A 72089-nucleotide genomic window follows, 5' to 3' on the forward strand; every position below is an offset into this window, starting at 1 on the left:
GGGATCTCATCAAATTTGGAGATGACACCAAGCTGGCAGGAATAGCAAACATCCAAGAAGACAAGCTCAGAATCCAAAAAGATCTTGAACAATGGGCCATATCTAACAAAATAAAATTTAATGTGGAGAAAAGCAAGGTTTTACACCTGGGCAGGAAAAAAACAAAGGTACAAGTACAGGTTAGGTGAAACGTAACTGTGAGAGGGACCTTGTATTCCTAATAGATGATCACTTAAACATGAGTCACAGTGAATAACAACAACAACAACAACAACAACAACAACAACAACAATAATAATAATAATAATAATAATAATAATAACAATAATAATAATAATAATAATAATAATAACAATAATAATAATAATAATAATAATAATAATAATAATAATAATAATAATAATAATAATAATAATAATAATAATAATAATAAAAGTTGGAAGGGACCTTTGAGGTCATGTAATCCAGCCCCCTGCTCAGGCAGGAAACCCTATACCATTTCAGATGAATGGCTGTCCAGTCTCTTCTTAAAAACTTCCAGTTTTGGAGCATTCACCGCTTCTAGAGGCAAGTTATTCCATTGGTTAATTTGTCTAACAATCAGGAAGTTTCTCCTTAGTTCCAGGTTGCTTCTCTGTTTGAATAGTTTCCATCCGTTGCTTCTTGTCCTGCCCTCAGGAAATTTGGAAAATAGCTTAACTCCCTCTTCTTTTTGGCAGCCCCTGAGATATTGGGCAGCAGCCAAAAAAGCTAATACAATCCTTGGTGGTATGAACAGAGGAATAGAATCAAAGTCATGTGAACTATTAGTACCACTTTATAAAGGCCACATCTGGAAGAGAAACTAAGATGACCAAAGGCCTGGAGACTAAAATATATGAAGAACGGCTGCAGGATTAGGGAATGGCCAGTCTAGAGAAAAGAGGGACTAGTAGGAACGTGATAACAATATTCCAGTATTTGAGAGGCTGCCACAAGGAGGAGGGAATCAATTAATTTTCCAAAGGACCAGAAGACAAGAGAAGAAACAATGGATGGAAACTAATCAAGGAGAGAAGCAACCTGGAATTAGGAAGACATTTCCTAACAATAAGAAAAATTTACCAGTGGAACAGCTTGCCTTCAGACATTGTGGGTGTTTCATCACTTGAGGTTTTTTTTAAAGATCTTTTTCTTATCTCTCCCATTATGGAAGAAATTAGACACCACGAAAATTAAGAACAAAACAATTCAGTTCATATATCTTTGACATACATATTGATCAAGGAGCTCTGGATGAATCCAATAGCTTTCCCTGTAGTATCACCCACCTTCCTGAGTGGAGATGGTCCCCTCTGGACAAGGAACGCAGTCATAGCAGCAAACGGGTTCTCCTTCTCGAGCCTGCTTGACAAATCCAGGATGACATTTTTCCACACATTTGGACTGAGGCAGAGACTAAGCAGAAAAAGAAGAAACATCAAAGAAAATATATTAGGCTCACTATCCATGTAAGATGGAGGTAGACATGAACATTAGCCAAGTAGTCTCTGAGTTTCACATAAACTAATATGAAATCTGACTACTTCCAAATGGTTGCAGGAGATACAATTACAGCCAGATTCCCTTATTTAGTTCCTCTTTTTTTCTTCTGGCATTTCAGATTGCAAAAAAAGTATCTTTCTAAAGTCTGGAGGGATGAAATTGAGAAAAGATTTAAGCATAAAATGACAACCAGTGAGTTCTTCCACATAGTGGAATTAACATACATTCCTTCTTTTTTCAGATATGCATGATTTTCCACTCATACTAAATTTCAGATTAAATGTTAGTGTAAAAGATTAAATTTTCATTCCATTAGATTTATTAAAATAAAATACAACTGTAATGAAGAAAGAAATTTCTGACCAGTAGGATCTGGAAATGTTTCTTCTGGAATACTTAAACATTGCAAAGCTGCTTCTCTTTGAAATAGTCCTAAACTATCTCCCAGTTATGATAGAAAGGGAAAAAAATCCTTTCAAATAATTTTTGTCAACCTGAAAGGAGATGTTCTTTGCAAGATCCAATCTAGGTCGATCAGCAGGACCAGAAGTTTATTCTTCCAAACTTTTGAACTTGTGCTGGAGCCCATTTTCAGGGAACTTCTCTCTACTAGAATATGTTCTTTGGGCTATGTTCTATGAGTCATATTTAGGTGATGTCTTCCTATTGGTTGATATTTAGGTGTGTTGATGTCCAGTGATCGGCTGTTGTTTCCTTGTGATACCAATCCCTCAGCTTCTAAGTACCTCATAAGCTGATTGTAAATCAGTACACATATTGACTGACAAGGGATCCATTTTCCAGGCTTCAATCATTTCCCTGGATATCTTTGTACCTGCATGGCCAACAATCATAGTAGCTGCAAAATTGAATGTATGTCATTGTTAATTGCAATGTGAGATTGCCAATGAGTTTGGGTCTCCACGTCTGACTGGTCTCTTGTGTTCTTGCAATCTAGTCATTATCTTTCTGCCAGTCTGTCCTAGATAGTCACAGGGGTAGAGGATTCAGCAGATTACATTAGAAGTATCTCCAACCTCTAAGTGATCTTAGCAATGCATGATCTCTCCTCGTATGGTAACCTCTAAGCAGTGTGTGATGCCCACTTGCAGATCTCAGAAGCTGCATTCTACTGCTCTCAAAATGTTTTTGACCTATGGCAGGGTATATATATCTAATGTAATTTACTAGTGAGGAGTCAGAGATGGAGATCCAAACTTATTGGTAGCCTCACACTGCAATGAACAAGTACATACATTCAAGCTCACAGGGAAATACACAGCCATATTTATTATTAGTTTAATTTGGAGCCTCTCAATGTGTTTTAAGGTAGCTAACAATAAAGGTAAACAATTGTTTTCAAGGGATTTTCCAAAGTGCCCTCTTATAAGCCAATGCTCAAATCTGAGTAATATTTCCCTCAGAATTGTCCCTTATTGTTTCTGATATTAGGAATTGTTTTTCTTTGCATCAGAGTCATGCTTCAGTTTTCAAACCATTATTGTAGCAAAATGGGTGGCGAATGTATTTAATAAATAAATAAAATTAGGTAAGTAAATAAGTTCACATCTGGCTAGTCATAGTGATTTTATATGAACTGAAAGCCTTAGACTTCCTTCCCAAATTGTCCTATCTCAGTGGGTTAAAGAGAGGCACGTATAGCTATGATCTGGTCTGGACTGCTTAAAAACATCATAGACCATCGACTTGACATTTTAGGGAACACTGTCCTCATCCAGGACAAGATGAAGATAATTTCCCACTTAGCTCAACAGGACCTTCATTCAATCTTGATTACATTTCATTGGATTCAATCCAAACCTGAACTCAGGCACTGGTCAACAGGATTGCCTTCAACTTTGATATTTGAAGACAAAGAGCAAGTCAGCCTGAAGCTATTAACACCAAAATCCTGAGCATATGAAGCCCTCTCTGGGTTTAATCCATTTGAAATGGGTCATAATTCTTTGGGAGGGGGGGAGGAGAAAAGTCATCAATATTTTCCCCACCTTGTTGAGCAACTTTAACTGTGACAAAGCATCTTGGTTGATGATCAATTTCTGCCTTTCAAAACTCCCCAATTGCTTGTTGACGGGATCCTCCTTGGGGAGAACCACCCTACTAATAATTTTCAGATCTGCTGCTATGTCTCCATTTTGATCCACGTACACTTTCATCAGGGAAAGATTGCACATTTCCTCGGTCTTTAGAAATGGATGGAACTGGAATGGAAGCATGCAGGAATTTCAAAAGCAGAAATTTTGGTTTCTTATCTCACATGGCCTTTTTAAATTTGAATCTTTCTTCTACATTTGTTTAATGTGCGAATATTGTGAGTTGGGGAAACAAATCTCATCAATAACTTCAGAACTCAAGAACAAAAATTTCTCAATCACACAGTACACTGACAAAGAGTATATTGAAAAGATGTGTTTGACAAAAAATAGTGTCTATTATCGGGAACGTTTTAGGAAAGGTCACAAATAAATTGGACAACACCCCCAAATAACTAGAGTAATCATGAACTGATTGAAAAGAACAGGATGATTATCAGAAAGCAAGGATTTGTTAAGAAGAAAGTTGCAAGGTTAATCTTCCTTTAGGTAGATCAGATGGGGAAAATGACCACAGGAACGAATTCTACTTTATTATAAGACTACCATTAACAGTGTGACGTATAAATCTTTCACCACCTCTTTTGCCTGTCTAAAATTTAGGGAGGATCTTTTTTCTGAGTTTTTTTCTCTCTCTACCTGTTACGCAGCTATGGTTCCCTCCCTGCCATCTGATCTGAGCTTGCCCTACGCAGCATCTCTTTCTCTGACCTTCTAAAATCATTCCCTCATATCCTTACATTTCCTTAATAGATTGAGTGAATGCTGGTGCTATAATTTTGATGTTAGCAAATAATTAACAAAATGCTTCATGATGTGATGAGTGGGGATCTCCTTAATTGAGTGCTGGATGGTCTGATAATTAAGTGGATACAACTACCTTAAAATTTGTGCTCAAATAAATTTTAATCTAACATAAAAATGGGGAGTTATGAACGACAATTATGCCTTGGTCGTTGATTCTTCTACACTTTCATTAATAAAGGAAGGTAAGTAGATAAATCATAATTCTGTGATGCAAGGTGTCTGTGGAAATTACCAGGCATCCAGGTCAGGGTTATCCCAAAGGTGCTTTTTCAGGAGGCAACTGGTGACCCTGAGGACAGACGTAAACCTCCAAATGGCCCCAATGAATCTCTAAAAGAATACAAATGACCAACTGTCTGCAAGGAATATAAATCCTTGCAGGAATATAAACCCAAAGACTCAGAAAGCTCAGAAGGAGGAAAAGCCAGGAGTCATCTGCAACATACAATGTAATAACTGCAACAAAACCACTATGTAGGACAAACAGGCAGAAGACTAGCAGAACGCATCCACGAACACCAACTGGCAGTCAAAAGGCATGATGAAAATTCTTTATTTTCCCAATATATAGACAGATTTAATCATAGTTTCAATTGGCAAAATTTGACAAAGAAAAACAAGAAAATCCAGTTGCCTCATGAAAAAGCATCTTTGGGAGAACTATGACCCAAATGTCTGAGAATCTCCATAGACACTCCAGCACTTCTCCACTGGTAATCAGCACTCAGATCAACATAGATCACCATCAGACCAACAATCAAGAAAGCAATACTCCAATCAAGAAACTGCCACAGAGCCATTGATGAACAGCCCAAACAAAGAATCCCTAAGATCGCCCCCACCCACCCAGAGAGGAAAAGACATAAGAATATAAACAGACAGCAAGCAGCACTCCATACTAGCACAGATGATGTTATCTAGTTAAGGTAATGAAACATCTGCAAGAAAAAAACAAACTCAGAGCACAAAAGATCCCTCATTTCAACCCTGAGCTTCAAATGTACTCCTTCATTGGAATATAAAACCTTTCATTCCTCACCATCGAGTCAGAGCTGAAGAAACTTCTTGGATGAAAAGTGAAATATCTTCAAAGAAAAAACAAGAAAGTCCAGTTCTCTCCTGAAAAAGCACCTTTGTGATGCAAGAATTATAATAACTCTATCTTGATCTCTTTTTTAAATTCCTAGCTTCCAGGAAAAAAAATGATTGCATGATAGAGAGAGGTGTGTAGGTAAGTAAAAAATAGTTGGAAAATAACTATTTTTAGCATCTTAGATTTGACACATAAATTATTTAGAATGTCTAAACAGAGGCATAGAATCAAACTTATGTGAAGTATTAGTACTGCTCTATGAAGCCTTAGTAAGACCACATCTGGAATACTGCATCCAGTTTTGGTCACCACATTAAAAAAAAGATATTGAGACTTTGGAAAAAGTACAAAGAGCAACTAAAATTATTAAAGGTCTGGAGACTAAAATATATGAACAACAGTTGCAGGATTTGGGAATGGCCAGTCTGGAGAAAAGGAGGACTGGGAGAGTGGGGGGGGGGGGCATGATAGCAAGATTACAGTATTTGAGAGGCTGCCACAAGGAGGAGGGGGATCAATTTATTTTCCAAAGCACCAGAAGGCAAGACAAGAAACAACGGATGGAAAGTAATCAAAGAGAGAAGCAACATGGAATTAAGGAGAAACTTCCTAACAGTGAAGACAGTTAACCAGTGGAACAGCTTGCCTTCAAACGTTGTGGGTGCTTCATCGCTTGAGAGTTTTAAGAAGAGACTGGACAGCCATTTGTCTGAAATGATATAGGGACTCCTGCTTCAGCAGGGGAATGGACTAGAAGACCACCAAGGTCCCTTTCAGCACTATTCTGATTCATTGTCTTATATAACTCAAATGGATGGCAGCACAATCTAGATCTTTCTTTAGGATTTCATTTGCTGTTTTTCTGATATTATTCTTTACATAGAGTGGTTATTGTTTATAATAAAGTAGTATATTTTAATGATTTGATAATAATCATATTATTAATCTGATGATAATCTCATTAATGATGCAGTGGAATCATATCAGATCCCCTTGCAGGCATCACACTTGCAGAAGACATTGCACAAAATTTCCATCAGCTACTTTGCCTTCCAGAAGACAAGGAAGAGACCAAAGGAGAAGAGGCATGATGGTTTACAGGAGCTTAAAATCCGAAGGTCTCTGGGAACATTTTTCCCAGATGCAGCGTTCTTCCAATAAGTACAAGATGTTATACAGAAGCTTAAGATCTTAAAGCATGAAACTCTGAGAGCACCAAACACCCTGAAAAAGAATTTAGTTTGACGGATCCTTGTTGGGACCCCATACCTTCCATGGCTGCAGTCTTGGAGTCCCCAATCTCTCTTTTCCCTTCTTCCTTCTCCTCTGGGATTTGGACACAGCATTTAAGACATGGGCCAGAATCTTAAGGGCACTGTAAGTAACACCTACATTTGGGATTTGCACTCTATTCCTCTTCTTTGGGGTCTCCAGTGGGGCTTTCTGGGTGCACCTTTTCTGGCCTTTGACAGAAAAGATGTGTTTTGAAACAGAACAGTGAAAATACTCATCTTGAAATTCACGTTCCACAAAGAAATCTGTTTTATAGGGATCATCTTTTGTCTTTTCTTTCCACTGAGGAGGAAAGCTACAAATACTATGGACATACTTGAGAAGCCTGTGCTTTTTCATTGAATATATTCTATCCATTGTCATGATCCAGACTTTCCCTTCAATGGGTCCTGGTAAACTTTCAAGTGTTAAATGGAAAGGAAGAATTCTGTCGAAAATGGGAGTAAATTCTATGAAGTGAACAAAGACATTCACTTGTCTCCACTTGGAGATGACATCCATGAGAGGTGCTGTATGACCAGTTATTGAGAATCGTTGTGAGATAACAACACAAATTCCATTCTGGACAAGCAAAGGAATAAAAGTTCTCATGGAATTCTCTCCCTTCTCCGTGTCTGGAGCAAAGAGACCAATTAGGATCCATCCAAAATGGAGGAGCAACTGGACAATTCCTGGGTATTGGAAGCCTTCTTTGGGGAGCATTGGGTGGAAAAAAGGAAACTGTCTTTTATCACTCAGAGCCTCTGAAGCAATTTTATCTCTGATCTGAAAAAGTAATGAAGAGTGCTGTGTTATATTTGGGGTCCTACCAAGTCCAAATTTTTAGCTTTTAATAAATCCATCTTTTTTCCTCATGCACCTATTAGAACAGTCTCTTGTTGATTAGTCATTGGGCCATATCAAGATAAAGAATATAAAACACAGAACATTAACAAGACTGCATGTAAAAGAAGTTTTTTAACAAAAGAAAAACAGAATAAGCATAAAGAATGAAAATGGTATTATCACTCTCAGAATTTACTGCAATCAGACTACATATGAAGATCTCAACTGAACTAATTTCTTCTAAAAGAGGGCCATATTATATAACATTTTGAATTCTGACCACACAGGAAATATACTTTTTTATTATTAGGATACCAAATAGGTCATTTCTCTAATGTGCAGTCCAGGATATTGATCTCCCTCTTTCTTACATAGTTGACATTCACATAATTACAACCACGTATTACATCTTCTATCTCTGGACGGAAGATTTGTATCAACAAATACAAGTATGTTCTCTGCAAGTGATAGGGAAGATGCTTGTCAGTCTGGAAGGTGTATTTGCAGCAGTCAATGCATTTCAACCTTACTGAGGATGGCTATGTCTTTCGCTGTTTTGAAAATCTTGGATTCTTTGGGGAGTATTTTTAGCTTTTTCTCAAGTTGTAAAAAAAAAGAGAGGGAGAACTACAGTTCCTAATAAAATTTGTCAGTTGTTCAATCCAAAAATGTTTTAATTAAAATTTGTTTGTTCTATCAAAGTTTTGGGACTCAAGCAGTTTTCATACCAATATTTTTTTTTCAAAAAAATAATAATTATATGCCCTAATTTTTTAAATTATAAATTGTATAAATTCCCAATTGAGATCTCAGGGCAGGAGCTGAAGTCCTTTTATCCATCCTTAAGATACTTCTCAGATGATTTCATTCAAACAGTTCTTGAATTCCATAGAGAAGAAAATTTTGGATCTATCACTCAACTACTCACTTTACCAGATAGAGATAGGCAAATGCAAACCTGTGGGACTTTATAGGTGCCTGCTAATGTTGACATCTGGATGGAGATATCCCTGTCAGCTCCATCAACAAGTGCCAAAAGGTTGTCCTTCCTTCCACAGCTGTAGTTGGGAACATTGGCTTCTCCAGTAGAGAGCATGTCCAGCAAGGCATCTGAAGTGCCAAATGTGTTCAAATAGTTGTCATAGATATTGTAGCCAAGTGTGAGATTGTTCAGGAGCTGATGTTTCTTGTTAAGCACTTCAATATTGAAAATCATGTGTAGTATTTTTCTCTTTTTAGCTATTAAACTAGTATAAAACCATACCTATGTTATATTAGCATCAACAACAGCAACAACCAAATACTTTTTCTCTACTTAATCCTCTTTTTCTCCACAAGCTGAGTCTTAAGCCAATATTGATCTAAAACCAGAGAATAATTATAATAATTATAATAATCCTCCACAAGGATTAAAAATCAGAAATACACCGTTATTTGTAGCAGTACTAATTTTCATCAGCCCAGTAAACAGGTTGCAAAAAATTCAGTCATTAAAGTAGAAGAATCTTAAAAGGAAGAGGATTTTTGATAAGTCACCCAGAAAATTCATCCTCTATTCCTATAAAAATCAGGAATTGAGTATCAATCAGTGGTTATAAAAATATGGAAATAAGCTGGGCAAGGGAAACTACAACAATCACTACTTTCCAAAACCTTCAAGTCACAAATTCAACAGAAAAAGGAAATTAATGTGGACTTCTTTCAGGTTTTATTTATATTATATTTATATATTTATATTTATTAAATTTTTATACCGCCCTTCTCACGAAGGACTCAGGGCGGTGTACAGGGCAATAAATATTAAAAACGAAGTACAAAAGTTAAAAAACAATTAAATATTATGCCCGATATAAACAGTAATTAAAACCATGTTAAAAACCCAACCCTTAACCCATCAAACCAGGCCGGATTGCTCAAATAAATAAGTTTTTAGATCCTGCCAGAAGGAGCGAAGGTTGGGGGCCTCATGTTTGGATTTGCCTCATGTTTGGATTTTAGCCTTTCCCAGAAAATAAGACTAAAGAGAGAGGTTATGGAAATAAATAAATGAATATTTTTTTTTAATTTCCATAGCCTCTCTCTTTTGTCTTATTTCTGGGAAAGGCTAAAAGGCTAAAATTAGTCAGATTCTGCAATACAGGAATAAGTAAAATAAGGAAAAAAAGAAGATTGTTAGAACTAGTAATGAAGGGAATGAAACTCCGTCACAGTGAATGACTTACAACTGAATGTGATTGGAAGGAGCCATGTCGAAAGGTAATGCTGCAGGTGCCATTTCTGAGGCAGAGATGACTATGCTAATGAGAAGATCTCCTGGCCTATAATAACTCCATGGCTTTTCTCCATCCTGGTGGTCCACATTCAGTGGGCACTTCATTCTCAGCTTCCCAGAGACTGGTAGGGACACCAGCAGCATCAGCATCAGAAGCAGAAGGTCCATAAGTGATGGGGTGAATCAATCCCTTTTCTCTTTCTAAAAAAGAATTAGCAGAATTCAAAGCATTCTCACAGGATGGAATATCATGTGGCTTTCCTAATTCAAACAGAGACAAACTAAGATTCACCTGGAAGAGAAAGTAGATTCAACAGCACAGCTCCTGCTTGTCCCGTAACTTGAGCCACAAAGAGCATAACCTGTGGCATTTATAGTTTTCTGATGTAAGATCTCTCCCATGTTGTTTCAGCCTGATGTTTACGTCAAATTCACTCACTGGAGAACCAGAAGAGGTCTCAGAGACAGGGATTGTGAGAAGGAACTTCTCTTGTGACTTCTTCTCTTGTGACTGAACTTCTTCCATGTAATGAGAGAGAGCTGGAAAAAAGTGAGTGAAAATTCACAGATACACCCCTTGGGGCACTGTTCTCTAATGGTCTTAGCCCTTCCTGTTAGGACATGTCCAGAAAGTTATGCTAGAGGAAGATACTTCAACAGCCAGAAAAGTGACTTCTGCTGTCCTTCAAGGGGGTCTCTTGCCTCCAGAGACTGCTAGGGAAGGACACCCAGAGCTATGGAGTTTGTGCCACTTTAGGTTGGTGACACTTAACTCTAGTGCTGCCTGTGCTTTAACGCCATAGAATAAATCACTATCCTTGAACCCAACCTAATGTTAAGAGTTTGGGATTTTCTTTTCCATTAAATTTCCATGTATTAATCCAAATTTGATCTGATTTTATAATTTCTTGTGATTGAAGTGAAATTTCATTTGCAATCTGTTCTAGAAATATCCATTTTTGCATGAGAGCTGCCTAAGAGATAGGAAAGTGACAGCCTGTGGATTATGTCATTGGCTAAGGGATAGAAAATTATAGAGTGGGTAGAAATTTTTGTTTTACTTTGTTTGACACTATCTGTGTTGTTTCTCCACACTGATAAAGACACTGAGAGCCATTATATCCTGAAGATTCTTGGTTTCTTAAATATACAGTGTAATATGAGGTCTGCAGCTGAGATGGTGGCAGCACCCACAGTGCGGTGGATGGTGGTGACCTTATTTCTTGCCACAACCACCAGAATTTGGCTTGAGAGGATCTGATGGCAGATCCTTTGGTTGTGTAGATGCAATTAAGTAGAATATTTTTAATATTTTATCATTTTATCATTGGGGCTTGTTAGTTTATTTTTTTTAACATTTGTATTATTGTGTTTTATTGTTGTTAGCCGCCCTGAGTCCTTCGGGAGATAGGGCGGCATATAAGTCCCAAAAATAAATAAATAAATAAACATTCGTCAATATATGGACAGTATGCATTACCTTCACCAGAGGCCTTCATCCTCCAACCATTGGCCAGTGAAACATGTTGATTGCTGCGTTTCATATGGACAAAACCCTCTTTGACTTTGGTGATACATTGGGAAGCCCCACTATCAACCACCCACAGATCCTTGTATATGGTTGTTGGTTCACCAGAAACAGCCAAACCAATGTCCTTCTTTGTCTTCCTATTGCTATCCGCATTCTGTTTTCTACCCTTCCTAACAGAACCTAGCTATATGCCCTTTAGCCCCACAAGAATAGCATTTCTTAACAGTATAAGCAGTAGTATACTGATGTTCCTCTTGTGGAGGAGGCTCTCTCTGCTGGTCTCTATCTTTCCTCCTTCTGGACTCCTCCAGCAATCTTCCGGTTATCCCTGGCAGTATCATCTCATCTTTGGACAGAACTTCCAAAGAAGATACGTATGCATCATAACTGTTGTCTAAGGAGGACAGGATGATATAAACCTGATGCAGCTCTGAAAAAATCAATTCTTTCTTGTGTAGCTCTTGCAGAATTGTCTTCATGAAGTTCAAATGGGCTAACATATCCCCGTTCTTTTGAAGATGACCCCTAAACAGTTTACGTGTGAGGTGTATGTGTATGCCCACAGTATCACGAATGTAGATATGTCGCAAAGTGGTCCAACACCTAGCAGCAGACACCACACCATGAATATGGACAAGCTGCTGGTCATTCAGTGTTAGTCCAATTATGCATAGAGCCTTTTCATTGTCACGGTTAAACTTCTGTGCATCGTCCTCATCTTCTGAATCCCAAGCAGTCACATCTGGAGGGTCATCAACTACAGCCCATAGTTGTTCCTTGCACAGCGTCAAGCAACACTTTGTAGACCATGTAACGTAGTTGGTCCCATCTAACCAGGTTATCCAGGAGATGCCTGACAACTGTTCTTGTGCCCTTTTTACGCCGGATAGCTAACACAAACTCAGCTATGATACTGTGTGTACTAACTCTCAGTACGTATCTGGACCCATAACCAATGTTAGCAAAGTGCTTCTTGAGTTATCGGGAAGCTACACAGGCAAAAGCGTACTGAGAATAGTAAGAGTCACACAGTAAGCACACAGATACACTGAGTTGTGATAAACAGAAAAATACTTTACTATTAGGTGTAAAAACAAAAACACAATCCGGATAAACAGTCCAGGTCATACAGGAATAACAACAGAGAAGCAACAGCAACAGTCCAGGGAGTATCCAAAATACAATGTCTTTTTTTTTTTATTGAAAAGTTTTAAGATACAATTTTCCTTTAAAAATACCCCCTTCCCCCTCCCTCTTCCCCCCCTACCTCCCCCCCCTCCCCCCTGACTTCCCAAAGCTAAATACAAGGTATATATATAAAAAGCAATCACAAACAATCATATACTAACAACTATAAACTCTAAAATCTATCACTCTCTAGCTTATGTAGGATAAAACAAGCCTTAGTAATATTGAATATATATAAAAAGAAACTAAAATAAGAAAAGAAAAAAAACGAAAGAAGACTTATTCAAATGCTACATAAAACTTCTTAACCCTATACTTGTTCTGGATAAACTCAATCCATTTTCTCCATTCCATAATATAGCGTTCTTGCGAATGATCTTTCAAATAGGCCGAAATCTTCGCCATCTCTGCCAGGTCGGAAACCTTTAAAGTCCACTCTTCTATGGTCGGCAGTTCCTCTTTCTTCCAATATTGGCCTATCAAAAGTCTTGCTGCCGTAATTAAGTTCAACATCAACTTGGTGTCCACAACTGTAGCGTCTGCAATTATTCCCAACAAAAAAAGTTGCGGACAAAACTTTATCCTCTGTTTAAAAATCTTCTGCATATTCCACCAGACTTTTATCCAAAAAGCCTTAACCTTCTTACATGTCCACCATATGTGAAAATATGTTGCATCTTCATCACCGCACCTCCAACATTTAGGCTGATAATTCGGATACATACTTGCAAGCTTTTTAGGATCTAAATGCCATCTATAAAACATTTTGTAAAAGTTCTCTCTTAGATTTTGAGCTTGAGGAAATTTTACGTTCCTCACCCAAATCTTTTCCCACGTGTCCATTGTGATAACTTCCTGGATGTTTGGGGCCCATTTTATCATACAATCCTTAACAAGCTCTGTTTCTGAGTCAATCTCTATCAATGCAAGATATATCCGTTTGATATGTGCTGGTCCCTGATTTCTAATTTGCTTTATCAAATTTTCATCAGTCATTGTAAATCCATTTTTCTGATCTTCTTTCCACCTGGCCCGTAACTGAATATATTGAAACCAATTTTGAACAACCTTCTCTTCTCGCAAGAGGCTATATGATTTCAAACACCAAACATTTCTTTCCAAACTAAGGATCTCCTTGTACGTAGTCACATCATGTTTGAAGCCAGCATGTATATTTTCTATTGCGTGTTTTGGAATTGCCCACAATGGTATCTTGCAACTTAACTTATGTCTATACTTCTTCCAAACTCTCAGCAATGCCTGTCTTAAAATATGCACCCTAAACACGTTGTCTACCTTCTTATCATACAACAAATATGCATGCCAGCCAAACAACAAATCATGGCCCTCAAGATTTAATAACCTCCCTTGCGTCAAATTAATCCAATCACTTAATCCTACTAATGCAGCAGCTTCATAATATAATTTAAAATTAGGCAATTTAAGGCCACCTCTCTCACGAGTATCCTGCATAATCTTAAGTTTAACTCGTGGCTTTTTTCCTGCCCAGACAAATTTATTAATACCTCGCTGCCATTCCTCCAAATTAGAATCTTTCTTAAGAATCGGTATCATTTGAAATAAAAATAAAAATTTAGGCAGGACATTCATTTTTACTGCTGCAATCCGTCCCAACAAAGACAATTGCAATTTTTCCCAACTCTCCAATTCTTTTTGAATTTTCCCCCATAGTTTTTCATAATTATTTTTATATAGCTTTGTATTAGAGGGCGACAAAATCACCCCCAGATATTTAACCCTTTTAACAATCTCAAATCCAGTTAGTCCTTCTAAGAGAGCCTTTTGCGAAGCTGTCATATTTCTGGCCAAAATTTTGGTTTTCTGTGTATTAACTTTAAATCCAGAAACCTTCCCATATTGTGTTATTATCTCCATCAGGTCCACAACAGAGTTCTCTGGCTGGGTCACTGTAACAACCAGATCGTCTGCGAATGCTCTCAATCTGTAGTCCTGATCTCCAATTTGTATCCCCTTAATTTTTTCCGAATTCCGAATTTTAACCAATAATATCTCTAATGTTAACACAAATAACAAGGGCGATAACGGACACCCTTGCCTTGTGCCCTTCTCAATATTACATGCTTCTGTCAAGCTATTATTAACTATAATTCGGGCAGTTTGTTTTTGATATAATGCCCTAATCGGTTGTAAAAATTTTTCCCCAAAATCCATTTTGTCTAAAACTTTCAACAAAAATTTCCAATTCAATTGATCAAAAGCTTTTTCAGCATCTAAAAAAATTAGCACCGCAGCGATCTGGTTGTTCCTTTCCAAAAACTCTAACACATCAACTATATGCCTCACATTATTTTTCATTTGCCTACCACTAATAAACCCCGTTTGATCCCCATGAATCACCTGTTGCAGAACCCTCATCAGTCTATTAGCCAAAACCTTAGCAAATATCTTGTAATCTGTATTTAAAAGCGATATCGGTCTATAATTTTTAACTTGAGTAGCATCTTGGTCTTCCTTCGGAATCAAAGAAATAAAAGCTGTTCTCCAAGACGGTGGCACCTTTCCACCCCTCTGGATTGTCTGGAACAGTTCCTTTAACGGTTTTATCATCTCTAATTGTAAATTTTGTAATAGGCCGCAGTCAAGCCATCCGTACCTGGTGCTTTATCCACCTTCAATTCCTTAATTGCTGTGAAAATTTCTTCTTCTGTAATCAGTTGATTAATCCCCTCTTTTTGTACTTGCGTAAGAACCTACACAGGCAAAAGCGTACTGAGAATAGTAAGAGTCACACAGTAAGCACACAGATACACTGAGTTGTGATAAACAGAAAAATACTTTACTATTAGGTGTAAAAACAAAAACACAATCCGGATAAACAGTCCAGGTCATACAGGAATAACAACAGAGAAGCAACAGCAACAGTCCAGGGAGTATCCAAAATACAATGTCTTTTTACTGGTCTGAAGGTCAAGTACACAGTTCCTAAGGTTTAATACAGTAGTAAGAAAAAAAGCAAAAACAATGAGAGCAAAGAGAGAGAGAGAAGCCACGTTCCTAGCTCCCTCTTATGGCCATTGGAAAAACTTACACACCCATTGGCCAATTAGCACCTTAAGGTTATAACATCATGGTTTACATATTTCCAACCCAACCAGGTAGGCTATAACCATACTGTATGTCTAACAGCCACATAACAGAGTGAGTGCCTGTTACTCGTCCCAGCTTCTGCCAACCTAGCAGTTCAAAAATGTAAGTAGAAAAATAGGGACCACTACGGTGGGAAGGTAACAGCGTTCAGTGCGCCTTTGGTGTCTAGTCATGCCAGCCACATGACTACAGAGACATCCTTGGACAAGTGCTGGCTCTTCAGCTTTGAAATGGAGATGAGCACCGGCCCCTAGAGTTGGAAACGACTAGCACGCATGTGCGGGGGAACCTTTACCTTTACCTATGTTGTCTCCAGAGATTGCTGGAGAAGATCACTTGTAACTATGGAGTTTGGTGGCAGTCTAGGTTGTTGACACTTCACTCTAGTTCTCCCTGTCTTCTAACACCATCTGTACCCTTGAACCCTGCCTAATGTTAAGAGGAGCTCCTCTTTGGTATTTCATCCACTATGAATACACACATACACACACACACACACACACACAAACACACACACAAATCCTAAATTAGAGCTGATTTTAAAATTCCTTCTTCCTGAAATTAAATTTTATTTCCCATCTTTTCTAGAAATATAAATTTTTGAATGAAAGCTGACTAGGTAGCAGGAAATTAGACTATACTGTTGAGTAAATAGAGAGAAATTTACAAAATGGATAGAATTTTTCCCCCTTGACACTCTTTCTGATACCCTTCCATTTTCATGGAAGACACTATGGTTCTTTATATTTTGAAGTTCCATGGTTTACTAAGTCAAGAATGGCTGTGAAGTCTGCAGATGCGATAGCAATAGTGATTACAGTATGATGGATGGTGCAAACAGTTTTTGGGGGGGAACCTGGTTGCCTTTTCTTGTTTTATGGATGCCCTTGGTGGAATGGGTCCCCTTTGACATTTCCATCTCTCAAGCTTTGTGAGAACCCCCATCCCCCACCCCAAAGGGCTCCAAATGCTTTGAAGCTGCAATTGAGAGTCCTGTGCTTCAGCTTTATCTGGGTGATTTGTTGTTGTGAATACATTTCTTAACTGGAGGAATGTACATTGATATGTATTCATTGGGTTTGAATAGAGAACTGGGGATGTGATTGAGAGAAGGAAGCTGAGTGGATAGACAGGTCATCCCAAAGTAAGAACAGAGGATGATCCATATCACACCCGGTCCACTACCAATCAGAATAGAGCTGGAAGTGACCTTGGAGGTCTTCTACTCCAACGCTACTGCTCAAGCAGAAGATCCTATCCCATTTCAGATGAGTAGCTATCCAGTCTTTTCTTAACAAACTCCTCTTCTGAAGGCAAGGTGTTCCATTGGTTAGTTGTCTCCACGGTTAGGAAGCTTTTCCTTAATTCCAGGTTTCTTTTCTCCTTGATTAGTTCCCATCCATAGTTTCTTGTCTTGCCTGCTGTGCTTTGGAAAATAAGTTGATCCCCTCTTCTTTGTGTCAGCCCCTAAAATACTGGAATGCAACTATCATGTCGCCTCTAGTCCTTCTTTTCTCTAGACTAGCTATTTGAAACTTTCTAGAAAGTTTCTCTAGACTAGATATTTGAAAGTTTCTTTCAAATAGCTAGATAAATACTGTTCTAAATAGACACTGTTTGAACATAATTCACTCAGGAGAGAAACCCTATAAATGCATGGAATGTGGAAAGAGCTTCAAGATGAGTTGTTCCTTGCTTCTAAAATAATTTCTGTGGGGGAATTTCCCTTCCAACTGTATGAAACGTGAAAATTTGGGATTCAAGTTCTAAGGCAGTGATTTATAGGCAAAAATGTGATGATAGCAGATGATTGGGCTGAACATGTAATTTGGAAGATTGAAAGACATGAAGGAAAGAGAAGGCAAGGGATATGGGACAAGGCAAGGTGTGGGGTAGTGGGGAACAACTGATCCTTGAAAGATCAAGGCAGCCTTATGGGCTCCATAAGAGTCAGCTTGCAGAAAGTTAATGGAAAAGAATGTGTGAAGAATTTTGGGGGGTCTTCTGAGAGAATTGGCTGAACCCCTGAAGGACAGGGTGAAGTTGGCAAAGATGGAAATTGAGTTGTTTGGAAGTGGCTAGAATTGTGTTATAGATTTGGTTATTTTTTATCCTTTGTGGATAAACTGTGTTCTCTGAGTGAAAGCCTTATCTTCTTTTGACATCTTTAGTAAAGTTGATTTTCACTTAACTCGTGGAGTTCACCCATGGCCTTCTTGCCTCAGCTTGGCTGAGCTACTACTCCCAAAACCAGACCAGGATGGATTTTATTTTCAATCCTTTTCAGACCAATTGATCTAAATACTGATATCACAATCCTGTCAGCAAGTTACAGGCTACAAATACATCTACTAAGGGAATTCCTTAGCCCAAGTCAGAAAGTCTGTTCAGCATCTCAGCCTACAGAAGATGGAATGGAAGCCATGAAGAGCGTGGAACTTGATCTGGAGTTGAAATGAAGGGAGGTTGCTGAGAAAGAGCACTTCAGGAGAATGAGAAGGAGCTCCAACACTAGTGAGAGATGCTGAAATTGCAACACCAAATCATCTTCACTAACCCCTTTCTCCCCAGTAGAACCCATACCTTGGGGGAACAGAAATTTTAATTCACAAGAAACAATGAAAGAGATGAGGTTGATACCTTCCTAATTAACCTGCCAAACTGATACCACTTTAAAACCCAGGAAATGACTCAATTGTGTTTTCTCTTGAAAAGTTGCTTAACCCAAAGATTGGCTAACCTGTTGCTGAGGAAAAGGAGGACTACCAACAATTTAAACCAGATGAAGACTCATTAATAATTAATTTATATTATTGTTTGATGATTATTTCAATTTTTCATTTGATTAACAAACTTCATATTTTTATTTCCTCCAGTTCAAATAAACTTGTCAAACAAATGCAAAGGAAGCATACAAACCCAATAATAACGAATAGTTAAACATTATGAGTTTGAAACTATTTCACAGTCATTTCCCTGCTTTTATCATTAGATGTTGCTTAGTGTTTAGATCTGGTCTCAGGATGATAATGTAGCACTTGGGGAAGAAGATGCAGCCCAAGAGTCCAGCACTGGAGGCCAAGATGCAGAAAACCTGAACAGCAACCATGGACTTTCCTTTGGTGCTCAGATAGGTGGGCAGGAAGGAGATCCAGACACTGCAGAAAACCAGCATGCTGAAGGTGATCAGCTTGGCTTCATTGAAAGCCCCAGGCAGGTTCTTAGCCAGGAAAGCTACTGTGAAACAAATGGCAGCTAGGAAACCCATGTAACCAAGGACAACATAAAACATGGTGACAGAGCCTTCATTGCACTGAAGGATGATCTCTCTAGGCTGAGAGTGCAGGTCAGACTCAGGGAATGGAGGAGAAATTGCCAGCCATATAGCACAGAGGAATATTTGGCCAGAAGAACAAGCAAGGATGTTAGAGTTGGCCAAACTCCTTCCCAACCATCTTCTCATCCTGTTCCCTGGTTTTGAGGCCAGGAAGGCAAACACCACTGTGATTGTTTTGGCCAAGACAGAAGACACAGCTATTGAGAAAACAGTGCTGAACACTGTTTGTCGGAGAAGACAGGTGGCTTTTCTTGGTTGACCAATGAAGAGAAAAGAAGACAAGAAGCAAAGCAGGAGGGAGACCAGGAGGATGTAAGAGAAGTCCCTGTTGTTGGCTTTGACAATGGGAGTTTCTTGGTATTTAATAAATATGGTTAAAACAATGGTTGTGGTTAAGAACAAGAATAAGGCAAAACACACAAGGATGATGCCCAGATTTTCTTCATAAGACAGGAAGGTTATAATTTTGGGGATACATTGGACTCGGTTTTCAGTTGGATATTGATCATCTGGGCACTTGGTGCATTGTTCAATATCTGAGAAAACAAAGTAATATTAATGTCAGGACCCACCCCAAACCACGTCTTAGGAAGACAAAACTCTTGGAGCCAAATCTAGTCCAAAAGGAATCTTTACTATGACATGCTTGCTTGTAGGAATACAAGACAGGACTTAATACTGTTATACAAACTGAAACCCTATAAAGAGTTCCCGGTTCAACCCCCCCCTTCACCCCATTTGGTCAGCCCCCCATCATTTACCTCGTATTATCCCTCTCGTGGGAAAAAGGAACTTAGGATCTTTTATGTTTATTGCTTTCTTCCTTGACACAAGCCAGATGCTAAACTACCCTAGCCCTCCCTTTTGTTCCCCCAGTTCAAAAGGCTTCTCTTTTCCTTTGAAATGCCTAATACAGACTCAATACACATTTGTTCCTTCCTCCTCGGGAGATGGCAGAATCCAGGAACAACGTTTTAAACATACATTTATGAATATGATATAAATGGATTCTGACAGGTGCCACAGCCTCCCTTCTCTGAGGTAATTCACTAGATTCTTACCTTGCACTGACCTTACCGTATCCCATATCCTGGGAGAAGTAGAAACTGTCCAGATATTTAGGAGGATGGGGGCCTATTGAATTATACGGGGGAGTGGAACAAATAAAGCAGGAATTGTGCCAGAACAGGCAGGATTCTGAGAACCCACAAAGTGGCAATGTTTTGGATGGCATTTTGCATGCCAATTATATCTACTCTGGTGGGACAAGCAGATATCCTCAAGGGAAGGATAAATAAATTTTCTTATTTATTTATTTATCTATTTATTTATTTATTTATTTATTTATTTATTATTTATTTATTTATTTGTTTGTTTATTTATTTATTTATTTATTTAAATGTTTTAATTTTAGTTGGATGATAGACATATGCCCAGTACTTTTCAATATCTACATAACTGACATAGATGAGGGAATAGAAGGGGATCTCATCAAATTTGGAGATGACACCAAGCTGGCAGGAATAGCAAACATCCAAGAAGACAAGCTCAGAATCCAAAAAGATCTTGAACAATGGGCCATATCTAACAAAATAAAATTTAATGTGGAGAAAAGCAAGGTTTTACACCTGGGCAGGAAAAAAACAAAGGTACAAGTACAGGTTAGGTGAAACGTAACTGTGAGAGGGACCTTGTATTCCTAATAGATGATCACTTAAACATGAGTCACAGTGAATAACAACAACAACAACAACAACAACAACAACAATAATAATAATAATAATAATAATAATAACAATAATAATAATAATAATAATAATAACAATAATAATAATAATAATAATAATAATAATAATAATAATAATAATAATAATAATAATAATAATAATAATAATAATAATAATAATAATAAAAGTTGGAAGGGACCTTTGAGGTCATGTAATCCAGCCCCCTGCTCAGGCAGGAAACCCTATACCATTTCAGATGAATGGCTGTCCAGTCTCTTCTTAAAAACTTCCAGTTTTGGAGCATTCACCGCTTCTAGAGGCAAGTTATTCCATTGGTTAATTTGTCTAACAATCAGGAAGTTTCTCCTTAGTTCCAGGTTGCTTCTCTGTTTGAATAGTTTCCATCCGTTGCTTCTTGTCCTGCCCTCAGGAAATTTGGAAAATAGCTTAACTCCCTCTTCTTTTTGGCAGCCCCTGAGATATTGGGCAGCAGCCAAAAAAGCTAATACAATCCTTGGTGGTATGAACAGAGGAATAGAATCAAAGTCATGTGAACTATTAGTACCACTTTATAAAGGCCACATCTGGAAGAGAAACTAAGATGACCAAAGGCCTGGAGACTAAAATATATGAAGAACGGCTGCAGGATTAGGGAATGGCCAGTCTAGAGAAAAGAGGGACTAGTAGGAACGTGATAACAATATTCCAGTATTTGAGAGGCTGCCACAAGGAGGAGGGAATCAATTAATTTTCCAAAGGACCAGAAGACAAGAGAAGAAACAATGGATGGAAACTAATCAAGGAGAGAAGCAACCTGGAATTAGGAAGACATTTCCTAACAATAAGAAAAATTTACCAGTGGAACAGCTTGCCTTCAGACATTGTGGGTGTTTCATCACTTGAGGTTTTTTTTAAAGATCTTTTTCTTATCTCTCCCATTATGGAAGAAATTAGACACCACGAAAATTAAGAACAAAACAATTCAGTTCATATATCTTTGACATACATATTGATCAAGGAGCTCTGGATGAATCCAATAGCTTTCCCTGTAGTATCACCCACCTTCCTGAGTGGAGATGGTCCCCTCTGGACAAGGAACGCAGTCATAGCAGCAAACGGGTTCTCCTTCTCGAGCCTGCTTGACAAATCCAGGATGACATTTTTCCACACATTTGGACTGAGGCAGAGACTAAGCAGAAAAAGAAGAAACATCAAAGAAAATATATTAGGCTCACTATCCATGTAAGATGGAGGTAGACATGAACATTAGCCAAGTAGTCTCTGAGTTTCACATAAACTAATATGAAATCTGACTACTTCCAAATGGTTGCAGGAGATACAATTACAGCCAGATTCCCTTATTTAGTTCCTCTTTTTTTCTTCTGGCATTTCAGATTGCAAAAAAAGTATCTTTCTAAAGTCTGGAGGGATGAAATTGAGAAAAGATTTAAGCATAAAATGACAACCAGTGAGTTCTTCCACATAGTGGAATTAACATACATTCCTTCTTTTTTCAGATATGCATGATTTTCCACTCATACTAAATTTCAGATTAAATGTTAGTGTAAAAGATTAAATTTTCATTCCATTAGATTTATTAAAATAAAATACAACTGTAATGAAGAAAGAAATTTCTGACCAGTAGGATCTGGAAATGTTTCTTCTGGAATACTTAAACATTGCAAAGCTGCTTCTCTTTGAAATAGTCCTAAACTATCTCCCAGTTATGATAGAAAGGGAAAAAAATCCTTTCAAATAATTTTTGTCAACCTGAAAGGAGATGTTCTTTGCAAGATCCAATCTAGGTCGATCAGCAGGACCAGAAGTTTATTCTTCCAAACTTTTGAACTTGTGCTGGAGCCCATTTTCAGGGAACTTCTCTCTACTAGAATATGTTCTTTGGGCTATGTTCTATGAGTCATATTTAGGTGATGTCTTCCTATTGGTTGATATTTAGGTGTGTTGATGTCCAGTGATCGGCTGTTGTTTCCTTGTGATACCAATCCCTCAGCTTCTAAGTACCTCATAAGCTGATTGTAAATCAGTACACATATTGACTGACAAGGGATCCATTTTCCAGGCTTCAATCATTTCCCTGGATATCTTTGTACCTGCATGGCCAACAATCATAGTAGCTGCAAAATTGAATGTATGTCATTGTTAATTGCAATGTGAGATTGCCAATGAGTTTGGGTCTCCACGTCTGACTGGTCTCTTGTGTTCTTGCAATCTAGTCATTATCTTTCTGCCAGTCTGTCCTAGATAGTCACAGGGGTAGAGGATTCAGCAGATTACATTAGAAGTATCTCCAACCTCTAAGTGATCTTAGCAATGCATGATCTCTCCTCGTATGGTAACCTCTAAGCAGTGTGTGATGCCCACTTGCAGATCTCAGAAGCTGCATTCTACTGCTCTCAAAATGTTTTTGACCTATGGCAGGGTATATATATCTAATGTAATTTACTAGTGAGGAGTCAGAGATGGAGATCCAAACTTATTGGTAGCCTCACACTGCAATGAACAAGTACATACATTCAAGCTCACAGGGAAATACACAGCCATATTTATTATTAGTTTAATTTGGAGCCTCTCAATGTGTTTTAAGGTAGCTAACAATAAAGGTAAACAATTGTTTTCAAGGGATTTTCCAAAGTGCCCTCTTATAAGCCAATGCTCAAATCTGAGTAATATTTCCCTCAGAATTGTCCCTTATTGTTTCTGATATTAGGAATTGTTTTTCTTTGCATCAGAGTCATGCTTCAGTTTTCAAACCATTATTGTAGCAAAATGGGTGGCGAATGTATTTAATAAATAAATAAAATTAGGTAAGTAAATAAGTTCACATCTGGCTAGTCATAGTGATTTTATATGAACTGAAAGCCTTAGACTTCCTTCCCAAATTGTCCTATCTCAGTGGGTTAAAGAGAGGCACGTATAGCTATGATCTGGTCTGGACTGCTTAAAAACATCATAGACCATCGACTTGACATTTTAGGGAACACTGTCCTCATCCAGGACAAGATGAAGATAATTTCCCACTTAGCTCAACAGGACCTTCATTCAATCTTGATTACATTTCATTGGATTCAATCCAAACCTGAACTCAGGCACTGGTCAACAGGATTGCCTTCAACTTTGATATTTGAAGACAAAGAGCAAGTCAGCCTGAAGCTATTAACACCAAAATCCTGAGCATATGAAGCCCTCTCTGGGTTTAATCCATTTGAAATGGGTCATAATTCTTTGGGAGGGGGGGAGGAGAAAAGTCATCAATATTTTCCCCACCTTGTTGAGCAACTTTAACTGTGACAAAGCATCTTGGTTGATGATCAATTTCTGCCTTTCAAAACTCCCCAATTGCTTGTTGACGGGATCCTCCTTGGGGAGAACCACCCTACTAATAATTTTCAGATCTGCTGCTATGTCTCCATTTTGATCCACGTACACTTTCATCAGGGAAAGATTGCACATTTCCTCGGTCTTTAGAAATGGATGGAACTGGAATGGAAGCATGCAGGAATTTCAAAAGCAGAAATTTTGGTTTCTTATCTCACATGGCCTTTTTAAATTTGAATCTTTCTTCTACATTTGTTTAATGTGCGAATATTGTGAGTTGGGGAAACAAATCTCATCAATAACTTCAGAACTCAAGAACAAAAATTTCTCAATCACACAGTACACTGACAAAGAGTATATTGAAAAGATGTGTTTGACAAAAAATAGTGTCTATTATCGGGAACGTTTTAGGAAAGGTCACAAATAAATTGGACAACACCCCCAAATAACTAGAGTAATCATGAACTGATTGAAAAGAACAGGATGATTATCAGAAAGCAAGGATTTGTTAAGAAGAAAGTTGCAAGGTTAATCTTCCTTTAGGTAGATCAGATGGGGAAAATGACCACAGGAACGAATTCTACTTTATTATAAGACTACCATTAACAGTGTGACGTATAAATCTTTCACCACCTCTTTTGCCTGTCTAAAATTTAGGGAGGATCTTTTTTCTGAGTTTTTTTCTCTCTCTACCTGTTACGCAGCTATGGTTCCCTCCCTGCCATCTGATCTGAGCTTGCCCTACGCAGCATCTCTTTCTCTGACCTTCTAAAATCATTCCCTCATATCCTTACATTTCCTTAATAGATTGAGTGAATGCTGGTGCTATAATTTTGATGTTAGCAAATAATTAACAAAATGCTTCATGATGTGATGAGTGGGGATCTCCTTAATTGAGTGCTGGATGGTCTGATAATTAAGTGGATACAACTACCTTAAAATTTGTGCTCAAATAAATTTTAATCTAACATAAAAATGGGGAGTTATGAACGACAATTATGCCTTGGTCGTTGATTCTTCTACACTTTCATTAATAAAGGAAGGTAAGTAGATAAATCATAATTCTGTGATGCAAGGTGTCTGTGGAAATTACCAGGCATCCAGGTCAGGGTTATCCCAAAGGTGCTTTTTCAGGAGGCAACTGGTGACCCTGAGGACAGACGTAAACCTCCAAATGGCCCCAATGAATCTCTAAAAGAATACAAATGACCAACTGTCTGCAAGGAATATAAATCCTTGCAGGAATATAAACCCAAAGACTCAGAAAGCTCAGAAGGAGGAAAAGCCAGGAGTCATCTGCAACATACAATGTAATAACTGCAACAAAACCACTATGTAGGACAAACAGGCAGAAGACTAGCAGAACGCATCCACGAACACCAACTGGCAGTCAAAAGGCATGATGAAAATTCTTTATTTTCCCAATATATAGACAGATTTAATCATAGTTTCAATTGGCAAAATTTGACAAAGAAAAACAAGAAAATCCAGTTGCCTCATGAAAAAGCATCTTTGGGAGAACTATGACCCAAATGTCTGAGAATCTCCATAGACACTCCAGCACTTCTCCACTGGTAATCAGCACTCAGATCAACATAGATCACCATCAGACCAACAATCAAGAAAGCAATACTCCAATCAAGAAACTGCCACAGAGCCATTGATGAACAGCCCAAACAAAGAATCCCTAAGATCGCCCCCACCCACCCAGAGAGGAAAAGACATAAGAATATAAACAGACAGCAAGCAGCACTCCATACTAGCACAGATGATGTTATCTAGTTAAGGTAATGAAACATCTGCAAGAAAAAAACAAACTCAGAGCACAAAAGATCCCTCATTTCAACCCTGAGCTTCAAATGTACTCCTTCATTGGAATATAAAACCTTTCATTCCTCACCATCGAGTCAGAGCTGAAGAAACTTCTTGGATGAAAAGTGAAATATCTTCAAAGAAAAAACAAGAAAGTCCAGTTCTCTCCTGAAAAAGCACCTTTGTGATGCAAGAATTATAATAACTCTATCTTGATCTCTTTTTTAAATTCCTAGCTTCCAGGAAAAAAAATGATTGCATGATAGAGAGAGGTGTGTAGGTAAGTAAAAAATAGTTGGAAAATAACTATTTTTAGCATCTTAGATTTGACACATAAATTATTTAGAATGTCTAAACAGAGGCATAGAATCAAACTTATGTGAAGTATTAGTACTGCTCTATGAAGCCTTAGTAAGACCACATCTGGAATACTGCATCCAGTTTTGGTCACCACATTAAAAAAAAGATATTGAGACTTTGGAAAAAGTACAAAGAGCAACTAAAATTATTAAAGGTCTGGAGACTAAAATATATGAACAACAGTTGCAGGATTTGGGAATGGCCAGTCTGGAGAAAAGGAGGACTGGGAGAGTGGGGGGGGGGCATGATAGCAAGATTACAGTATTTGAGAGGCTGCCACAAGGAGGAGGGGGATCAATTTATTTTCCAAAGCACCAGAAGGCAAGACAAGAAACAACGGATGGAAAGTAATCAAAGAGAGAAGCAACATGGAATTAAGGAGAAACTTCCTAACAGTGAAGACAGTTAACCAGTGGAACAGCTTGCCTTCAAACGTTGTGGGTGCTTCATCGCTTGAGAGTTTTAAGAAGAGACTGGACAGCCATTTGTCTGAAATGATATAGGGACTCCTGCTTCAGCAGGGGAATGGACTAGAAGACCACCAAGGTCCCTTTCAGCACTATTCTGATTCATTGTCTTATATAACTCAAATGGATGGCAGCACAATCTAGATCTTTCTTTAGGATTTCATTTGCTGTTTTTCTGATATTATTCTTTACATAGAGTGGTTATTGATTATAATAAAGTAGTATATTTTAATGATTTGATAATAATCATATTATTAATCTGATGATAATCTCATTAATGATGCAGTGGAATCATATCAGATCCCCTTGCAGGCATCACACGTGCAGAAGACATTGCACAAAATTTCCATCAGCTACTTTGCCTTCCAGAAGACAAGGAAGAGACCAAAGCAGAAGAGTCATGTTGGTTTAAAGGTAAAGGTTCCCCTGCACATATGTGCTAGTCGATTCCGACACTAGGGGCCAGTGCTCATTTCCGTTTCAAAGCCAAAGAGCCACCATTTGTCCAAGGATGACTCTGTGGTCATGTGGCCGGCATGACTAGATGCCAAAGGTACACGGAATGCTGTTACCTTCCCACTGTAGTTGGTCCCTATTTTTCTACTTGCATTTTTACATGCTTTTGAACTGCTAGGTTGTCAGAAGCTGGGACAAGTAACAGGCGCTCACTCTGTTACGCGGCACTTGGGATTCGACCTACCAAACTGCCAACCTTCTGGTCGACAAGCTCAGCATCCTAACCCACTGAGCCACCGTGTTCACGATGGTTAACAGGAACTTAAAATCAGAAGATCTCTGGGAACATTTTTCCCAGATGCAGCGTTCTTCCAATAAGTACAAGATCTTATACAGAAGCTCAAGATCTTAAAGAATGAAACTCAGAGAGCACCAAACACCCTGAAAAAGAGTTTAGTTTGACGGATCCTTGTTGGGACCCCATACCTTCCATGGCTGCAGCCTTGGAGCCCCCAATCTCTCTTTTCCCTTCTTCCTTCTCCTCTGGGATTTGGACACAGCATTTAAGGCATGGGCCAGAATCTTAAGGGCGCTGTAAGTAACACCTCCATTTGGGATTTGCACTCTATTCCTCTTTTTTTGGGTCTCCAGTGGGGCTTTCTGGGTGCACCTTTTCTGGCCTTTGACAGAAAAGATGTGTTTTGAAACAGAACAGTGAAAATACTCATCTTGAAATTCACGTTTCACAAAGAAATCTGTTTTATAGGGATCATCTTTTGTCTTTTCTTTCCACTGAGGAGGAAAGCTACAAATACTATGGACATACTTGAGAAGCCTGTGCTTTTTCATTGAATATACTCCATCCATTGTCATGATCCAGACTTTCCCTTCAATGGGTCCTGGTAAACTTTCAAGTGTTAAATGGAAAGGAAGAATTCTGTCGAAAATGGAAGCAAATTCTATGAAGTGAACAAAGACATTCACTTGTCTCCACTTGGAGATGACATCCATGAGAGGTGCTGTATGACCAGTTATTGAGAATCGTTGTGAGATAACAACACAAATTCCATTCTGGACAAGCATAGGAATAAAAGTTCTCATGGAATTCTCTCCCTTCTCTGTGTCTGGAGCAAAGAGACCAATTAGGATCCATCCAAAATGGAGCAGCAATTGGAGAATTCCTGGGTATTGGAACCCTTCTTTGGGGAGCATTGGGTGGAAAAAAGGAAACAGTCTTTTATCACTCAGAGCCTCTGAAGCAATTTTATTTCTGATCTGAAAAAGTAATGAAGAGTGCCGTGTTATATTTGGGGTCCTACCAAGTCCAAATTTTTAGCTTTTAATAAATCCATCTTTTTTCCTCATGCACCTATTAGAACAGTCTCTTGTTGATTAGTCATTGGGCCATATCAAGATAAAGAATATAAAACACAGAACATTAACAAGACTGCATGTAAAAGAAGTTTTTTTTAACAAAAGTAAAACAGAATAAGCATAAAGAATGAAAATGGTATTATCACTCTCAGAATTTACTGCAATCAGACTACATATGAAGATCTCAACTGAACTAATTTCTTCTAAAAGAGGGCCATATTATATAACATTTTGAATTCTGACCACACAGGAAATATACTTTTTTATTATTAGGATACCAAATAGGTCATTTCTCTAATGTGCAGTCCAGGATATTGATCTCCCTCTTTCTTACATAGTTGACATTCACATAATTACAACCACGTATTACATCTTCTATCTCTGGACGGAAGATTTGTATCCACAAATACAAGTATGTTCTCTACAAGTGATAGGGAAGATGCTTGTCAGTCTGGAAGGTGTATTTGCAGCAGTCAATGCATTTCAACCTTACTGAGGATGGCTATGTCTTTCGCTGTTTTGAAAATCTTGGATTCTTTGGGGAGTATTTTTAGCTTTTTCTCAAGTTGTAAAAAAAAGAGAGGGAGAACTACAGTTCCTAATAAAATTTGTCAGTTGTTCAATCCAAAAATGTTTTAATTAAAATTTGTTTTTTCTATCAAAGTTTTGGGACTCAAGCAGTTTTCATACCAATATTTTTTTTCAAAAAAATAATAATTATATGCCCTAATTTTTTAAATTATAAATTGTATAAATTCCCAATTGAGATCTCAGGGCAGGAGCTGAAGTCCTTTTATCCACCCTTAAGATACTTCTCAGATGATTTCATTCAAACAGTTCTTGAATTCCATAGAGAAGAAAATTTTGGATCTATCACTCAACTACTCACTTTACCAGAAAGACATAGGCAAATGCAAACCTGTGGGACTTTATAGGTGCCTGCTAATGTTGACATCTGGATGGAGATATCCCTGTCAGCTCCATCAACAAGTGCCAAAAGGTTGTCCTTCCTTCCACAGCTGTAGTTGGGAACATTGGCTTCTCCAGTAGAGAGCATGTCCAGCAAGGCATCTGAAGTGCCAAATGTGTTCAAATAGTTGTCATAGATATTGTAGCCAAGTGTGAGATTGTTCAGGAGCTGATGTTTCTTGTTAAGCACTTCAATATTGAAAATCATGGGTAGTATTTTTTTTGTCTTTTTAGCTATTAAACTAGTATAAAACCATACCTATGTTATATTAGCATCAACAACAGCAACAACCAAATACTTTTTCTCTACTTAATCCTCTTTTTCTCCACAAGCTGAGTCTTAAGCCAATATTGATCTAAAACCAGAGAATAATTATAATAATTATAATAATCCTCCACAAGGATTAAAAATCAGAAATACACCGTTATTTGTAGCAGTACTAATTTTCATCAGCCCAGTAAACAGGTTGCAAAAAATTCAGTCATTAAAGTAGAAGAATCTTAAAAGGAAGAGGATTTTTGATAAGTCACCCAGAAAATTCATCCTCTATTCCTATAAAAATCAGGAATTGAGTATCAATCAGTGGTTATAAAAATATGGAAATAAGCTGGGCAAGGGAAACTACAACAATCACTACTTTCAAAAACATTCAAGTCACAAATTCAACAGAAAAAGGAAATTAATGTGGACTTCTTTCAGGTTTTATTTATATTATATTTATATATTTATATTTATTAAATTTTTATACCGCCCTTCTCACGAAGGACTCAGGGCGGTGTACAGGGCAATAAATATTAAAAACGAAGTACGAAAGTTAAAAAACAATTAAATATTATGCCCGATATAAACAGTAATTAAAACCATGTTAAAAACCCAACCCTTAACCCATCAAACCAGGCCGGATTGCTCAAATAAATAAGTTTTTAGATCCCGCCAGAAGGAGCGAAGGTCGGGGGCCTCATGTTTGGATTTGCCTCATGTTTGGATTTTAGCCTTTCCCAGAAAATAAGACTAAAGAGAGAGGTTATGGAAATAAATAAATGAATAGTTTTTTGTTCTTTTTTTAATTTCCATAGCCTCTCTCTTTTGTCTTATTTCTGGGAAAGGCTAAAAGGCTAAAATTAGTCAGATTCTGCAATACAGGAATAAGTAAAATAAGGAAAAAAAGAAGATTGTTAGAACTAGTAATGAAGGGAATGAAACTCCGTCACAGTGAATGACTTACAACTGAATGTGATTGGAAGGAGCCATGTCGAAAGGTAATGCTGCAGGTGCCATTTCTGAGGCAGAGATGACTATGCTAATGAGAAGATCTCCTGGCCTATAATAACTCCATGGCTTTTCTCCATCCTGGTGGTCCACATTCAGTGGGCACTTCATTCTCAGCTTCCCAGAGACTGGTAGGGACACCAGCAGCATCAGCATCAGAAGCAGAAGGTCCATAAGTGATGGGGTGAATCAATCCCTTTTCTCTTTCTAAAAAAGAATTAGCAGAATTCAAAGCATTCTTACAGGATGGAATATCATGTGGCTTTCCTAATTCAAACAGAGACAAACTAAGATTCACCTGGAAGAGAAAGTAGATTCAAGAGCACAGCTCCTGCTTGTCCCGTAACTTGAGCCACAAAGAGCATAACCGGTGGCATTTATAGTTTTCTGATGTAAGATCTCTCCCATGTTGTTTCAGCCTGATGTTTACATCAAATTCACACACTGGAGATCCAGAAGAGGTCTCAGAGCCAGGGATTGTGAGAAGGAACTTCTCTTGTGACTTCTTCTCTTGTGACTGAACTTCTTCCATGTAATGAGAGAGAGCTGGAAAAAAGTGAGTGAAAATTCACAGATACACCCCTTGGGGCACTGTTCTCTAATGGTCTTAGCCCTTCCTGTTAGGACATGTCCAGAAAGTTATGCTAGAGGAAGATACTTCAACAGCCAGAAAAGTGACTTCTGCTGTCCTTCAATGGGGTCTCTTGCCTCCAGAGACTGCTAGGGAAGGACACCCAGAGCTATGGAGTTTGTGCCACTTTAGGTTGGTGACACTTAACTCTAGTGCTGCCTGTGCTTTAACGCCATAGAATAAATCACTATCCTTGAACCCAACCTAATGTTAAGAGTTTGGGATTTTCTTTTCCATTAAATTTCCATGTATTAATCCAAATTTGATCTGATTTTATAATTTCTTGTGATTGAAGTGAAATTTCATTTGCAATCTGTTCTAGAAATATCCATTTTTGCATGAGAGCTGCCTAAGAGACAGGAAAGTGACAGCCTGTGGATTATGTCATTGGCTAAGGGATAGAAAATTATAGAGTGGGTAGAAATTTTTGTTTTACTTTGTTTGACACTATCTGTGTTGTTTCTCCACACTGATAAAGACACTGAGAGCCATTAAATCCTGAAGATTCTTGGTTTCTTAAATATACAGTGTAATATGAGGTCTGCAGCTGAGATGGTGGCAGCACCCACAGTGCGGTGGATGGTGGTGACCTTATTTCTTGCCACAACCACCAGAATTTGGCTTGGGAGGATCTGATGGCAGATCCTTTGGTTGTGTAGATGCAATTAAATAGAATATTTTTAATATTTTATCATTTTATCATTGGGGCTTGTTAGTTTATTTTTTTTAACATTTGTATTATTGTGTTTTATTGTTGTTAGCCGCCCTGAGTCCTTCGGGAGATAGGGTGGCATATAAGTCCCAAAAATAAATAAAATGAATAAATAAATAAACTTTCGTCAATATATGGACAGTATGCATTACCTTCACCAGAGGCCTTCATCCTCCAACCATTGGCCAGTGAAACATGTTGATTGCTGCGTTTCATATGGACAAAACCCTCTTTGACTTTGGTGATACATTGGGAAGCCCCACTATCAACCACCCACAGATCGTTGTATATGGCTGTTGGTTCATTAGAAACAGCCAAACCAATGTCCTTCTTTGTCTTCCTATTGCTATCCGCATTCTGTTTTCTACCCTTCCTAACAGAACCTAGCTATATGCCCTTTAGCCCCACAAGAATAGCATTTTTTAACAGTATAAGCAGTAGTATACTGATGTTCCTCTTGTGGAGATGGCTCTCTCTGCTGGTCTCTGTCTTGCCTCCTTCTGGACTCCTCCAGCAATCTTCTGGTTATCCCTGGCAGTGTCATCTCATCTTTGGACAGAACTTCCAAAGAAGATACGTATGCATCATAACTGTTGTCTAAGGAGGACAGGATGATATAAACCTGATGCAGCTCTGAAAAAATCAATTCTTTCTTGTGTAGCTCTTGCAGAGTTGTCTTCATGAAGTTCAAATGGGCTAACATCCCCGTTCTTTTGAAGATGACCCCTAAACAGTTTACGTGTGAGGTGTATGTGTGTGCCCACAGTATCACGAATGTAGATATGTCGCAAAGTGGTCCAACACCTAGCAGCAGACACCTCACCACGAATATGGACAAGCTGCTGGTCATTCAGTGTTAGTCCAATTATGCACAGAGCCTTTTCATTGTCACGGTTAAACTTCTGTGCATCGTCCTCATCTTCTGAATCCCAAGCAGTCACATCTGGAGGGTCATCAACTACAGCCCATAGTTGTTCCTTGCACAGCGGCAAGCAACACTTTGTAGACCATGTAACGTAGTTGGTCCCATCTAACCAGGTTATCCAGGAGATGCCTGACAACTGTTCTTGTGCCCTTTTTACGCCGGATAGCTAACACAAACTCAGCTATGATACTGTGTGTACTAACTCTCAGTACGTATCTGGACCCATAACCAATGTTAGCAAAGTGCTTCTTGAGTTATCGGGAACCTACACAGGCAAAAGCGTACTGAGAATAGTAAGAGTCACACAGTAAGCACACAGATACACTGAGTTGTGATAAACAGAAAAATACTTTACTATTAGGTGTAAAAACAAAAACACAATCCGGATAAACAGTCCAGGTCATACAGGAATAACAACAGAGAAGCAACAGCAACAGTCCAGGGAGTATCCAAAATACAATGTCTTTTTTTTTTATTGAAAAGTTTTAAGATACAATTTTCCTTTAAAAATCCCCCCTTCCCCCTCCCTCCTCCCCCCCTACCTCCCCCCCTCCCCCCCTCCCCCCGACTTCCCAAAGCTAAATACAAGGTATATATATAAAAAGCAATCACAAACAATCATATACTAACAACTATAAACTCTAAAATCTATCACTCTCTAGCTTACATAGGATAAAACAAGCCTTAGTAATATTGAATATATATAAAAAGAAACTAAAATAAGAAAAGAAAAAAAACGAAAGAAGACTTATTCAAATGCTACATAAAACTTCTTAACCCTATACTTGTTCTGGATAAACTCAATCCATTTTCTCCATTCCATAATATAGCGTTCTTGCGAATGATCTTTCAAATAGGCCGAAATCTTCGCCATCTCTGCCAGGTCGGAAACCTTTAAAGTCCACTCTTCTATGGTCGGCAGTTCCTCTTTCTTCCAATATTGGCCTATCAAAAGTCTTGCTGCCGTAATTAAGTTCAACATCAACTTGGTGTCCACAACTGTAGCGTCTGCAATTATTCCCAACAAAAAAAGTTGCGGACAAAACTTTATCCTCTGTTTAAAAATCTTCTGCATAGTCCACCAGACTTTTATCCAAAAAGCCTTAACCTTCTTACATGTCCACCATATGTGAAAATATGTTGCATCTTCATCACCGCACCTCCAACATTTAGGCTGATAATTCGGATACATACTTGCAAGCTTTTTAGGATCTAAATGCCATCTATAAAACATTTTGTAAAAGTTCTCTCTTAGATTTTGAGCTTGAGGAAATTTTACGTTCCTCACCCAAATCTTTTCCCACGTGTCCATTGTGATAACTTCCTGGATGTTTTGGGCCCATTTTATCATACAATCCTTAACAAGCTCTGTTTCTGAGTCAATCTCTATCAATGCAAGATATATCCATTTGATATGTGCTGGTCCCTGATTTCTAATTTGCTTTATCAAATTTTCATCAGTCATTGTAAATCCATTTTTCTGATCTTCTTTCCACCTGGCCCGTAACTGAATATATTGAAACCAATTTTGAACAACCTTCTCTTCTCGCAAGAGGCTATATGATTTCAAACACCAAACATTTCTTTCCAAACTAAGGATCTCCTTGTACGTAGTCACATCATGTTTGAAGCCAGCATGTATATTTTCTATTGCGTGTTTTGGAATTGCCCACAATGGTATCTTGCAACTTAACTTATGTCTATACTTCTTCCAAACTCTCAGCAATGCCTGTCTTAAAATATGCACCCTAAACACGTTGTCTACCTTCTTATCATACAACAAATATGCATGCCAGCCAAACAACAAATCATGGCCCTCAAGATTTAATAACCTCCCTTGCGTCAAATTAATCCAATCACTTAATCCTACTAATGCAGCAGCTTCATAATATAATTTAAAATTAGGCAATTTAAGGCCACCTCTCTCACGAGTATCCTGCATAATCTTAAGTTTAACTCGTGGCTTTTTTCCTGCCCAGACAAATTTATTAATACCTCGCTGCCATTCCTCCAAATTAGAATCTTTCTTAAGAATCGGTATCATTTGAAATAAAAAAATTTAGGCAGGACATTCATTTTTACTGCTGCAATCCGTCCCAACAAAGACAATTGCAATTTTTCCCAACTCTCCAATTCTTTTTGAATTTTCCCCCATAGTTTTTCATAATTATTTTTATATAGCTTTGTATTAGAGGGCGACAAAATCACCCCCAGATATTTAACCCTTTTAACAATCTCAAATCCAGTTAGTCCTTCTAAGAGAGCCTTTTGCGAAGCTGTCATATTTCTGGCCAAAATTTTGGTTTTCTGTGTATTAACTTTAAATCCAGAAACCTTCCCATATTGTGTTATTATCTCCATCAGGTCCACAACAGAGTTCTCTGGCTGGGTCACTGTAACAACCAGATCGTCTGCGAATGCTCTCAATCTGTAGTCCTGATCTCCAATTTGTATCCCCTTAATTTTTTCCGAATTCCGAATTTTAACCAATAATATCTCTAATGTTAACACAAATAACAAGGGCGATAACGGACACCCTTGCCTTGTGCCCTTCTCAATATTACATGCTTCTGTCAAGCTATTATTAACTATAATTCGGGCAGTTTGTTTTTGATATAATGCCCTAATCGGTTGTAAAAAATTTTCCCCAAAATCCATTTTGTCTAAAACTTTCAACAAAAATTTCCAATTCAATTGATCAAAAGCTTTTTCAGCATCTAAAAAAATTAGCACCGCAGCGATCTGGTTGTTCCTTTCCAAAAACTCTAACACATCAACTATATGCCTCACATTATTTTTCATTTGCCTACCACTAATAAACCCCGTTTGATCCCCATGAATCACCTGTTGCAGAACCCTCATCAGTCTATTAGCCAAAACCTTAGCAAATATCTTGTAATCTGTATTTAAAAGCGATATCGGTCTATAATTTTTAACTTGAGTAGCATCTTGGTCTTCCTTTGGAATCAAAGAAATAAAAGCTGTTCTCCAAGACGGTGGCACCTTTCCACCCCTCTGGATTGTCTGGAACAGTTCCTTTAACGGTTTTATCATCTCTAATTGTAAATTTTTGTAATAGGCCGCAGTCAAGCCATCCGTACCTGGTGCTTTATCCACCTTCAATTCCTTAATTGCTGTGAAAATTTCTTCTTCTGTAATCAGTTGATTAATCCCCTCTTTTTGTACTTGCGTAAAAACCTACACAGGCAAAAGCGTACTGAGAATAGTAAGAGTCACACAGTAAGCACACAGATACACTGAGTTGTGATAAACAGAAAAATACTTTACTATTAGGTGTAAAAACAAAAACACAATCCGGATAAACAGTCCAGGTCATACAGGAATAACAACAGAGAAGCAACAGCAACAGTCCAGGGAGTATCCAAAATACAATGTCTTTTTACTGGTCTGAAGGTCAAGTACACAGTTCCTAAGGTTTAATACAGTAGTAAGAAAAAAAGCAAAAACAATGAGAGCAAAGAGAGAGAGAGAAGCCACGTTCCTAGCTCCCTCTTATGGCCATTGGAAAAACTTACACACCCATTGGCCAATTAGCACCTTAAGGTTATAACATCATGGTTTATATATTTCCAACCCAACCAGGTAGGCTATAACCATACTGTATGCCTAACAGCCACATAACAGAGTGAGTGCCTGTTACTCGTCCCAGCTTCTGCCAACCTAGCAGTTCAAAAATGTAAGTAGAAAAATAGGGACCACTACGGTGGGAAGGTAACAGCGTTCAGTGCGCCTTTGGTGTCTAGTCATGCCAGCCACATGACCACAGAGACATCCTTGGACAAGTGCTGGCTCTTCAGCTTTGAAATGGAGATGAGCACCGGCCCCTAGAGTTGGAAACGACTAGCACGCATGTGCGGGGGAACCTTTACCTTTACCTATGTTGTCTCCAGAGATTGCTGGAGAAGATCACTTGTAACTATGGAGTTTGGTGGCAGTCTAGGTTGTTGACACTTCACTCTAGTTCTCCCTGTCTTCTAACACCATCTGTACCCTTGAACCCTGCCTAATGTTAAGAGGAGCTCCTCTTTGGTATTTCATCCACTATGAATACACACATACACACACACACACACACACACAAACACACACACAAATCCTAAATTAGAGCTGATTTTAAAATTCCTTCTTCCTGAAATTAAATTTTATTTCCCATCTTTTCTAGAAATATAAATTTTTGAATGAAAGCTGACTAGGTAGCAGGAAATTAGACTATACTGTTGAGTAAATAGAGAGAAATTTACAAAATGGATAGAATTTTTCCCCCTTGACACTCTTTCTGATACCCTTCCATTTTCATGGAAGACACTTAGGTTCTTTATATTTTGAAGTTCCATGGTTTACTAAGTCAAGAATGGCTGTGAAGTCTGCAGATGCGATAGCAATAGTGATCACAGTATGATGGATGGTGCAAACAGTTTTTTGGGGGGGAACCTGGTTGCCTTTTCTTGTTTTATGGATGCCCTTGGTGGAATGGGTCCCCTTTGACATTTCCATCTCTCAAGCTTTGTGAGAACCCCCATCCCCCACCCCAAAGGGCTCCAAATGCTTTGAAGATGCAATTGAGAGTCCTGTGCTTCAGCTTTATCTGGGTGATTTGTTGTTGTGAATACATTTCTTAACTGGAGGAATGTACATTGATATGTATTCATTGGGTTTGAATAGAGAACTGGGGATGTGATAGAGAGAAGGGAGCGGAGTGGATAGACAGGTCATCCCAAAGTAAGAACAGAGGATGATCCATATCACACCCGGTCCACTACCAATCAGAATAGAGCTGGAAGTGACCTTGGAGGTCTTCTAGTCAAACGCTACTGCTCAAGCAGAAGATCCTATCCCATTTCAGATGAGTAGCTATCCAGTCTTTTCTTAACAAACTCCTCTTCTGAAGGCAAGGTGTTCCATTGGTTAGTTGTCTCCACGGTTAGGAAGCTTTTCCTTAATTCCAGGTTTCTTTTCTCCTTGATTAGTTCCCATCCATAGTTTCTTGTCTTGCCTGCTGTGCTTTGGAAAATAAGTTGATCCCCTCTTCTTTGTGTCAGCCCCTAAAATACTGGAATGCAACTATCATGTCACCTCTAGTCCTTCTTTTCTCTAGACTAGCTATTTGAAACTTTCTAGAAAGTTTCTCTAGACTAGATATTTGAAAGTTTCTTTCAAATAGCTAGATAAATACTGTTCTAAATAGACACTGTTTGAACATAATTCACTCAGGAGAGAAACCCTATAAATGCATGGAATGTGGAAAGAGCTTCAAGATGAGTTGTTCCTTGCTTCTAAAATAATTTCTGTGGGGGAATTTCCCTTCCAACTGTATGAAACGTGAAAATTTGGGATTCCAGTTCTAAGGCAGCGATTTATAGGCAAAAATGTGATGATAGCAGATGATTGGGCTGAACATGTAATTTGGAAGATTGAAAGACATGAAGGAAAGAGAAGGCAAGGGATATGGGACAAGGCAAGGTGTCGGGTAGTGGGGAACAACTGATCCTTGAAAGATCAAGGCAGCCTTATGGGCTCCATAAGAGTCAACTTGCAGAAAGTTAATGGAAAAGAATGTGTGAAGAATTTTGGGGGGTCTTCTGAGAGAATTGGCTGAACCCCTGAAGGACAGGGTGAAGTTGGCAAAGATGGAAATTGAGTTGTTTGGAAGTGGCTAGAATTGTGTTATAGATTTGGTTATTTTTTTATCCTTTGTGGATAAACTGTGTTCTCTGAGTGAAAGCCTTATCTTCTTTTGACATCTTTAGTAAAGTTGATTTTCACTTAACTCGTGTTCACCCATGGCCTTCTTGCCTCAGCTTGGCTGAGCTACTACTCCCAAAACCAGACCAGGATGGATTTTATTTTCAATCCTTTTCAGACCAATTGATCTAAATACTGATATCACAATCCTGTCAGCAAGTTACAGGCTACAAATACATCTACTAAGGGAATTCCTTAGCCCAAGTCAGAAAGTCTGTTCAGCATTTCAGCCTACAGAAGATGGAATGGAAAACAAGAAGCCATGAAGAGCGTGGAACTTGATCTGGAGTTGAAATGAAGGGAGATTGCTGAGAAAGAGCACTTCAGGAGAATGAGAAGGAGCTCCAACACTAGTGAGAGATGCTGAAATTGCAACACCAAATCATCTTCACTAACCCCTTTCTCCCCAGTAGAACCCATACCTTGGGGGAACAGAAATTTTAATTCACAAGAAACAATGAAAGAGATGAGGTTGATACCTTCCTAATTAACCTGCCAAACTGATACCACTTTAAAACCCAGGAAATGACTCAATTGTGTTTTCTCTTGAAAAGTTGCTTAACCCAAAGATTGGCTAATCTGTTGCTGAGGAAAAGGAGGACTACCATCAATTTAAACCAGATGAAGACTCATTAATAATTAATTTATATTATTGTTTGATGATTATTTCAATTTTTCATTTGATTAACAAACTTCATATTTTTATTTCCTCCAGTTCAAATAAACTTGTCAAACAAATGCAAAGGAAGCATACAAACCCAATAATAACAAATAGTTAAACATTATGAGTTTGAAACTATTTCACAGTCATTTCCCTGCTTTTATCATTAGATGTTGCTTAGTGTTTAGATCTGGTCTCAGGATGATAATGTAGCACTTGGGGAAGAAGATGCAGCCCAAGAGTCCAGCACTGGAGGCCAAGATGCAGAATACCTGAACAGCAACCATGGACTTTCCTTTGGTGCTCAGATAGGTGGGCAGGAAGGAGATCCAGACACTGCAGAAAACCAGCATGCTGAAGGTGATCAGCTTGGCTTCATTGAAAGCCCCAGGCAGGTTCTTAGCCAGGAAAGCTACTGTGAAACAAATGGCAGCTAGGAAACCCATGTAACCAAGGACAACATAAAACATGGTGACAGAGCCTTCATTGCACTGAAGGATGATCTCTCTAGGCTGAGAGTGCAGGTCAGACTCAGGGAATGGGGGAGAAATTGCCAGCCATATAGCACAGAGGAATATTTGGCCAGAAGAACAAGCAAGGATGTTAGAGTTGGCCAAACTCCTTCCCAACCATCTTCTCATCCTGTTCCCTGGTTTTGAGGCCAGGAAGGCAAACACCACTGTGATTGTTTTGACCAAGACAGAAGACACAGCTATTGAGAAAACAGTGCTGAACACTGTTTGTCGGAGAAGACAGGTGGCTTTTCTTGGTTGACCAATGAAGAGAAAAGAAGAGAAGAAGCAAAGCAGGAGGGAGACCAGGAGGATGTAAGAGAGGTCCCTGTTGTTGGCTTTGACAATGGGAGTTTCTTGGTATTTAATAAATATGGTTAAAACAATGGTTGTGGTTAAGAACAAGAATAAGGCAAAACACACAAGGATGATGCCCAGATTTTCTTCATAAGACAGGAAGGTTATAATTTTGGGGATACATTGGACTCGGTTTTCAGTTGGATATTGATCATCTGGGCACTTGGTGCATTGTTCAATATCTGAGAAAACAAAGTAATATTAATGTCAGGACCCACCCCAAACCACGTCTTAGGAAGACAAAACTCTTGGAGCCAAATCTAGTCCAAAAGGAATCTTTACTATGACATGCTTGCTTGTAGGAATACAAGACAGGACTTAATACTGTTATACAAACTGAAACCCTATAAAGAGTTCCCGGTTCAACCCCCCCCTTCACCCCATTTGGTCAGCCCCCCATCATTTACCTCGTATTATCCCTCTCGTGGGAAAAAGGAACTTAGGATCTTTTATGTTTATTGCTTTCTTCCTTGACACAAGCCAGATGCTAAACTACCCTAGCCCTCCCTTTTGTTCCCCCAGTTCAAAAGGCTTCTCTTTTCCTTTGAAATGCCTAATACAGACTCAATACACATTTGTTCCTTCCTCCTCGGGAGATGGCAGAATCCAGGAACAACGTTTTAAACATACATTTATGAATATGATATAAATGGATTCTGACAGGTGCCACAGCCTCCCTTCTCTGAGGTATTTCACTAGATTCTTACCTTGCACTGACCTTACCGTATCCCATATCCTGGGAGAAGTAGAAACTGTCCAGATATTTAGGAGGATGGGGGCCTATTGAATTATACGGGGGAGTGGAACAAATAAAGCAGGAATTGTGCCAGAACAGGCAGGATTCTGAGAACCCACAAAGTGGCAATGTTTTGGATGGCATTTTGCATGCCAATTATATCTGCTCTGGTGGGAGAAGCAGATATCCTCAAGGGAAGGATAAATAAATTTTCTTATTTATTTATTTATTTATTTATTTATTTATTTATTTATTATTTATTTATTTATTTATTTATTTGTTTATTTATTTATTTATTTATTTATTTATTTAAATGTTTTAATTTTAGTTGGATGATAGACATATGCCCAGTACTTTTCAATATCTACATAACTGACATAGATGAGGGAATAGAAGGGGATCTCATCAAATTTGGAGATGACACCAAGCTGGCAGGAATAGCAAACATCCAAGAAGACAAGCTCAGAATCCAAAAAGATCTTGAACAATGGGCCATATCTAACAAAATAAAATTTAATGTGGAGAAAAGCAAGGTTTTACACCTGGGCAGGAAAAAAACAAAGGTACAAGTACAGGTTAGGTGAAACGTAACTGTGAGAGGGACCTTGTATTCCTAATGGATGATCACTTAAACATGAGTCACAGTGAATAACAAAAACAACAACAACAACAACAACAACAACAACAACAACAATAATAATAATAATAATAATAACAATAATAATAATAATAATAATAAAAGTTGGAAGGGACCTTTGAGGTCATGTAATCCAGCCCCCTGCTCAGGCAGGAAACCCTATACCATTTCAGATGAATGGCTGTCCAGTCTCTTCTTAAAAACTTCCAGTATTGGAGCATTCACCGCTTCTAGAGGCAAGTTATTCCATTGGTTAATTTGTCTAACAATCAGGAAGTTTCTCCTTAGTTCCAGGTTGCTTCTCTGTTTGAATAGTTTCCATCCGTTGCTTCTTGTCCTGCCCTCAGGAAATTTGGAAAATAGCTTAACTCCCTCTTCTTTTTGGCAGCCCCTGAGATATTGGGCAGCAGCCAAAAAAGCTAATACAATCCTTGGTGGTATGAACAGAGGAATAGAATCAAAGTCATGTGAACTATTAGTACCACTTTATAAAGGCCACATCTGGAAGAGAAACTAAGATGACCAAAGGCCTGGAGACTAAAATATATGAAGAACGGCTGCAGGATTAGGGAATGGCCAGTCTAGAGAAAAGAGGGACTAGTAGGAACGTGATAACAATATTCCAGTATTTGAGAGGCTGCCACAAGGAGGAGGGAATCAATTAATTTTCCAAAGGACCAGAAGACAAGAGAAGAAACAATGGATGGAAACTAATCAAGGAGAGAAGCAACCTGGAATTAGGAAGACATTTCCTAACAATAAGAAAAATTTACCAGTGGAACAGCTTGCCTTCAGACATTGTGGGTGTTTCATCACTTGAGGCTTTTCTTAAAGATCTTTTTCTTATCTCTCCCATTATGGAAGAAATTAGACACCACGAAAATTAAGAACAAAACAATTCAGTTCATATATCTTTGACATACATATTGATCAAGGAGCTCTGGATGAATCCAATAGCTTTCCCTGTAGTATCACCCACCTTCCTGAGTGGAGATGGTCCCCTCTGGACAAGGAACGCAGTCATAGCAGCAAACGGGCTCTCCTTCTCGAGCCTGCTTGACAAATCCAGGATGACATTTTTCCACACATTTGGACTGAGGCAGAGACTAAGCAGAAAAAGAAGAAACATCAAAGAAAATATATTAGGCTCACTATCCATGTAAGATGGAGGTAGACATGAACATTAGCCAAGTAGTCTCTGAGTTTCACATAAACTAATATGAAATCTGACTACTTCCAAATGGTTGCAGGAGATACAATTACAGCCAGATTCCCTTATTTAGTTCCTCTTTTTTTCTTCTGGCATTTCAGATTGCAAAAAAAGTATCTTTCTAAAGTCTGGAGGGATGAAATTGAGAAAAGATTTAAGCATAAAATGACAACCAGTGAGTTCTTCCACATAGTGGAATTAACATACATTACTTCTTTTTTCAGATATGCATGATTTTCCACTCATACTAAATTTCAGATTAAATGTTAGTGTAAAAGATTAAATTTTCATTCCATTAGATTTATTAAAATACAATACAACTGTAATGAAGAAAGAAATTTCTGACCAGTAGGATCTGGAAATGTTTCTTCTGGAATACTTAAACATTGCAAAGCTGCTTCTCTTTGAAATAGTCCTAAACTATCTCCCAGTTATGATAGAAAGGGAAAAAAATCCTTTCAAATAATTTTTGTCAACCTGAAAGGAGATGTTCTTTGCAAGATCCAATCTAGGTCGATCAGCAGGACCAGAAGTTTATTCTTCCAAACTTTTGAACTTGTGCTGGAGCCCATTTTCAGGGAACTTCTCTCTACTAGAATATGTTCTTTGGGCTATGTTCTATGAGTCATATTTAGGTGATGTCTTCCTATTGGTTGATATTTAGGTGTGTTGATGTCCAGTGATCGGCTGTTGTTTCCTTGTGATACCAATCCCTCAGCTTCTAAGTACCTCATAAGCTGATTGTAAATCAGTACACATATTGACTGACAAGGGATCCATTTTCCAGGCTTCAATCATTTCCCTGGATATCTTTGTACCTGCATGGCCAACAATCATAGTAGCTGCAAAATTGAATGTATGTCATTGTTAATTGCAATGTGAGATTGCCAATGAGTTTGGGTCTCCACGTCTGACTGGTCTCTTGTGTTCTTGCAATCTGGTCATTATCTTTCTGCCAGTCTGTCCTAGATAGTCACAGGGGTAGAGGATTCAGCAGATTACATTAGAAGTATCTCCAACCTCTAAGTGATCTTAGCAATGCATGATCTCTCCTCGTATGGTAACCTCTAAGCAGTGTGTGATGCCCACTTGCAGATCTCAGAAGCTGCATTCTACTGCTCTCAAAATGTTTTTGACCTATGGCAGGGTATATATATCTAATGTAATTTACTAGTGAGGAGTCAGAGATGGAGATCCAAACTTATTGGTAGCCTCACACTGCAATGAACAAGTACATACATTCAAGCTCACAGGGAAATACACAGCCATATTTATTATTAGTTTAATTTGGAGCCTCTCAATGTGTTTTAAGGTAGCTAACAATAAAGGTAAACAATTGTTTTCAAGGGATTTTCCAAAGTGCCCTCTTATAAGCCAATGCTCAAATCTGAGTAATATTTCCCTCAGAATTGTCCCTTATTGTTTCTGATATTAGGAATTGTTTTTCTTTGCATCAGAGTCATGCTTCAGTTTTCAAACCATTATTGTAGCAAAATGGGTGGCGAATGTATTTAATAAATAAATAAAATTAGGTAAGTAAATAAGTTCACATCTGGCTAGTCATAGTGATTTTATATGAACTGAAAGCCTTAGACTTCCTTCCCAAATTGTCCTATCTCAGTGGGTTAAAGAGAGGCACGTATAGCTATGATCTGGTCTGGACTGCTTAAAAACATCATAGACCATCGACTTGACATTTTAGGGAACACTGTCCTCATCCAGGACAAGATGAAGATAATTTCCCACTTAGCTCAACAGGACCTTCATTCAATCTTGATTACATTTCATTGGATTCAATCCAAACCTGAACTCAGGCACTGGTCAACAGGATTGCCTTCAACTTTGATATTTGAAGACAAAGAGCAAGTCAGCCTGAAGCTATTAACACCAAAATCCTGAGCATATGAAGCCCTCTCTGGGTTTAATCCATTTGAAATGGGTCATAATTCTTTGGGAGGGGGGGAAGAGAAAAGTCATCAATATTTTCCCCACCTTGTTGAGCAACTTTAACTGTGACAAAGCATCTTGGTTGATGATCAATTTCTGCCTTTCAAAACTCCCCAATTGCTTGTTGACGGGATCCTCCTTGGGGAGAACCACCCTACTAATAATTTTCAGATCTGCTGCTATGTCTCCATTTTGATCCACGTACACTTTCATCAGGGAAAGATTGCACATTTCCTCGGTCTTTAGAAATGGATGGAACTGGAATGGAAGCATGCAGGAATTTCAAAAGCAGAAATTTTGGTTTCTTATCTCACATGGCCTTTTTAAATTTGAATCTTTCTTCTACATTTGTTTAATGTGCGAATATTGTGAGTTGGGGAAACAAATCTCATCAATAACTTCAGAACTCAAGAACAAAAATTTCTCAATCACACAGTACACTGACAAAGAGTATATTGAAAAGATGTGTTTGACAAAAAATAGTGTCTATTATCGGGAACGTTTTAGGAAAGGTCACAAATAAATTGGACAACACCCCCCAAATAATTAGAGTAATCATGAACTGATTGAAAAGAACAGGATGATTATCAGAAAGCAAGGATTTGTTAAGAAGAAAGTTGCAAGGTTAATCTTCCTTTAGGTAGATCAGATGGGGAAAATGACCACAGAAACTAATTCTACTTTACTGTAAGACTACCATTATCAGTGTGACGTATAAATCTTTCACCACCTCTTTTGCCTGTCTAAAATTTAGGGAGGATCTTTTTTCTGAGTTTTTTTTTCTCTCTACCTTTTACGCAGCTATGGTTCCCTCCCTGCCATCTGATCTGAGCTTGCCCTACGCAGCATCTCTTTCTCTGACCTTCTAAAATCATTCCCTCATATCCTTACATTTCCTTAATAGATTGAGTGAATGCTGGTGGTATAATTTTGATGTTAGCAAATAATTAACAAAATGCTTCATGATGTGATGAGTGGGGATCTCCTTAATTGAGTGCTGGATGGTCTGATAATTAAGTGGATACAACTATCTTAAAATTTGTGCTCAAATAAATTTTAATCTAACAGAAAAATGGGGAGTTATGAACGACAATTATGCCTTGGTCGTTGATTCTTCTGCACTTTCATTAATAAAGGAAGGTAAGAAGATAAATCATAATTCTGTGATGCAAGGTGTCTGTGGAAATTACCAGGCATCCAGGTCAGGGTTATCCCAAAGGTGCTTTTTCAGGAGGCAACTGGTGACCCTGAGGACAGACGTAAACCTCCAAATGGCCCCAATGAATCTCTAAAAGAATACAAATGACCAGCTGTCTGCAAGGAATATAAATCCTTGCAGGAATATAAACCCAAAGACTCAGAAAGCTCAGAAGGAGGAAAAGCCAGGAGTCATCTGCAACATACAATGTAAGAACTGCAACACAACCACTATGTAGGACAAACAGGCAGAAGACTAGCAGAACGCATCCACGAACACCAACTGGCAGTCAAAAGGCATGATGAAAATTCTTTATTTTCACAATATATAGACAGATTTAACCATAGTTTCAATTGGCAAAATTTGACAAAGAAAAACAAGAAAATCCAGTTGCCTCATGAAAAAGCATCTTTGGGACAACTATGACCCAGATGACTGAGAATCTCCATAGACGCTCCAGCATTTCTCCACTGGTAATCAGCGCTCAGATCAACATAGATCACCATCAGACCAACAATCAAGAAAGCAATACCCTAATCAAGAAACTGCCACAGAGCCATTGATAAACAGCCCAACCAAAGAATCCCTAAGATCGCCCCCACCCACCCATACAGGAAAAGCACAAGAATATAAACAGACAGCAAGCAGCACTCCATACTAGCACAGATGATGTTATCTAGTTAAGGTAATGAAACATCTGCAAGAAAAAAACAAACTCAGAGCACAAAAGATCCCTCATTTCAACCCTGAGCTTCAAATGTACTCCTTCATTGGAATATAAAACCTTTCATTCCTCACCATCCAGTCAGAGCTGAAGAAACTTCTTGGATGAGAAGTGAAACATCTTCAAAGAAAAACAAGAAAGTCCAGTTCTCTCCTGAAAAAGCACCTTTGTGATGCAAGAATTATAATAACTCTATCTTGATCTCTTTTTTTAAATTCCTAGCTTCAAGGAAAAAAATGATTGCATGATAGAGAGAGGTGTGTAAGTAAAAACAGTTGGAAAATAACTATTTTTAGCATCTTAGATTTGACACATAAATTATTTAGAATGTCTAAACAGAGGCATAGAATCAAACTTATGTGAAGTATTAGTACTGCTCTATGAAGCCTTAGTAAGCCCACATCTGGAATACTGCATCCAGTTTTGGTCACCACATTAAAAAAAAAAGATATTGAGACTTTGGAAAAAGTACAAAGAGCAACTAAAATTATTAAAGGTCTGGAGACTAAAATATATGAAGAAAAGTTGCAGGATTTGGAAATGGCCAGTCTAGAGAAAAGGAGGACTGGGGAGGGGGGACATGATAGCAGGATTACAGTATTTGAGAGGCTGCCACAAGGAGGAAGGGTTCAATTTATTTTCCAAAGCACCAGAAGGCAAGACAAGAAACAATGGATGGAAAGTAATCAAGGAGAGAATCAACATGGAATTAAGGAGAAACTTCCTAACAGTGAAGACAGTTAACCAGTTGAACAGCTTGCCTTCAAAGGTTGTGGGTGCTTAAGAGTTTTAAGAAGAGACTGGACAGCCATTTGTCTGAAATGATATAGGGACTCCTGTTTTAGCAGGGGGATGGACTAGAAGACCACCAAGGTCCCTTTCAGCACTATTCTGATTGATTGTCTTATATAACTCAAATGGATGGCAGCCACAATCTAGATCTTTCTTTAGGATTTCATTTGCTGTTTTTCTGATATTATTCTTTACATAGAGTGGTTATTGATTATAATAAAGTAGTATATTTTAATGATTTGATAATAATCATATTATTAATCTGATGATAATCTCATTAATGATGCAGTGGAATCATATCAGATCCCCTTGCAGGCATCACACTTGCAGAAGACATTGCACAAAATTTCCATCAGCTACTTTGCCTTCCAGAAGACAAGGAAGAGACCAAAGGAGAAGAGGCATGATGGTTTACAGGAGCTTAAAATCCGAAGGTCTCTGGGAACATGTTTCTCAGAAGCAGCGTTCTTCCAATAAGTACAAGATCTTATACAGAAGCTCAAGATCTTAAAGAATGAAACTCAGAGAGCACCAAACACCCTGAAAAAGAATTTAGTTTGACGGATCCTTGTTGGGACCCCATACCTTCCATGGCTGCAGCCTTGAAGCCCCCAATCTCTCTTTTCCCTTCTTCCTTCTCCTCTGGGATTTGGATACAGCATTTAAGACATGGGCCAGAATCTTAAGGGCACTGTAAGTAACACCTACATTTGGGATTTGCACTCTATCTCTCTTCTTTGGGGTCTCCAGTGGTGCTTTCTGGGTGCACCTTTTCTGGCCTTTGACAGAAAAGATGTGTTTTGAAACAGAACAGTGAAAATACTCATCTTGAAATTCACGTTCCACAAAGAAATGAGTTTTATAGGGATCATCTTTTGTCTTTTCTTTCCCCTGAGGAGGAAAGCTACAAATACTATGGACATACTTGAGAAGCCTGTGCTTTTTCATTGAATATACTCCATCCATTGTCATGATCCAGACTTTCCCTTCAATGGGTCCTGGTAAACTTTCAAGTGTTAAATGGAAAGGAAGAATTCTGTCGAAAATGGAAGCAAATTCTATGAAGTGAACAAAGACATTCACTTGTCTCCACTTGGAGATGACATCCATGAGAGGTGCTGTATGACCAGTTATTGAGAATCGTTGTGAGATAACAACACAAATTCCATTCTCGACAAGCAAAGGAATAAAAGTTCTCATGGAATTCTCTCCCTTCTCCGTGTCTGGAGCAAAGAGACCAATTAGGATCCATCCAAAATGGAGGAGCAATTGGACAATTCCTGGGTATTGGAATCCTTCTTTGGGGAGCATTGGGTGGAAAAAAGGAAACTGTCTTTTATCACTCAGAGCCTCTGAAGCAATTTTATCACTGATCTGAAAAAGTAATGAAGAGTGCCGTGTTATATTTGGGGTCCTACCAAGTCCAATTTTTTAGCTTTTAATAAATCCAACTTTTTTTCTCATGCACATATTAGAACAGTCTCTTGATTAGTCATTGGGCCAAATAGGTCATTTCTCTAATGTGCAGTCCAGGATATTGATCTCCCTTTTTCTTACATAGTTGACATTCACATAATTACATCCATGTATTACATCTTCTGTCTTTGGACGGAAGATTTGTATCCACAAATACAAGTATGTTCTTTGCAAGAGATATGGAAGATTTAACTCAATGCTTGTCAGTCTGGAAAGTCTATTTGCAGCAATCAATGCATTTTAACCTTACTCAGATGATTTCATTCAAACAGTTCTTGAATTCCATAGAGAAGAAAATTTTGGATCTATCACTCAAACACTACTACTCACTTTACTAGATAGAGATAGGCAAATGCAAACCTGTGGGACTTTATAGGTGCCTGATAATGTTGACATCTGGATGGAGGTTTCCCTCTTAGCTCCATCAACAAGAGCCAAAAGGTTGTCCTTCCTTCCACAGCTGTAGTTGGGAACATTGGCTTCTCCAGTAGAGAGCATGTCCAGCAAGGCATCTGAAGTGCCAAATGTGTTCGAATAGTTGTCATAGATATTGTAGCCAAGTGTGAGATTGTTCAGGAGCTGATGTTTCTTGTTAAGCACTTCAATATTGAAAATCATGCGTAGTATTTTTCTCTTTTTAGCTATTAAACTAGTATAAAACCATACCTATGTTATATTAGCATCAACAACAGCAACAACCAAATACTTTTTCTCTACTTAATCCTCTTTTTCTCCACAAGCTGAGTCTTAAGCCAATATTGATCTAAAACCAGAGACTAATTATAGCCACCCATCGTCTCTTAATATGAGTGAGTGTTGAGAAAATAGGATGGAGATAATCCTCCACAAGGATTAAAAATCAGAAATACACCATTATTTGTAGCAGTACTAATTTTCATCAGCCCGATAAACGGATTGCAAAAAATTCAGTCATTAAAGTTGAAGAATCTTAAAAGGAAGAGGATTTTTGATAAGTTACCCAGAAAAGTCATCCTCTATTCCTATAAAAATCAGGAATTGAGTATCAATCAGTGGTTATAAAAATATGGAAATAAGCTGGGCAAGGGAAACTACAACAATCACTAATATCAAAAACACTCAGTATTCGAGTCACAAATTCAACAGAAAGAGGAAAATAATGTGGACTTTTTTTGGGTTTTATTTGCCTTATGTTTGGATTTTAGCCTTTTTTTTAGTTTTTTTTTAAAATTTCCATAGCCTCTCTCTTTTGTCTTTTTTCTGGGAAAGGCTAAAAGGCTAAAATTCTGCAATATTCAATATTCAATATTCAAAATTCAGATTCTGCAATACAGGAATAAGTAAAATAAGGAAAAAAGAAGATTGTTAGAACTTGTAAGGAAGGGAATGAAACTCCATCACAGTGAATGACTTACAACCGAACGTGATTGGAAGGAGCCATGTCGAAAGGAAATGCTGCAGGTGCCATTGCTGATGCAGAGATGACTATGCTAATGAGAAGATCTCCTGGCCTATAATAACTCCATGGCTTTTCTCCATCCTGGTGGTCCAAATTCAGTGGGCACTTCATTCTCAGCTTCCCAGAGACTGGTAGGGACACCAGCAGCATCAGCATCAGAAGCAGAAGGTCCATAAGTGATGGGGTGAATCAATCCCTTTTCTCTTTCTAAAAAAGAATTAGCAGAATTCAGAGCATTCTCACAGGATGGAATATCATGTGGCTTTCCTAATTCAAACAGAGACAAAGTAAGATTCATCTGGAAGAGAAAGTAGATTCAAGAGCACAGCTCCTTTTTGTCCCGTAACTTGAGCCACAAAGAGCATAACCTGTGGCATTTATACTTTTCTGATGCAAGATCTCTCCCATGTTGCTTCAGTCTGATGTTTATGTCAAATTCACTCCCTGGAGAACCAGAAGAGGTCTCAGAGACAGGGATTGTGAGAAGGAACTTCTCTTGTGACATTCGTCTCTTGTGTCTGAACTTCTTCCATGTTATGAGAGGTAGATGAAAAAAAGTGAGTGAAAATTCACAGATACACCCCTTGGGGCACTGTTCTGTAATGGTCTTACCCCTTCCTGTTAGGACATGTCCAGAAAATTATGCTAGAGGAAGATACTTCAACAGCCAGAAAAGTGACTTCTGCTGTCCTTCAATGGGGTCTCTTGCCTCCAGAGACTGCTAGGGAAGGACACCCAGAGCTATGGAGTTTGTGCCACTTTAGGTTGGTGACACTTAACTCTAGTGCTGCCTGTGCTTTAACGCCATAGAATAAATCACTATCCTTGAACCCAACCTAATGTTAAGAGTTTGGGATTTTCTTTTCCATTAAATTTCCATGTATTAATCCAAATTTGATCTGATTTTATAATTTCTTGTGACTGAAGTGAAATTTCATTTGCAATCTGTTCTAGAAATATCCATTTTTGCATGAGAGCTGCCTAAGAGATAGGAAAGTGACAGCCTGTGGATTATGTCATTGGCTAAGAGATAGAAAATTATAAAGTGGGTAGAAATTTTTGTTTTACTTTGTTTGACACTATCTGTGTTGTTTCTCCACACTGATAAAGACACTGAGAGCCATTATATCCTGAAGATTCTTGGTTTCTTAAATATACAGTGTAATATGAGGTCTGCAGCTGAGATGGTGGCAGCACCCACAGTGCGGTGGATGGTGGTGACCTTATTTCTTGCCACAACCACCAGAATTTGGCTTGGGAGGATCTGATGGCAGATCCTTTGGTTGTGTAGATGCAATTAGTGTGGTGCAACTCCTGTGACATTCCCATCTCTGAAGTCTTGTTTGAAATTCCACCCCAGAAGACCTCCTAGTGCTTCAATGGTATAGTACAGAATCCCTGGGTTCTGGTTTATCTTGGTTGATTGTTTATGGATTACATTTTTATCTGGAGGGGGGATGTTAATATGTGTGGTTTGGTCTAGTCAGTAAATTAAGAGAAGTCTGAAGTTCATTCATTGAGCAGAGACCACCTGTATAGTACTTTGTAATGTATGTCAGCTGGGTACACTTTTCTTCCTACAAGGACCATATATTTATCAGGCCTGAAAAATGTTCTCACAGTCACCCTGAGGTCAGAAACAGGTCTAGGTGCAGCTTCAAGAGAGTCTTTAACAAAACATGGATGACAGCAGCCACCTATTCTTCACTCCCCTGGGATCTTGCCTGGGACAAATCCACAAACCAGATGGCCACATTTCTGACCCAGAAGCAGCTTCCTCCCCACTGGGCACAGCCAGGCTGCAATGAGAAATGGCAGATAACATCATGGATGAGAACAGCCTTGTTACGCATCAACCTGACATTCAAAAGCAACAGCCAGAGTCCAGAGCCATCAAGGATCTGGCAGTGAGGCACTAAGAGTAGAAGCTAAGGATCATCCAGTGGGATCAAGTTGGGGATCAACTGATATCCTCAAAATGGACCATCCTCTATTCCTCACCAACTGGATGGATCTGCCAATCTCCTATACACTTTCCTTTCATTCAGATCCCCAGTTCTTCATTCTGAGCCAAGGTGTATGCAGTATATAAATCTGCCCCCCTCCAGATAAGAAGCAGAATTTGTCAGGGCCCCAAATCCTTATTGTTTCCATGCTACTGTGCTTTTGTTTTGGGGCCTGCCATTCTGCTGGGGGGAGGGAGAATTTGCTTTCACTTGGGATAACTTTCACTTTCTATCCTTCCTCTCCTGCCTATCCCCTTGAGAAAGGAATGTGACTCCCTTATCAGGGAGACGGTTACAGAGAAACAAAACTGGAGAAGAACTTGAGACATGCGCCAACTGTACCAGTCACCCATACATTGTGACACCTGTGGATTGGCTGAAATTCAAATGGACACTATGACTTTGGTGGGAGGAGGAATAGTGCTAGTTTAACTATACTGTTTAATTGTGATTTTCCCCAGATCTCACCTTGACTTCCCTACTGTCACTAAGGTAAAGGTAAAGGTCGTGCTAGTCATTTCCGACTCTAGGGGCCGGTGCTCTTCTCCGTTTCAAAGCCGAAGAGCCAGCGCTTGTCCGAGGACGTCTCCATGGTCATGTGGCCAGCATGACTAGATGCCAAAGGCGCACAGAATGCTGTTACCTTCCCACTGTAGCAGTCCCTATTTTTCTACTTGCATTTTTACATGCTTTCGAACTGCTAGGTTGGCAGAAGCTGGGATGAGTAACAGGCGCTCACTCTGTTACCCGGCAGTCGGGATTCGACCCGCCAAACTGCTGACCTTCTGATCAACAAGCTCAGTGTCCTGTCACTAACCCCTAATAAAAGAGTCATTTTGAGACAATGCCTGTTTCAAGAGTACTGCTTTCTTGGGTGGGTAGCTGAGGTGGGTCCCTACATAAGGCAAGATCTGCATAGTACTCATCCTTGAGAAGCTGCTGCCCTACCGGGGGAGTTACAACTGATTTCTACATGGAGGAGTTCCAGGCAGAGAAATGGGCCAAAGATCTCCTCTGCCTGAAAGCAGATGAAAGCCTCTCTAGGGACCTGGAAGAAGCCGGACCTTCTGGTGAAGAAGATTGAGCCAGATAGTCACTCAGGATTGGTAAGAAAGAAGGATGGGAAGAAAAAGCCTTGAAAGTCACCCTTACCTAAGGTGGAGGAAGGAAAAAAGCAAAGAAGAAAAAACCAGAACCTGCCCCTCCCAATAAAGAAGGGGGAAAAAGAGGAATTGAAATCGGGGATGATGGAAGTTGTGATGGAGTTTGTGCATAAAGCCCTTAACGAGTTTATGGTACAGCTGAAAGAAAGCCCCGAGTCAGAGCAAGAGTCAGAAGGTGAATCCGAGGAAGAAGAATCAGAGGTCCAAGAGATGGCAGTGGCTAGATCCCAGGAGGCAGCACCACAGTGAGGCCACCCATCTCAAAGAACCAGAGGCAGATCACCTCAACCTGCCAAGGTGAAACCGATTCCGATCAGAGTGAAGTTTGATGCAGACCCAAAGTGACTGGGGTATTTCCTGGCACAAGTGTTCACCTTCATGCAAATCTATGGGAGAAACACTGCTTACCGATGTTGAGAAGGTCCGAATGGTCACCCTAGCCCTGGAAGGTGGAGCAGCTGACTGGATGGTGACCCTGTACAGTGGCAATGCACCCAAATTGAGGAATTTCAATTGCTTTATGGCCACCCTTTGCAGACGCTTCAAGGACCAGTTGGCAGACAAGAAACTCAGGAGTGCATAAAGACAATTAAGCAAGAAAGAAAACCAGTTGCTGAGTATACTGAAGAGTTCAGAGAATTGGCCAGTTGTCTTCGCTGGCCAGAAGACATCCTGGTAAACTGTTTCCTGGATGGGCTCAATGAAGAGCTATATAATGCCTGTGGAGCCCCGCAGCAGCTGTATGACTGGTGCCTGCTAGCCGAAGAAGTGGAAATTGATCAACGCAAGCACCTACATCTCCTAGTGAGACCAAGCTTCAAGCTACAATCAGAGAAGCGAGGGGAAACCGCACAAACATTGCCTGCCCTGCCTCACAGCACTGCCTGCTTCAAATGTGATAAAGAAAGACATCGAGCTATGGATTGCCACAGCAAGAAACCTGCCAAGAGAGAGGATCATCTACTGGCTGGAAGACCTCCAAGAGCCTTACCACACCCCAGGGAAATTGTGATGAGGTCCCAAGAAGTCACAGAGCTCCCCTGGGATCGAGACCAAGAGGGTTGAGCTCTGACTCCATGTTATGATGCCCCAGAATGGGTGGAAGATGACTACAAGGATGACCCATTGTTGAGTGGGTCATCCATGCTCCTAGAACTCTCTATACCTGACATTGGGAAGACAGTAAAGTTAGCCGCCTTGTTGGACTTGGGGTGTAACTGTTGCATGATAAGCCCAGAACTAGTGGGGAAAATGTATGGCAGTGAAAGTTGGACCATAAGAAATGCTGAGCGCCAAAGAATTGAGGCCTTTGAACTATGGTGCTGGAGAAGACTCCTGCAAGTCCCTTGGACTGCAAGGCGATCAAACCAGTCAGTCCTAGAGGAGATCAACCCTGACTGCTCTTTAGAAGGCCAGATCCTGAAGTTGAAACTCAAATATTTTGGCCACCTTATGAGAAGGAAGGACTCACTGGAGAAGAGCCTCATTCTGGGAAAGGTTGAGGGCAAGAGAAGATGGGGATGACAAAGAATGAGGTGGCTGGATAGAGTCACTGAAGCAGAAGGTGTGAGCTTAAATGGACTCCAGAAGATGGTAGAGGACAGGAAGGCCTGGAGGAACATTGTCCATGGGGTCACGATGGGTCTGACATGACTTCACAGCTAACAACAACAGTGGGGAAAATGGGAATACCCCTCAGGAGGCTAAGAACTGCAAATTCCTTTCTCCCAATTGGATGGCTCAGTTGCAGGGGGTTGGGCACCTGCCAGTTTTGCCAGCAGACCTTTACATATTGACCTGGGGGGTCATGCAGAGACTCTAGCTTTTACTGTGGCCCCAGGGATGGAATGACCATTAGTTCTGTGTCTGGCTTGGTTAAAGACCTGGAACCCCATGATCAACTGGAGGGAAGGACAGTTAAAATTCCGACAGGGGGGGATCCCCCACCTACTTCTATAGAAAATGGTGGGAGATTATGCTGTGATTTTGCCTCCACCCTCAGTGAATCAGACCTGAAAGCCCTCCCAATCGAATACTGAGATTTGGCTGAAGCCTTCAGTGAACAGAGGGCAGACAAATTCCCACTCACTAATCCACAGACTGTGCTATTGAGACTCCCAGGGAATTGGATTAAATGGGAAAGTTCATAAAAACGAATCTGGAGCAGGGTTTTAAAGAGTTGACTAGATCCCTGGTGGCTTCCCAGGTATTATTTAGAGAAAAGAAGGATGGCTCTCTCTTGGGCAAGTGGGGGCAGCAGCTTCCCAGGAGAGCCTGGCCAGAGGACATGCAGAGGCCATGAGGGACCCCCAGGATGCTCCTTCCTCAGAGCCACTGCTGCTGCCACATGCTCAAGAGCCCCCCTGGAGGAGAAGCTCTTCATTGCAGCCATTTCTAGGTCAGGGAGGGGCTCTTCCAGGACTTCAGCCTCCCCTCCCTCTACATGTCTGGCAGTTTTTGCCTCTTTCTCATCACAGAAAAAGCTTTTGATTTTATACTTATTGGATACCTTCCAGTCCTCCCCACCCCACACACACACATAGACTTTTGTCTTTGTTTATTCACCCTCTTCTCCATGAAATTGATTGGTGGCTGAGTTCCCAGGCAACCATTGACTCTTACCTCTTTTTTTATTGGCTGCTGCTGGGTTACCATGATGACAGGGGCAAGCCAGAAATAGAGGCAGCCACTAGGGCAGGCATGTCAAACTGCCAGCCCGCGGGCCGGATGTGTCACACCGAAACCGTGCCCACCCCATTACCGGCAATGGGTAAAAAGTCACGATACATTGCACGACATCACGTGACATCACGAATTTAACATGCCTGCACTAGGGAGAGAGAGAAATGGGGCTTTTATCTTCTGAGGGACGAAACAGAACTGGAGGAGTTTATGGCAAAATCTTTTCTCTTTTAGGAAACTTGGATCAGAAGCAGCCCAGAGCAGGACAAAATGAAAGAATATTTAAAATGATATATTTTAAAAATGAAGGAAAAGTTCAAGATTTCAGCAGAATAAAAATAGGAAACAAAAACTAAAAACAGATTGAAAAGGAGAAAGATGCAATGAAACTGGACATTAAAAGAAATAGTGTGGGTGAAGAGCTTACAGAAACTAGTTAAAATAGAAAACACATTTTGTATTAAGACTATTTTGGCATTTATTTATTTATTATTTATTATTGGGACTTATATGCCGCCCCTTCATGGATTACTGCCTTGTCGTGGCGAAGGGGCATTCAATGAGGCTATGAGCTATGCCGTGCAGGGCCGCCCAAGACGGAAAGGTCATAGCAGAGAGTTCTGACAAAACGTGATCCACTGGAGAAGGAAATGTCAACCCACTCCAGTATCGTTGCCATGAAAACCCTATGGACAGTACCAAAAGGCAAAATGATATGACGCTGGAATATGAGCCCCTCAGGTCGGAAGGCGTCCAATATGCTACTGGGGAAGAGCAGAGGGCTAGTACTAGTAGCGCCAGAAAGAATGAAGCGACTGGGCCAAAGCCGAAAGGACGCTCAGCTGTGGATGTGTCTGGTGGTGAAAGGAAAGTCTGATGCTGTAAAGATTTTTTTCTCCATAGGAACCTGGAATGTAAGATCCATGAATCAAGGAAAGCTGGATGTGGTCAAACAAGAGATGACAAGACTAAACATCGACATCTTAGGTATCAGCGAACTAAAATGGACAGGAATGGGTGAAACTTTGAGAATGATAAATATCAAACGTTAAATCTAAATGTTAGTGGAAATTAAACTGAAAAAGCTATTAGGTCATTGATTGTCTAAAAGATTGTATGTTAAAACAACTAGAATATGTGTTAACTAACAATTTTGAATATATGTAAGAAAGCTATCTTCTATGTGATTGATAAGTTAAAATTTCTCTTTTAATTTACAAATAGACAGTATATATGAAGGGAAAAAGAGAGGAAATGTTTATGGTAGCAATCTGAAATCTGTACTAATGATATCTGCATGTAATTGAATTACTACTACTCAGCCACCACGTTGCTTTTCAAATATGTGAATGTAATCTTAGAAAATCAATAAAATTGAGGGGTGTTGGTGACGGGCAGAGCCTGGGGCCAGAGCTGGCGCAGCTGTTGCTGTGGGACCAGCAGGGCCCGTTCTACACGGCGGAGCTGCGCAGTGCAGGTGGCAGAGGCAGTGCAGGCCAGGTGCTGCAGGGTGGCCACATGGGTGTGCAGGGCAAGGCGGTGGTGGTGCAGGTCCAGCACCAGGTAGGCCACCAGCCTGGCTGACATGGGTGAGCACAAGGTAGGAGTGCACACAGATTCTGCAGAACCCACCTCCCACTCCTTGTCCTCTCTTACTTGCCTAGTTGAGATGGTGTAGTTGGGCAGCAGGGAGAGGTGCAAAGTTCCTGCCAACTCACCTTCGCTGCAGACAACTTGCCTGTGCAACATTTGCCAGCTGGTCTTTTGGCGCGCTCAGCAGCAATTCCTATTGTCTTTCGAAAGCCAATAGAAGGAGTAGCACAGCTTGTGTAAAAGCTTTGTGTGTGTGTGTGTGTGTGTGTGCAAAAAAAGGTGCCAGAATGCCGTTCTGAGCTTTCTATGAGAAATAAGCCCTGGTTCTTAGACTTATGACATGAATTTACAGCACAATAAAGCTTCTAGTTTGTATCTATGTGGCTCCACTAAGATTTCAGAAGGGTGAAGTGCCAAACAGATTTCAGTGATGTGGGGGTGGGGTGGGGAGTTCATAGCCAGATATTAAACTCCTAGTTACAGTATATAGAAAATTAAAGGTTGTGTTCAAATATACATTCAATTACATTCAAATACACACTAAAGAATATGCATCAATATTCTTTAGTGTACATAATTAATTTTCTTATCTTATAATATCAACCTGTCAAACTGGCATAATTTTAATACAAAACGATTTGAGCCTTGATACGTATATTCAGGATATATGCCCATTCAATTTTGCTAACAATAGTTGGAAAGGAACAAGTAAAAAGATGCTCTTTGTATGCATTGTAAAACTTATTGGGGGGGATTGTCTTTCTTAAGTGGCTCTTCCAAGACAATTGTTTCTTCATCAGTTTGGGCACACTGATTTCTGCTTTTATTCATTTTAGCTGAAGTTCATGTCACAGTTTGTGTTGTACGGTTAGTGGGTCTTTTTGCCTTTAAACAATTTATGCTATCAAAATGTGGAGAAATGTTCTTTATTGGTTGAAATCCTTTGTTACTGAAGTAGAGCAAGAGAACAGATATATTCCAAACTGATAATAACTCTCATATCTGATGCTTAATAAAAACATTTGTTCCATTGTTAGTAATTCAAGATAGAAAGAACGACAACAAAAAAGTCAAAACAAAACATAGCATTCTTTTCATTTAAGAATCTCTTTTACAGACATGGTAAAACTTTATGATTGTTACTGCTCTCTGTTATACAATGTATTTGAACTGGAAAATGAAAAGGATGGTTCACACGAATAAGGACAATTTAATTCAATTCCTCATAATACTAGAATCCAAAACATACCATGTCAGATGTGGATGCAGTATTGAACTATTGTTTTTCTCATATAAGGAACTTTCCCTCTTTTTTCTTTTTTTAAAAAAACATCGAGTAGGTTTCAAACACCAGAAGTTTCTGGATGACCACGATCACTACTTGACCACTCAAGGAGAGGGAAAAAAAGGCAAGACATCTTGCACCGGGAGCTGAAAGTTACGGAGACTGTTTAAGCAGGTTGCTAGGCAACATATTCACACTCGGCCCTTCTTACCCTCCCACTTTTGAATTAGCCCATACGGAATGCATTTCCTTCAATTTGAGCCATCTGAAGGCCCGTCGTTGCGATGCATTCTGGTGCTCTGCAATCTGGCTGCCTCCTTGGTGTGCTGCTGAGGAGAATTTATTTATTATTTATTTATTTATTAATTTAATTTATATACCGCCCTTCTCCCAGGGGACTCAGGGCAGTGAACAGGGCAATACATAAAAACTGGATACAAAAATTAAAATTATTAAAACATGATTAAACAATGCCCATAAAATTAATACAAATTTAAAATTAAAGTTCATTTATAAAAATCCCACCCCGTCCCATCAGGCCAGGCCAGCTTGTTTAAAGAGATGGGTTTTAAGATCGCGCCGGAAGGAGCGGAGATCGGGCGCCATCCGGAGCTCAACCGGAAGATGGTTCCATAAATCCGGTGCACCCACAGAGAACGCCCTCCCCCTGGGGGCCACCAGTCGGCATTCTTTGACCGGTGGCACCCTGAGGAGGCCCTCTCTGTGGGAGCGTACTGGGCGGAGGGAAGTTGACGCCGGCTGCAGGTGCTCACCAAGGTATTCTGGACCCATGCCATGGAGGGCTTTGTAGGTCATTACCAACACCTTGAACCTCACCTGGAAGACAACTGGCAACCAATGCAGCTCACGGAGCAAAGGTGTAACACGGGAGTATCGGGAAACTCCCAATACAACTCTCGCGGCTGCATTCTGTACCAGTTGGAGCCTCCGAGTGGTCTTCAAGGGTAGCCCCATGTAGAGAGCGTTACAGTAATCAAGAGGAGAGGTCACGAGCGCATGAGTGACCATACATAAGGCATCCCGGTCTAGATAGGGCCACAACTGGCGCACCAGGCGAACCTGGGCGAAGGCCCCCCTAGTCACAGCTACGGTATGGTCTTCTAAGGAGAGTTGTGAATCTAGGAGGACTCCCAAGTTGTGAGCCCTATCTACAGGAGGTAATGACTCACTCCCCCATAGTGAGGGGTGGGATATCCTGAATATCCCGAGATGCCGGTACGCACAGCCACTCAGTCGTGTCAGGGTTGAGTCGAAGCCTGTTCCTCCCCATCCACACCCAGACCGCCTCCAGGCACCGGGACATCACGTCGAGGGCATCACTGGGGTGGTTTGGGGTCGAAATGAAAAGTTGAGTATCATCAGCATACTGATGATACCCAACTCCAAACCCACGAATGATCTCACCCAGCGGTTTCATGTAGATGTTGAACAGGAGAGGCGAGAGGACCGACCCCTGAGGGACTCCACAAACAAGAGGCCTCGCGGTCGACCTCTGCCCCCCTGCCAACACCAACTGCGAGCGTCCCAGGAGATAGGAGGAGAACCACTGAAGAACCGTGCCTCCCACTCCCAATCCCCTGAGACGCTGCAGCAGGATACCATGGTCGATGGTATCGAAAGCCGCTGAGAGGTCTAATAGGACTAGGACAGAGGAATATCCCTTGTCCCGAGCCCTACAGAGATCATTCACCAGCGCGACCAATGCCGTCTCCGTGCTGTACCCGGGCCTGAAGCCCGATTGGTACGGGTCTAGATAATCCGCTTCATCCAGGACCAGAGGGAGCTGATGCGCCACCACACTCTCAACAACCTTCGCAAGAAAGCGAAGGTTGGAGACCGGACGAAAGTTATTCAAAATAGCCGGGTCCAAGGCAGGCTTCTTGAGGAGAGGTCTTACCACCGCCTCTTTCAAGGCGGCGGGAAAACTACCCTCACTCAGAGAGGCAGATATAACCGCCTGGAACCAGCCTCGTGTCCCCTCCCAGGCTGCATAAACCAGCCAGGAAGGGCACGGGTCCAATAAACATGTGGTGGAGCTCAGCCTCCCCATGATCCTGTCCACTTCCTCCGGAGTTACAGGATCGAACTCCTCCCAGGTGACATTGACAAGACCGCTCGTGTCCTGATCGTCCGATACTGCCCAGTCGGAGTCCAAACCGGTCCGAATCCGAGCGATTTTGTCCGACAGATGTTGACTAAATTCCTCGGCACGCCCCTGCAAGGGTTCCTCACTCACCTCCTGATTAAGGAGGGAGCGGGTCACCCTAAACAGGGCGGCCGGGCGATTATCTGCGGACGCGATGAGGGCAGCGAAGTAGTTAGACCTCCCCACCCTCATCGCTGCGAGATAAGACCTAATATGGGTTCTTAGCCGCAATCGGTCGGATTCAGACCGGCTGGACCTCCAACCGCTCTCTAGGCCCCGTCTCTGACGCTTCATCTCCCGGAGTTCTGCGGAGAACCATGGAGCCCATTGGGATCTGCGCCGGGTCAGGGGCCGCAAGGGTACAACTCGGTCAAGTGCCTCCATGGCCGTCCTTTCCCAGGCTTCCACTAAGGCATCTGCCGAGCTGTGAGTGGGGGAGGCAGGTGGGGACCCCAGTGCTGCCTGGAACCTCTCAGGGTCCATTAAGCGCCTGGGGCGGAACCATCTAGTTGGCTCAACAACCCCACGGTGGGGAGTGGCAAAACGGAAGACCAGCCGCAGGAGATGATGATCGGTCCATGACAGGGGCATAACAATTGGGGAGCCCCCACCAAGATCATCTAACCACCGACCAGATAAGAAAACCAAGTCAAGGGTGTGGCCTCCCTCATGAGTCGGTCCATGAATTACCTGCGTCAGGTCCATGGCCATCATGGAAGCCATGAACTCCCGAGCTAACTCAGATGCTCCTCCCAGGGATGGTAGATTGAAGTCTCCCAAAACCATAAGTTTGGGAAACTCAATCACCAGCCCTGAGAGGATATCGAGAAGCTCAGGCAGGGCTGCTGCTGCGTGACTAGGTGAAAGGTACACCAGCAGCAAGCCCAACTGTGCCCTAGGACCAAACCTAGGCAGAGAATTCACACCCGACTATCTGAGGAACGGTGGCCTCCTGCGGACATAAGGTCTCCCTCATAACCACAGCCACTCCCCCACCCCTACCCTGAGTCCGAGGCCAGTGTAGCACCCGGAAGCCTGGTGGGCAAAGATCAACCAGGGGGATACCACCCTCTGGGCCCAACCAGGTTTCCGTGATGCAGGCCAGGTCCGCATGCTCACCCTCGACCAGATCCCGGACGAGAGGAGCCTTGTTAGCAACGGACCTGGCATTCAGGTACACCAGCCGGAGCTCAGGTGGCTGCACATCCCCGCTCCCAGAACCTTTGGTCGAAGACAGAGGGTCGGAGCGCCTCACCGCTTGTAAATAGTGGAGAAGCCCTCCCGGAGGTCGATACGGCCCTCTGATCTTACACCTGCTGCCATTCCCTATCGTCGTGGGAATTGGCAATCCCACGACCCGCTCCAGAGCTCCGGAGATGACCGACCCCGGCTCCCCCTCAACGCGATCTGGCCTGGGCCTGGCCTGAACAACAGTTGGCGGATTACCCCCCATCTCCAACCAACCACAACCCTCCCCCCTCCCTAACCCTACAAAAAATTTGGCTAAAAAAGTAATCAGGGGCCTCTTATTAAATTTATATCTTAGGCCCCTGTTCCTGCCCGGCCATCTCTCAGGGTCCCAGCAATCGGGCCCGTCATCAAGAGGCAGATTAAAAGGTAAGGCGGGTCGCACCCAGGATGGGGGGTCACCCCTGAGGGCAAGTAAAACCGTGCTGGAGTACCTCAGAACCATGATAATAATTGGGTAATACAGCAAAAACAGACCCAGATCAAAATAAATAAAATGGGAGGATCTTAAAATGGAAGGAGAATATCCAGACTGCAGACCCAGCTCCTCTGCCACTAGAGCTGGGTAACCCCGGGACCGTCCCCGTTCTCTCACAATGGTCAGAGCCGGGGAGCAGCCTGAGATATACAGCCGGGGAGAGAGATACCGCCTAGAGCTCTCACCTCTAAGACGGAACAGATGGAAACTCATAACTCTTAACCACTCTCTCACAGTGGTTATATACCTGGCACCTTCCACAACCCAAGGGGAAAGGAAAAAGGGAGGACAATAGGGCAAACCAGTCAGCGAGATGGATTAGGGTAAAAACCCATAAAGTCACAGAGTGGGACTCAAAGATATGGTCCAGTCAGCTATAATAGTCCATGCCTCCAAATGTCCAGGCATAGAAGTCCATACTCCACCACCCAGCCATAGTCACCGTACCAAAACGGTCGTGGCACTCCAACTCCCTCACCGCCAACCGTCCCAGACGCCAACCAGGGCCATCTCCACCACTCCAACTTAAAATGCTGATGCTGCTCCAAGCCGTAGTTCTTAACAGTAGTTGTAAATCAACCAGCATCCGGCTCCTCAAGCAACTGGAAGGTTCTCCCCAGGGTCGCCAAGCTCCGTCGAGTTATTCCGGGCTCCGCAAGACCAGTGGCGTAGCGTGGGTTGTCAGCACCCGGGGCAAGGCAAGTAATTTGCGCCCCCTAACCCGTGGATTTTAGCACTCGAGTCTCTTCCACTAGCTCAGGAATTCTGGGAGTTGAAGTCCATGAGTCATAAAAGAGCCAAGGTTGCCTACCCCTGAGTTAGGTTCAAGGCAAAAAAGGGTCTCTGGAGAAGAGGGAAAATGCTAGTTTAAAACTGAAACAAGGCAACTTTAAGGTGCCTCAGCTGTGATTTAGGATGAGACAAAGAGAGGACATGGTGTTGAAAATGGTTAATGGGGCATGTTTGTTCCACTCTTAGTGGATGTCAAGATAAACCCCACGAGAGAATGACCTTACAACAGATGTGAATAGGCTTGGACTACGTTTGTAGATTGAGTGCATACATCACATGGAGCGATGATGGGCTTCATCAAGATTTATGATCCCACAATTGGCTAGTTTTCTCCATCTTGTCCTAAACCCTGGATACCAACCACGGTTTATGGCTTAGTATGTGGTGTGGGGTGACCCAACATGTTAGGCAACAAACAATGACTTCCAACTTACAATGCCTCAGCTTCCCAAGGTTATTCCAAAGCCGGAAAAGCCAACCAACCCACCCTGCAGCTTTGCCTGCTTAGGCTGAACCCCAGGAGTTCATACTTGCTGTGGCGCCTGACCTATTTTCTGCCCAGACGCTGCTTATCCAAGCCAAGCCGCCTCCTTCTCTTTGGCACCTCGCCCCAAAGATTCGCCGGACTGGCTGGAAACTCTCGTTGCTGGCGACGTGTGTCGGGGGGGCGTCCTGATCGCCTCCTGCAGGGGGAACCAAGTGGCCACAGAGAGTCAATACGGCAGGAGGAGGAGGAGGAGCAGCAAGCAGCCGCAGGTGCGGCGGCTGCAGTTGTTACCTTTACCTCCGGGAAAGGAGGAGACGGGGGCGGGAGCTGGGGCGGGGGGGCGGGCTTGCAGGTTGAGAGCCAAGCGGAGGAGAGCCGCGGCGGGAGAAAGAGAGGGAGGCGAGACGCCGCCAAGCCTCCCCACTCCCACCCGAGAAAGGAGGCGATCCGCAGCCGCGAGAGGACGGGATCCCGCTCTAGCTGGGCGCAGCGAATGCGGTTGCTTTCTATGCTCCGCCCACTCGCTCGCTCCTCCGACCCTCAGTGAAGCAGAATCGTCCCCCTCCGGCGAGCTTAATGGGCGCCCCCCCAGATGTTGCACCCGGTGCGGCCGGCCCCCCCTGCACCCCCCACGCTACGCCACTGCGCAAGACTCCACCAGGCTCCCGTAACAGCATAGCCACAGCCAGAATCAGCAAGTTGGCGGGGCGCGGGGTGCGGGTCTCCCAAGATCTTCCAAGACCTCCACCACACTTCTCTAGGCTTCACTGGGTTCCCGCAGCTCCGACAGCCAGCCGGTCGGTGTTGTACAAAGCAAAGCTCTACCGAGTTCTTCCGCGTTCTTCCAGAGCCTCCGGAGGCCTCCATTTGGCTTCGTTGAGCTCCGGCGGCCTGACAATCAGCTGAGCTCCCGCAGCCTGACAATCAGCTTGTCGGCACCGCAGAGCACAGCACGGGGCTCAGCTAGTTCTTTCGGGCCTGCACGGCTCTCCCGAAACTCCGAAACTCCAAACTTAGAGAGCCGACGGCAAACAGCACAGCCGCTCCCTCTGGCTTCGTTGAGCTCCCGCGGCCCCGACAAACAACTGGTCGGCGCCGCAGAGCACAGTCAGCTGGTCGGCGCCGCAAAGCACAGCATGGGGCTCAGCCAGATCTTCCGGGCCTGCACGGCTCTCCCGAACCTCCAAAACTCCAGACTTAGAGAGCACAGCACAGCACTTAGAGAGCAAACAGCACAGCCGCTCCCTCTGGCTTCGTTGAGCTCCCGCGGCCCCGACAAACAGCTGGTCAGCGCCGCAGAGCACAGTCAGCTCTTCGGCGCCGCAAAGCACAGCACGGGGCTCAGCCAGTTCTTCCGGGCCTGCACGGCTCTCCCGAACTCCTCCGAACAGCCGGGGCCCTCCGAAAAGCCAGACAAGCAGCACAGCAGCTCCAGAAGCTTTCCTCGACCCTAATCCAGACGCCCGACACAGAGAGAATGACATTCCTGTGGGGCTCCCAGGGTCGCTAAAATTGCCAGAGCTCCTTGCGGAGCTCAGCCAAGCACGTCCGCCATCTTGGGCATGCGCAGTAGAAAAAAAAATTGGCTCTCCGGAACAGTTTCCTTCAGGTTTTTTTTTTTTTGCAAAAAAACATGCCAGAACACCGTTCTGAGTGTGTGTGTGTGTGTGTGTGTGTGTAGTAAAGGTAAAGGTTCCCCCACACGTGCGTGCTAGTCATTTCCAACTCTAGGGGCCGGTGCTCATCTCCGTTTCAAAGCCGAAGAGCCAGCGCTTGTCCGAGGACGTCTCCGTGGTCATGTGGCCAGCATGACTAGATGCCAAAGGTGCACGGAATGCTGTTACCTTTCCACCTTAGTGGTCCCTATTTTTCTACTTGCATTTTTAAACAGAGTGGGCCTATGAATTGTTTCTGAAATAATCAAACCCTGGGATCCTCTGGTACAATCATATGTGGTGGTAATCTGTGAAAAGTGGGATAAATTCAAAAGATCTTCCAGTTAGCCACATGTCTTCTCCTCAATAGCAAAAACAATTGAAATCTCTGACAAAAAAAATCTGCCAAATCTGGTTTCTCTGGGTGACCACTGGTTCAGATTCTCTTTTTTTTTTTTGCTATAGAGGTAGAGATAGGGTGTTTTCCTCTATAGAAAATATCAAGTTTTTCACTGATAGAAATGAGATTTAAATAGATAGAGACTACAGTGTTTGCCACTAACCTGTGTTTGACACTTCCTTCTGTAAGTGTGCTGCTAGGGAAGACTGTGATGAGTCTTCTCTAGGGGTACACAGGAATTGGTATGTCTAGTATAATGAAAAGAAGGACTGGGGGAGTTATGATAGAGGCTCCTACAAAGAGGAGTGGGAAAAACTATTTTCCAAAGCACCAAAAGGCAAGACAAGAAACAATGGATGCAAATTAACCAAGGAGAGAAGCAACCTAGAATTAAGAAGAAATTTCCAAACAGTAAGAGCTATCAACCAATGGTAATAGATTGCTTTCAGAAATGGTGGGTGCTATATCACTAGAAGCTTTCAAAAAGAGACTGGAGAATCATTTATCTAAAATGGTGTAGGGTCTCCTGCTCAAGTAGGAGATTGGATTCGAAGACCTGCAAGGTCCCTTCCAACAGTATTATTCTATGTTCTGTTCCAGTGGTATTTGATGAACATGAAACTGTGAGTGGGCAGTGGAATCCGATCTAGCTTTTGCAAAGTGAAGACAATTCTAATAGTTAGTTAGAGAATGAGAAATATGTCCAATTATTAATTTCTAGTTCCAAAGTGGAATTAGAATTCATATTCACTCATTCATTGTTTAGAAACTGGAAGATTTTGTTAATCTGAAATTAACGGAGCATGCTTCTTTTTTCCTTTGTCCATCTAGTCACATTAGGAGGACACGAAAGAGGAATAATCAGGGATTTTAGGCAGCAAAATCAGTTACGAGTAAAAATAAAATAGAAAAGCAGAATTACCAAAAAAATGTTACTACACCAACACGAACTTGCAGAAAAGAGAAGAAAAAGAAAAAAGAAAGTAGGTAAGGTAGGGGTGATCCTTGAGTAAAGAGGATCCTACCACAGTGCTGAAACAAAATCCTGATTGGTAGATTACGGTTTTACTTTCTTATTCACTAATTTTGAAAGCTCAGTGTAAATCCCCCCAAATGGCAAATATTATTATAATGACAAAAAGGACAAGACCAATTCAATAAACAATAGATTTGTTTAATAACCAAGACTTTCACTAAATGTGTACTTTACAAAAAGGTCATAAATGTCTCACTGAATGATTGGCATGACTTATGATAATAATTCTGAGTTGAATTAAAGTCATACTGTATGTTAAGGACTTCCTTTAGTTAGAATGTTATATGAAGAGATTACAACTTAGGTAAAATGGTTGATTAGCGGAGAACTAATTCTCTGTATTCCACTTTGTAAGAGAGTTAAACAAACAGTATTCCAATTCCTGTATTATTCAGTTTTTAAATTAAAAATATGGTTTGTGTCTATAGCAAAGCTGTTTTTTTTCCTGTTCTGTGGCTATTAAACCTATTCCCACTCAGCTATATCATGTGGTTGTCTGTTCCCAATGCAGTTTTCATGAATTAGCATCATACAACATAATATGCCAATCTGAAACAGTCTGAATTCAACCACATAACAACCAAGAAGTGCAATAAACCTATTTCTTGAAGAATGCATCAATCTTACTGGAATGAATGGAGTAGAGAGTGGGGGCTAATACTGTGTACTGGAGGAATGGAATGGAATGGAACGGAACAGAACAGAACAGAACAGAACAGAACAGAACAGAACAGTAGCTATAATCAATTCCTATATCTATGCTGATATTTACATCTTTATTTTGGTTTATAGATTCCAAGATTTTATTTTGATCATGTGGCTCATTCCTTTTTGCCTCAGCAGGCTTTCAGATGCTTTGACCTTGTTTACATAGGTGACAGTGTCACTATCATAGTGAAAGTAGCTTGTTTGTCTCTTCCAAATCCTATGGGTCTCTTTGGAAAAAGGAGGAACTGACCTTGAAGGATGTTATTTGTTGTTCCCATGATATTCCTTCCCATGAATGGAAGTCCCAAACCTTTGTGAATTGATCTGATCATATGTTACACTCTCTGTTTCTCTTTGACAAACATCTTAACAATACAGGTCAAACTGATCTGCTTCAAAGATCTTGTTGCAGACAGAGGCATTTGCACACAAAAAGAAGACACTCGTGATAGATGCTGGTATTCATGGAGTTACTGTTAATAATAATGCCTCAAGTGGTGTGCAAGGATCTTAGCCTTCAGTGTGGCTTTCATGAGCCTCTTCCTATTCAACACACATATCATCAGCATGGAGATGTTAACATTGCTGGCATTATTTCTGTATTTTTGACATTTTCTAAACCCATTGATTTCAGTCAAAATCCTTCTCAGGGATTTCATGATGGACTTGTGTAAGTACAACATCATTTCATTGTCAGATTCTGGGCATTGCTGTTAAATGACATGATGCTTCAAGTGTTTTCCTTTAATGACAATATATTTAAAAAGAAGGATCTTAAACAGGATGCTAGATTTATTTTATGTGAAAATATATTCTTCTTTATTTTCCATGTAAAGTTGAAAAAGGGCCAAATCTCCATTTGCCAAAAAAAAATCCCATCTAAATATATATAAATAGAGAGTGATGTATGTCTTCATTTATGAAGATAGCAATATCACTTAAACTGATACACTGCCCACAGTGCTTTACAGCACTCTCTGAGCAGTTTATAACATCAGCATATCCCCCCCCCCCCGAAAAAAAATTAGGTCCTCATTTTACTGACCTTAGAAGGATGGAAGTATGAGTCAACCTTGAACTGGTCAGGAAAAATGTCCTGGAAGTTGGCAGAATTAACTTACAAATCTGCATTTCAACCATTGTACAACCATGGTTCAGAAGAATCTACCAGTAAGATTTTTTTTGGGGGGGAGCATATATGTCCCATGATAACGTTTCTCATTTGATATTTAGCAATTTCATCCATATTTAAAAACTGAGGTTGGATAGTAGGCCTTTCTCATGCATTAAGAAATAATGCTTCCAATTTCAAGCCAGTATTTCATTTGTATTAAAGATAAACTCCAGATTGTGGGAGGGTATATAGTGTATGTGCTATACAGTATTTTGCTTTGCATTTTTGAGAATCTTAGGTGCATAATAAAAATACTATACTAAAACACACCCCACAAACATACTTTACTGGAAAAATTGGAAAACCCATAGTAAGAAATAATGCATTCTTAGGTGTGATTTTTTTTTTTGCTTTTACAGAATTGTTTTCCAGAATTACCAGCATATCCTGGCCTTAGTGTTTACTGTACAACAGATTAATGAAAACTCCCAGATTCTACCCAATGTAACACTAGGCTTTCACATTTTTAACAGTCATTTTAGACCAAGCTGGACTTATTTTGCCTCAATGTTGCTGCCTTTCACTCAGGGAAAATTCATCCCTAACTTCAAATGTGGGATCCCAAAGATTTTGGCTGCAGTCATTGGGGGACCTGACATTGCTCTTCACATGGCAACTATATTGTGCATCTACAAAGTTCCTCAGGTATAATGTAAGGAAGATATACATTATTATTCTGCCATACCTCTCCAGACATCTGTATGGTTTTCTTTGTAAAAAGAAGAGAACTTTCAAATTCCTAGTTATTATTATCTGCTTGGTAGGATCACCATAGCGGCATCAATAACTCTAACTCTGAACAGACAGTGGGGGTATTTGGCATAGCATATTGCTCTCCAATTCTAGAAACTGAACTCAGGTTCAAATCTAAAATATTCACAATGAGATTACTTCCAGGGAAAGATATTTAGTGATACCTTAAATGTGAGATCTTGACTGATATTTCAAAATAAAACTGACTAGTATTTCATTATATAAACTCAACGGTAGTCAAAGACTCAAATGAAAATTTACATTTTCAGAGGCTCACGTAGACCTTTGGAATTGCATATGTTTATCTTTCATTAGCTGACCTATGGCTCAGCTCAAGTCATGGATGGAAAGACTCAATCAAACGTCTTCCAACAAATGTTTCCAGATGAATCCCAGCAACGTAATGGCCTTCTGCGGTTATTGCTACATTTTAGATGGATCTGGATTGGAATTCTTGTAGTAAAAGATGAAAAAGGAGAGAAATTTATTGAGAAGATGCTCCCAACATTTACTGAGCATGGCATCTGCATTGAATTCATAGCAGAGTTCCCAAATGTAGCTTTTTACACTGATTTCACTGATACTATAGATGAAAGATTATATATGTACCATGTTCTCATGAACAGCACAGCTAATGTGATCATCTTATATGGTAGAATTTACTCCTTATCAGTTCTGAGATCTCTTCTCCAGTTTTCAGAAGTGGAGGATGTACCAAGGAAGGAAAAGATTTGGCTTATAACTGCTCAGACAGATTATACTTCAATTTCCTTTCAAAAATCTTGGGATATCCATTTCCTACATGGTGCTTTATCCTTTGCAGTTCACTCAGAGGAGGTCCAAGATTTCCAGGAATTTCTTCAGTACTTAAGTCCAAACAACAACCATCAAGATCATTTTTGTAAAGATTTTTGGGAACAGGCATTTGATTGTTTCTTTGCAAACTCAAAAATGGAGAGGCCTGAGAAGAAATGTAGTGGAGAGGAGAGGCTTGAAAACCTTCCCATATCTGTGTTTGAAACACGCATGAGCGGTCAGAGTTACAATATTTACAATGCAGTCCATGTTGTGGCATATGCTTTGCAATCTCTGTATTTGTCCAAATCCAGGGAAAAAGCAATATTTAAAAAAGGAAGGAGAAAGTTTCACAATCAAATGTGGTGGGAGGTAAGTCTGTAATTAGTGTAGTGTAGAACCCAAAATATCTGTATTTGCAACATCTGTTGGCAAACTCTAGCAAATTTCTCTAGGAATATTGATATTGCCTAAAAGCTTTACAATTAATCTAATTAAACCTAATTAAAAATCTGTGGGCTGAGCTGAAGAGGGCAATGCCAGGAGATGCCCTTCCATATCACAGATCTGGACTGCTTTGGCACGGAAGAGTGAGCATAGATTAGGAAGATAAAATGGGCCATGCACAAGACTGAATGGTGTTATAAAATCAAAAGGCACTTGAACAAAATATTAGTTTAACAGTGTGCATAATACACAACCACATTTTATACATTTTTTTAATTTTGATTTACACTCCCCCTCAAAAAAAGTGTTCAGATTCAATTCAAGTGAAAAACAATAAACTAAACTGTATGGTTTATATATTAAAGGTAAAAAAAATTGGAAGCAATTTATCTTGTGTGATATTTTTATATCTTTAGAACCTTCCATTTCAACAGGTCTTTAGAAGTAAGAAATGTAAGGTAGTTTAAGTAGCTTTTACTATAAAAGTGCAAAGTGCTGTTTATTTGCTTTTTTATATTGCAATTTTATGATAATTTTATTTCAGTAATCTGATATATTACATCCTCTGCTATTTTTGAATGATTGTTATGTTATTTGTTTGGTATTGGGTTACAACT

The 72089-nt window shown here is 40.4% G+C and overlaps 1 protein-coding gene across 1 annotated transcript; it reads right to left on the reverse strand.

The window, feature by feature from the left end:
* Nucleotides 1–18744: 18744 nt before the first annotated feature.
* On the reverse strand, nucleotides 18745–45206 carry LOC310633285 (vomeronasal type-2 receptor 26-like; the record flags this gene model as incomplete). Its single annotated transcript, XM_083350984.1, has 4 exons — nucleotides 18745–19649; nucleotides 21903–22029; nucleotides 24126–24338; nucleotides 45021–45206. 4 exons carry the CDS (start codon nucleotides 45204–45206, stop codon nucleotides 18745–18747), a joined length of 1431 nt encoding a protein of 476 aa, XP_083207110.1.
* Between the last annotated feature and the right edge of the window lie 26883 nt (nucleotides 45207–72089).

This window comes from Vipera ursinii (genome assembly GCF_947247035.1).
Source record: "Vipera ursinii genome assembly, chromosome: 2".
Taxonomy (NCBI): Eukaryota; Metazoa; Chordata; class Lepidosauria; order Squamata; family Viperidae; genus Vipera; species Vipera ursinii.